The sequence below is a fragment of the Ranitomeya variabilis genome, chromosome 7 (genome assembly GCF_051348905.1).
Source record: "Ranitomeya variabilis isolate aRanVar5 chromosome 7, aRanVar5.hap1, whole genome shotgun sequence".
Lineage (NCBI taxonomy): Eukaryota > Metazoa > Chordata > Amphibia > Anura > Dendrobatidae > Ranitomeya > Ranitomeya variabilis.
The window spans coordinates 61,103,170-61,175,258 of NC_135238.1; the positions used below are offsets into that span (position 1 = coordinate 61,103,170).

General features: G+C 46.9%; 1 protein-coding gene across 3 annotated transcripts; it reads right to left on the bottom strand.

Annotated features, from left to right (window-relative positions):
• Positions 1 to 1,093: 1,093 nt before the first annotated feature.
• SNN (stannin) lies at positions 1,094 to 21,135 on the bottom strand. Of its 3 annotated transcripts, XR_013218202.1 has the most exons (3): positions 18,914 to 21,135; positions 2,791 to 6,181; positions 1,094 to 2,493 (listed from the first exon to the last, which is right to left on the bottom strand). XR_013218202.1 is itself a non-coding variant. In XM_077275183.1 (2 exons), exon 2 carries the CDS (start codon positions 6,119 to 6,121, stop codon positions 5,858 to 5,860), a length of 264 nt encoding a protein of 87 aa, XP_077131298.1. In that variant the 5' UTR covers positions 6,122 to 6,181; positions 18,914 to 21,135; the 3' UTR covers positions 5,147 to 5,857. The 3 variants fall into 3 exon arrangements, 2 of the variants coding, with proteins under 2 accessions (XP_077131298.1, XP_077131299.1); XM_077275183.1 differs by lacking the exon at positions 1,094 to 2,493 and having other exon boundaries at positions 5,147 to 6,181; XM_077275184.1 differs by lacking the exon at positions 1,094 to 2,493 and having other exon boundaries at positions 5,147 to 6,181; positions 18,890 to 21,135.
• Between the last annotated feature and the right edge of the window lie 50,954 nt (positions 21,136 to 72,089).

Consider the following 72,089-nt stretch of genomic DNA (forward strand, 5'->3'; position numbering starts at 1 on the left):
ACACTGTCTGCATTACAGCAGCCTCATTGACTTCTGTGGCAGAGTTTTCTTGGCTTGTTCTATCCCTAGTGATGAGACGACTCCTGAGAAATGATCTGTACAGAACAGGCAGTCGGCGTGTAGGAGTTAATTTATACATCAGGACATTTAAAGGTAATGAATTCTTAAAAGTAAACGGTCAGTAAGATCAAGGCAGATTTTTAAGAATATCTGTATCTTAATTCTCAAAGGGAACCGGTCACCATGAAATTAAGTCCAATCTGCAGGCAGCACGTTGTACAGAAGAGTAGACATATATAGTTTTGTGAGAAGAGTCTGCTCTTTCTCGGATTCTAGTCCAGTCGGAGGTCTTATCAGTGACTGACAGCTTTCTGTGTACAAGTATGAAAGGAGAGATAGCTGTCAGTCACACTGATAGGACCAAACGCCCAGGAGGCACTGAGGATTAAATGAACAAAAAACAGGTTACACGGAATCTTAGTGGTTGGCACTGCAGCGTGGGGTCCTGGGTTTAAATCCTACCAGGGACATTGCAAGGAGTTTGTATGTTCTCCCTGTGTTTGCGAGGGTTTCCTCCGGCTTCCTCTCACACTCCAAACACATAATGATAGGGGTTTTTGATTGTGAGCCCCAATGGGGACAGTGATGATAACGTCTGTAAAGCGCTGTGGCATTAATGGCGCCATGTATGTGAGTAAAGAAAAAAAATCTCATAAAACTATTTATCAAGTTACTTAGCTCCAATATACCCCTATAACCTGCTGTCTGCAGATTGGACTGCAATTCTTGATGCCTGGTTCCCTTTGAGAACTACAGGCAGATAGATATTCTCAAGAATCTGCCTCCAGAGATTATTTTAAATAAAAGGGGGAATTACCAGATTCTCAGGAAGATCTATGTCCAGCCCATAGATCTTAACAGCTCATTTACATTATGAAAAATGTAGATTTCTCTGGAATAAAAGATCAGATCACAGGTATCATTTGATTCCGCTTCCTATGACCTACACGTCCGTATAGACTGCTTAGATGGGTAGATCTTACTGATATATTCCCTTTAAATATTGTAAACCATAACAATTAAACAAATAGGCTTTTTATTTTTTTTAGACATTCTCTTATTGGGACCTGCTAGAAAACTGTACAGAATTGGTACAACTACTCCAGAGGTACCATATGGCGAAACCTTCTCCACATCTAGTTGCATTAGCCTAGACTCAAGCTGCCCAGTTCTACAGTATTTTATATGTAAGCGCCCCGCATGCTGCATGCAGTGTTATAGCGGTACACGCTTATCCTGTGTGACGGTTTCTTCATTTATATTTAATTCTTCCTTATGTGAATATTTTATATGCAGAAGAAGGAGAATAGGGATAAGAGAATGCTTAATGTGAACAACGCACATTTGTGAAGAAATGGTCCAGTCTTGTGTTTCAATGTAAGTTTATTGTTATGGCTTTTTTGCACAATCTTCATATGGCACAATTATAACCAGATCTAAGTACTACTGAGAACTGTAAGATGCGCTCTACACGTCACATCAAACGGAAAGCCTAATTCTACAGGAGGAAGTCGTGATGGTCATACCATCTATTGGCATTAATCTATCAACTGTACTGGACTGTAACTCCTGCAAAAATCTACTTTATTTTACAAGGTATAATAGTGTCATTTAATTCAAGAGATCAATGTAAATAGGAAATACCATTGGAAAATGGATTGGTGAGGAAAAAGGAAAAGCATCTGTCTATAAAGCATTGGTTTACATTTGGGGCATGGGATCTCGATCTTTTGTGGGGGAATTTATTAATACCTGCATTTTATACACCAGTCCTGAACAAGCGTGCTGGAATAGGGTGGGCTACATTTATTAACAGGCCTGGTCATACATTCAGCACATTCTGGGCTGTGCAGGTGCCACAAGCTGAAATTTAGGCAAGTACTGAACTCAAGAGACTGCATTGGCATGTAAGTTTGGGCACCCCTGGTGACAAATACTGTTACTGTGAACAGGTAAGTTGAAGATTAAATTATATCTAAAAAGGCCTAAAGCATTTTACGCAAAAAAAAAAAGTGTCATTTTCATTTTAAAAGTTACAAAATGAACCAATGCAAAAGTTTGGGCACCCTTGGAGATTTGTGTGCTCAGATAACTTTGACCAAGGTTTCAGACCTTAATTAGCCTGTCTGGGTTATGGCTTGTTCACCATCATCGTTAGGAAAGGCCAGGTGATGCAAATTTCCCAATTTTCTAAAAACCCTGCCTTCTCTAACCAGGTGCCAAAAATCAATAAACAAAAAAAAGTTGCACTCTGTAGTGCTAAAGCATGTCAAATGTGAACTATATGATATATGAATAGCAATACGGCTTCTGGATACTAGGAAAAAATGAGACGCTTAGCACATAATTTTGCCAATTCAAGCATGCCCACCAACCAACGACAAGGTGGCCTCAAAACTGATGGGTCCTAATGTGTCTTATGTGAATACCTCTCTAAGTCTACGTTCACATTAGCGTTCGGCGCCGCAGCGTCGCCGCATGCGTCATGCTCCCCTATATTTAACATGGGGGCGCATGGACATGCGTTGTGCTGCGTTTTGCGACGCATGCGTTTTTTTGGCCGCAAGCGTTGGGCGCAGAGAACGCAGCAAGTTGCTTTTTTTGCGTCCAACTTTCGGCGAAAAAGGACGCATGCGTCGCAAAACGCAGCGTTTTAGCGTGCGTTTTGTTGCGTTTTTGTTTGCGTTGCGTCGCCGACGCAGCGGCACACAACGCAAATGTGAACGTAGCCTAAGATTGAAGTCTGAATTCCTGGGTAAATGTGAAAACCTCTTATATGTCTGATTTTATGGGTAGGCAGCACTCTACTGCAATTAAAATCCACCACATGCTGAAGGGCGGCGTGCTCAGTCAGAAAGCTAACATACAATGACAAAAAGACTGACTGGCACTTCCATGCTAATGTGAACAGGTGCCAACTAGGAGTAGCTACCTCCATATACAATTGTATATAGAACTGTATTGTATGTAGAATACATTTAGACTAGATACTTGTGTAAACGTGCACTACATTGTGTTTGGCTTATGTCTGGATCAATCTTTGCTCCAAAATTTAGCTCCAAATTTTTGCCATACGTTGGTGCGTGATAAACCCTCTGCCTTTCTATGCAAGAGTTTCCCCTTGACAATCCCTGTGCAAAAATAAAAAAAATAATATTTAAATGTGGCTCGTGGTATGTACTATTTGCACATTTTGATAAGTGACTGTGCCAGTGTCTATCCCCATGCTGTCTGGTGAGCAGTAGGCACCATGTGCTAGATACTTCGTATGATCGCATGGCATCTCAGCCTTGTGCCAGCACTTAGGCCCCAATGCATAAAAACTAGCGCAAAACACTTAAAGTCACATTTTTGTGAACCTGTAGTTGCGCCAAAATGTAGCAACTTTTGGCATTTTCAGCCAGCTCCACCAAAGTAACGCCCAAGGTCTGGACTGGAATAACCTTTTTCTTCTGGAGATACTCAGTAAGGCACGCACCACTGACAAAATTAATTTGATAATTAATACAGCACATCTTATTCCCGCACGCCCTTCATCAAGACTGGTTTTTGAAACGCCAGACCTTTGCTCCTGGGATGCAGGATCACACAGAATAAGATATTTCACTTTCATTTATGTTTTAAATTTCAATCTAAAGGAAATGCGTACATCAAAATTACAGGTAAAAGAAACCTGATTTAGTAGGGGTGACAGTCTTTAGATAAAAGCTAGTGATGAGTGCATAGGCTCGTTACTCCAGGTTGCTTAGGGTGCTCTGGTATGCACCGAGGTATCACGGGTGCTCGAGTGACTTGTTCCAATCCTTGCAGCTGCATATTTTATAGCCACAAAACGTGGGGATTGCCTGACAAACACGGGCAATCCCAGCATGTTTTGTGGTTGTTTAACAAGCTGCGAAACGTGCAGCCGCGGGGACTCAAACAGGTCACTCAAGCACCCTCGGCAAACTGGAGTGACGAGCACTTGCGCTAATCACTAATAAAAACATACAAACCTGAACTCATACAGTGTCAGCGTATTGCAAAAATGTCTAGTCTGCGTTTTTATCATTGCTTATATTCCAGAGTCCACAATGTAGGGAATACAATGATGACTTTGCCTAGAAGATGGCTGTTGGGGGTGGACAGACACTCAAAAACACAATTTCGATCTATCCACCCTTCAACTACCGAGTTGTCCTGCTAATTACTTCCTAATAGACTGCATGATCCGCATTAAAATGAGTGGAGGGCTGCGGGGCGAGGTGGGGACATCCCCCTGACTATAATGGGTAAGCATACATCCTTGGAACTCTCTTGAATTTATCCTGGGGCTCAATGGGCTTAGAGTTGATCGCTGTATTGTTTAATTTCATGGATTGTTAAAAGCCGGTGTGCCTCTATATAGATTAGATATTGGGTGTGTGTTTCCTTGGGGTGTATTGTTTTGTCCTCTCTGAGCCGCTGTCTACCTCAGATTTCCTCCGTTTTAAGTCTCTTGATGCATTTAGCATGTAGATATATATTTGGAATATTCTTTGTACAATCTTTTCAATAAATGAACTTTTTATACACGATGTTTGGGACATTTGTGCTCTATTTTCTTGTGGTTGTATTAAAATGAGCGGAGCCCATTATGGAAGGGGCTATCTAATAATGTCAACGCCTGCCTAAATTGTCTTACTAGGGTGTATGGACCTCAAAAGAAAACCAGAAGCTTGCATCTTGATTCATGCCAATGCAATAGGTGAGGGACCATGCTAAAATGTATCCATAATTACTCCAAAATTGGAAGGTGGCCATAAAATCCTGTATAGCATAAGCTAACCATACCTGCACCAGCTTCCTTAGAGTATCGGCCATTCATTCCCAGTACAGAAGTCATTGTGACATTGGCCAAGTGACTGAATTTTCTTTAGTGGATGGGTACAGACCCAACTAGCAATATACATAAATGGAGCCTATCAAGAAAGTCATTTGGTACCAAAAGAACCAAATTCACTCCAACTTTAGACTATTAAGGATAATTGCGGTACTGTAAGTGGCATTTGCCAACTCTTACTTTGCACTACATACTAAGAAATGACAGTTCTAGGTAAAAACACTGTACATTATTCATCAGGACAATAATTTATGACAATGAGGACAAACATACAAATGTAGGAATCGTCATGAAAATCTAAAATGCTCATTTCATCATTATACAAAAATAAAATCTCTAAATGCTCTTCTGCCGCATCCTCTCCTGGAGCCTCCTGGCACATGTCTTGTAAGGCATTTTCCCGATCACAGGCTCCATTTGGAGGTCTACCGGAAGTGGCAGGGTCACTGCAGTGATAAAGCTAAATTCAACAAATCCAACACAGCATGGTGTACCCCCTTTTTCCTTCCTAAAGGACAAGAGTTTGTAGTGTGTAGATCCATAAGAAAAGTCCAGGTTCGCCATGTAAGAATTCATCAGTGGGTTAGACATGGTTAATGGAAAAAAATACAACCTTACCCTTTAAATGGGGTCATCTGCAAATTAATACATTAAATCAGCTGGACATTTATAAAACTTTAGGTTATGTACACTGGATGAGGCAGAGGACGTTCACATTCCAGGGGGTGTAGTCTATAAAAGCACGATGAAGCACATTCAAGTAACACAAGGTATGAACATGGAGGATTGTAGGAAAGCACTGCGCGCATGCAGTGTCATCAGCTAGAGACGGGCTGCTCCGGAGGAATCTCGCCATCCGAACAGTACACGGGTCTATTATTTTCACAGTATCAGTTCTGCTTTCTTCACGCATGGTGGCTGGAGGGATATGGAGACCTAGCTATGTGTCTCCGTGCCATTGGGTGTCAGCTTGGCTTTCTTCTCCACCAGAGGGCCTTTAGCAGAATACTGAACCAAGAGAAAAGGCTCTTTGGTCTCCCCTTCTCCAACGATGCTTTCCTCATCCTCGGACTGGCTGAGCTTTTGCAAACGAAGGTAACACCAGCAACCCAGAATTAAGGCACCGAGGGCTGCAATGGCGATGAGAATAACAATGACTGTAACCACGCCGGTGGTGGGATTATGGTCCATGATAGACATGGCTGGGGTTAGGTGGAGAAGTTCAAGTCTTCAGCCTTTAATCCAATGAGATGGGAAACTCTGCAGAGAAAAAAAGAATAAATTACTGATGGTGGAGAGATGGACGTGGTCACAATGAGGGTTTATCATGGATGTCTTGGATATAGCATTTACAGTTATGATGCCAGAGGCTCCAGAACAGATCACAGCCCATCCTGAACATAGCAGCGTCAGACCAGTCCGCCATTCACACTAATAATGCTCATCACGGACTAATGACATCAGAGATCGAGGCACATTAATGGCTGCTCTCTCTAACAACCTTTATTGGAACATTTCAGACACAAATACTCTCCTATAAGTAAATAGGTCTAAAAATTCCATTCATAAAATGCTGCCATCTAATACATGTCCCTGTAAACCTGTAACCATGGCCCACAGCTGCACACATCATACCTTTGAAAAATAGTTTACAAAGGTGCCGTTCTGCATGGAAAAAAGTGTTAAGCAGTCTGATTCGTGTCTCCGGCCCCGCGCTCAGCTCCACTTTTCTGCCTGCAACTCCCTTTCACTGACATCCCCTACATATGGTTTGGGAGGGCTCATCTACATCAAATGCCAACAGATTGTGGGCAGAGCGCCATCTGAAGATATCCAACCACTCGGCACAGAATGTCGTGCAGTGCCGGACCTTTATGAAACCAGTTTTTAAAAAGTCCAGTGCCCAGTTCCTTAGGTTTCCATACTACTTCAGGTACATTGTCCTTTTAAACCAAGACACATCCAGTAAACCTGCTGGTTATCAGACAGTCGCATTCAGTTGACCGCTATTCCTCCTGACCCCAACTTCATAGTAATGCACACTCAATTTGGACAAGCATGCATGTGCTCTCAGTGGCAAGTAGGACACGGCCAAACATCCGACGGCAGCTTATATGCTGTGATAAAGGGTAGAGCAGGGGTCTCAGACACGAGGCCCGTGTGCCGAATGCTGCCCGCAGGTACGTGACCTCCCGCAACGATGTGTCCTGGTCCACGGGGCCACGGCCGCACATTCAATTGAAATGTATGGCGGTGCAGAGAGCTGGTCTCTGCACTACAATACCAATAGTAGCCAGCAGCTAATCAGAGGTAGATGGCATGGTGGGGCGGGCAGCATACGATGTAACTGCCATGCACTGCCCCAGCTGTGGGAGGAGAAGAGGACGCCGTTTGCCAAGGAAGCAGAAGACAGGTGAGAAGGACTTCTTTAAATGTGTATGTGAAGAACAGTACAAAGGGGGCCATCCCTGCAAGATGGGGACCAGGCTGGGGGACCGTCACTGCAAGATAGGGACCGTCACTGCAAGACGGGGACCAGGCTGGGGGACCGTCACTGCAAGACGGGGACCGTCACTGCAAGACGGGGACCGTCACTGCAAGACGGGGACCGTCACTGCAAGACGGGGACCGTCACTGCAAGACGGGGACCGTCACTGCAAGACGGGGACCGTCACTGCAAGACGGGGACCGTCACTGCAAGACGGGAACCAGGCTGGGGGCCCGTTACTGCAAGATGGGGACCAGCCTGGGGGACCGTTACTGCAAGATGGGGACCAGGCTGGGGGACCGTTACTGCAAGATGGGGACCAGGCTGGGGGACCGTTACTGCAAGATGGGGACCAGGCTGGGGGACCATTAAGATGGGGACCAGGCTGGGGGCCATTACTACAAGATGAGGACCAGGCTGGGGGACAGCTACTGCAAGATGGGGACCAGGCTGCGGGACCATTACTTTAAGATGGGGACCAGGCGGCTGGGGGACCATTACTGCAAGTTGTGGACCAAGCTGGGGGGCCACTGCTGCTATATAGGGGTCGGCTGGGGGACATTACTACAAGATGGAGACCAGGATGGGGGACATTGCTGAAAGATGAAGAAAAGGATGGGGCAAATTACTACAGGATGATAACCAGTACTGTATGAGGAAAACTGGTGGACAAAAAAAAAAAGTTTCAAATTAAAGTGTGAAAAAAAAATTGCCACTAAAAATGCTGTTTATGTACAAGCAAAAGTATACAAAAAGTACATGTTTGTTATCGCCACAAGCTATATACCGGTAACTGTACCATAACCCATACAATTAATGCCATTTGAAAAAATTAAACAAGTCAAAAATGTAAAAAAAAAAAAATTAAATAATGATCGGAAGGAGTTTAGAAAAAAATGGTATCACCAAAAATGTACCGGTAATCTCATCCTGCAAGAAATATAGCCCATTAAATTCTAATTTTTTCTATGTGCGACCCACATACCCAGCCGAGATTGAGACCCCTGGGATACAATATGCGGAAATTAAATATTGCCAATCCTTCTTCGAGGGGAGTCACTCAGGACGAATCTATACAAGAGGCCCAACTGGTAAGGCCAACATTTTTAGGTTTTGGCCAACTTAGCTATGTGTATGGGGGCAATTTGAGTCCTAATGAGAAATCGACACAGTGAAACATACCCCAGAGCCACTAATCTGCACAGCAAGGACATCTTCATTAAAAGACCAGCCCTGACCATATGTTCCACCCTGCCCAGATCATCCATTAACCATATATACACACACACACACATCACAAATACTACAAAAAACACCCAACACAACCACACACATCTGCAGCACCTGGGATTTTTAATAATCACTTTGTGCCTTCTGGGCCTTTCAAAAAATGCAATTCATAGTTAGATCAAAAAGACTGAGCAGAAGAGTCAGAGGTCAGAGTATTCACAGGCGTGAAAAAAAAAAAAAGTCGTCAAGACACCGTGTAGGGCTGTATCCGCTCATTGCCATGAAGGGAAAGCTTTCAGTCCTACTCCTTGGCAGACAGATCCAGATTTATAGCCATTGTTTCCTTGCCAAGTGCTGATGTTGTGGCTTAATGAAGACTTTCTTGTCTTTGGAGAACTCATAATAAACCCAATGCTCTTCAGCTGTGGTGACCCCCAACTCAACATGTGGACCCTCCGATATAATAATAAATATGAATGATGGTATGACAAATCTGAACATTAGGATGGACTGGGACCTGTGGGAGACTGGTGTGCTCTTAGAGCGCCATCTGCATGTGATTTTTTATTCCGAGCATTATGACACTGTATTGTGCACTATGTTGGGGTTAGTATAATTCTGTAATTATACAGTGTTTATAGAGAGGTTATGGTAATATATACGGCATCTATTGTTTTATATGAAGTATGATATGGAAGTAAGCATTGTAATTTACTGTTGTCGTACCATTTGCAGGGCTGTGGAGTCGGCAAGCCAAACTTCCGACTCCAGAGCCCTGGCTATTAGTACTCTAACACAGTGGAAAGTCCATTTTCCCTACATCAGACCTTGGGATCACTACAGTAAGTGGTGCAGCACATTTTCTCATTCTCTATGTAGAATTAAGGCATAGCAGAGCTGTGGAGTTGGAGTCTGTTTCCATATTGGTAGAGTCGGAATAAAATGGACCGACTCCAAATCCTTAAATATATACGGTAGCTTATTATTATTAGACATTTTTATAGCACCATTTTTACATGTGCTACTACATTGGGTTCAGTGTAGGATGTGCTGTAAAAGTTTCCATAACAATTTGGGAAAGTTATGAAGTGTCCTATAAATGTCTGTTCTGTTCCTGACCTAAGGATCTCGGCTTTTAGTTGAGATGAATCTGTGCTGCACTTTATGCACATGTTCAGTAGTGACCAGTGCTATTGAGTCGGAGTCATAGAGATGAATCTGTGCCGCACTTTATGCACATGCTCAGTAGTGATCAGTGCTGTGGAGTCGGGGAAAGTGGTGAGTCTGAGGATAGGCTCACTGCCCATAGCCCTATTGCATGGATGTAAAAAGTTGTATGATTTTTTTAATATAGGTGTTACACAAGCCGGCATGGGAAGGCCTGTAGGGTGATGTAGCAAATACCTATAAAAAAAAAAGCTCCATTTCAAAGGTTTATTTCTAACGTGTAATTCTTGGATACAACAGATTATGTCTTGTTTTACTCCATAAATATACACATTCCTGTAAGGATGAGAGTAATACATGCATCAAGATCCTCACTGCATGAATAAAATAACAAAACCTCGCAGCTCCTTAGAATCCTGGCAGTAATTCATTATATACATGGAAACCACAGCTTTAGATTACCCCAGAATCAATATTCTACACCTCTTATTTTTACTCTTAACTGCAGAAAAAAATCAATACATCCAGTAGTGAGCGGTAATTGACCCTAAGCCTTAGAAAGCATGTAGCGAGTACTAGGCTTTTACATACCATACACACAAGTTAGATTCCGTGCCATCTCTAAGGGCTCATTCAGACATCCAATATCTTCAGACATGCTTTTTTCACAGATCGCACTCATACCTGTGATAGTCTATGGGGCCAATTACATGGCCGTGATTTTTTTGTGGACTGAGGGTCAGATCAAAATCAATAACGCAAGTCTAAGGGTCTGGGGGGGGGGGAGCGGGGGTTTATCAGACTGCACTCGGATGACTTCCGAGTGCGGTCCGATTTTCATGGACTGTCAGCAAGGAGAAGGTGAAGCTTTTTTTTCTCCACGTACGAGAAAAACTGACGACACTCAAACCAAAAATTCTGATCAAAGTCCAAGACAATCAGTTTTTCGCAGAGGTCTAGTTGAGCCCTTAGTTCTTTACCTTCAGCCAAATCTGATCCTGGTAGTGCCAACCTTTAAATTGGGCATTATATGTGAAGAACACCACCACATGGGAATCTACTTGTACCAGATCTTTCAGACAATGTGCCATTCCATACTAAAAGGGTTTATGCGGTATCCAATCTGACGTCAGGCATTGAGATGACACTACCGCACACGGGACAGGGCAGCTGCTGAGGAACAGGCAGGTATAACACAAGTGTCCGGTTTTAATAGGATGGTACATGAACACTACACATTTCATTATGGCTGTATCAGCATTGTAACAGTCCCACCTGACATGCAGCAGCTCCGAATCTACACCCATTATAAAGACTGGGAGGAAGAGAGCGCCACTGGTGATTGATAGTGTCTTCCCAACCTGTGACTCTCCAGCTATTACAAAAATTACCACCCATGTACGTTGTCTTTTGGACATGCTTTACCTTAAACAGACCTATAGGAGGTGTATGACATTACATAGAAAGGTTACTTTTTCCCACAGAAGAGACACCATTCAAGTCCATGGACCATGCAACATATTGTAGCTCAGCATCATACAACAAAAACCCAAAAACAAAGAGTAGTGATGTTTCTACAGATGGGAAGGGGGCAACTCCTCTAATATTTGCAGTGTGCCATTTAGAACACTGGTGTCTTCTTATCGCTCAGCTATTAGAACTTGGGTGCACCATGTACTGTTTAGGCTACTTTCACACTAGCGTTGTTTGCTGAACGTCGCAATGCGTCGTTTAGGAGAAAAAACGCATCCTGCAAAGTTGTCTGCAGGATGTGTTTTTTCCCCATAGACTTACATTACCGACTCATTGCAACATATCGCCATGCGACGGTTGCGTCGTGTTTTGGCAGACCGTCGGCACAAAAAAAAGTTACATGTAACTTTTTTTTGTGCGTCGAGTCCGCCATTTTCGACCGCGCATGCGCGGCCGAAACTCCGCCCCCTCCTCCCAGGACCTTACAATGGGGCAGCGGAAGCGTCGTAAGACGACTTCCGCTGCCCACATCGGGCATTTCTTTCACAACGTGCGTCGGTAGACGCATAGCGACGGCCCCATGCCGACGCTAGTGTGAAAGCAGCCTTACACCAGTGTTCCCCAAGAGCCACCAACGGGTCATGTTTTCAGGATTTCCTCAGTATTGCCCAGGTGAGAATTCCATCATCTAGACAGGCAACAATTCCACCTGGGCCATACTAAGGAAATCCTGAAAACACAACCTGGTGGCTCTTGAGGACTGGAGTTGGGGAACACTGGTTAACACCATTAAGTAAGAACAAGTAAACGCAATGTAGATCAAGACTTCCAGTGTTCCTCCCAGCCCTAAAGCTCCGGGGACATCATCACAAACCACCCCACATGGCTTCAGATGAAGGAAGCTATAAAGCCTCTTCCTTCATCTACGCCATATGATGCCATACGGAGCCTGCAGGACATCAAACCATGAGGAACCCATCACTGTCTTGCATAGATCTTGCTTGGTTTGGGGGCCGGAATCCTTTCGGCAGGTTCCTTTCAACAAAATGATGAGCTGAATTTTAGGAAGTTCAAGGAATTACTAACTTAAAAAAGAAATTCCAATGAAAGCGGAGCCACCATGTACGATTTGTCTTGTTCTCAGGAAGTGCAACAGTCTAAATCCTCCTTTATTACTGTAGTTTATTGGATATTTTATCTGTCAGAATACAGCATGTGATCCAGGTTATTACTTCAGTGTAACATACACAGAGGGGGCTGTCTACGCTGCGTGGCTCATGTCCAAAACACCAATGTTTAATCAGTGGAAAATTCCATTGTAAGCTCGATGAGCGGACCCTCGGCTGCTCAGTCACTTCCCTCCGCAGTGACAAACGCATCTGTTTTCTCAGTACTGCAAAACTGAAGCAGTGCTGACAATTACTCAAATCCTGGGAAAGCTAGAAATGTGCTCAGATGGATAAATAAAACATGACTGCCTGCCACATATCGGCTACCAACCTTACTAAGGAAAAGAAAGGAGGAAAACTATAGGTTCAGAGCTTCCCCAGTGCATTGTTTAAATAGGAGCTGCACTTTCATTTTTAGATTTAATTTTTTAATAAATCAATAGAACTAACGGAGAAGAAACTTAGTAATATAATGATTTTAAAAAATACCTCTTATCTGTCACTTCTCTTGTTCAGTCTCAAGCACGCCTCAAACAGGTCTACAAATCTGCTCCTGTGCAGAAGATCCCTGGATGCAGTGCCCATAGAAGGGATGAAAAGGTACAGATTGTGGAGGGAGTGCAGGGCGCAGGCGCGGGATTCTGGGGCCGTAACTGACGTGCACGGGAGGGAAGTAGTATTATAGTGCAGAGGTGGCAGGGATTTTGTCCAAGCACCTCATGCCCCAGAGCCTGAAAGAAATCATTAACATAAGGAAAGAATATAATATTTTTCTCCAACAAGACCATTAATATGAGGCATACAGGTAGGACTAATTTAACATCTCTATTACCTGTATGCCCATATCAATAGGTCATAGGGGGTGACAGATTACGGTAACTTTAAGCAAGTTGAAGGTAAAAGGCCCAAAGTTAAAGATGACGTTTCTTTTTGTATTTTAGGATATATATGTTATATATTCACCTTTGACATTTTAAACATTACAAAAAAGAAAAATGGGCTGATGCAAAAGTTTGGGCACCCTGCACCTCCTTTAACAAGTATCTTAACTTGTAAATGCTTTTCGTAGCCAGAGAAGATTCTTTCTTTTCTTGTTTGGGAGATTTTCATCCATTCTTCCTTGGAAAATTCTTCCACTTCTGTGAAATTCCTGGGTTATCTTGCATGCTCTGCTATTTTGAGGTCTAGCCAGATTTTCAATAATGTTTAGATCAGGGGACTGTGAGGGCCATTGAATAGCCTTCAGCTTGCACCTTTTGAAGTGGCTTATTGTGTATTTTGATGTGTGTTTAGGATCATTATCCATTTGTAGGAGCCATCCTCTTTTCAACTTCAGCTTTTAACAGATGGTGTTAGGTTTGCATCAAGAATTTGTTGATATGTCATTGAATCCATTCTTCCCTCTACTCATGAAATGTTCCTAGTGCCATTGGCTGCAACACAACCCCAAAAGTATGATTGATCCACCCCCATGCTTAATGGTCGGCGAGATATTCTTTTTCTGAAATTCTGTGTCCTTTTTCCTCCACATATCTTTGATCATTGTGGCCAAAGAGTTCTATTTTAACCCCATGGGTCCACAGGACTTGTTTCAAATATGCATCAGGCTTGTTTGGATGTTCTTTTGCATACATCTAATGCTGAATTTTATGGTGAGGACGCAGGAGATGTTTTCTTATGATGACTATTCTGTGAAGGTCATATTTGTGCAGGTGTCTCTGGACACTAGAACAATGTACCACAAATCCAGAGTCTGCTAAATCTTTCTGAAGGTCTTTTGCAGTCAAGCGGGGGTTCTGGTTTGCCTTTTCAAGCAATCCTATGAGCAGCTCACTGAAATTTTGCTTGGTCTTCCAGACCTTATTTTGGTCTTCAAAGTTTCTGTTATCTGCCATTTCTTAATTATGTTTTGAACTAAGGAAAGGGCAACTTGAAAATCCTTAGCCTTCTTAAAACCTTCTCCTGCTTTGTGGGCCTCCACCATTTTCAGAGTGCATTTTTTTGGTGCAAGCTTAGAGGAGGCCGAGTTTTTATAAAGCTGGGAAATTTGCATCATCTGAACTTTCCTAACTATAATAGTGAACAAGCCATAATCCTAACAAGCTAATTAAGGTCTGGAAACTTGGTCAAAGTTATTTGAGCACACAAATCTCGAAAGGTGCACAGTCTTTTGCATCAATCCATTTTTTTTGTCATTTTGAAAAAGATGAATATATAGGCCCCTATTTACCAGTGTACTTTAGGCCTCTATTTATTGTCTGCACACCATTCATTTAAAGGGATTGTTGACCTATACTTAGGATAGTTCATTAACATTAGATCAGTGGGGATCCTACATCCATAATGTACCTGAGTGATAGAGCCTCCGCTATCACTCAGGTACATGATGACACTACAGCTCAGTGCATACATATCTTTACTTATTACATGACTACCTGAGTCCCCACTATTTTTTCTACTTTGATCCTTGGTTCATTATACACCATCATTTGCATCACAGGCTTCTTTTCCCTCACTGTGTGGCAGTTTCTCCTTGTTTTTACCACTGTTTTACATAGTAATTATACATTACCTTTCTATTGGGTGTTTTATCTATGTACACCCTCTCTTGTTGTTTGCCCACCTCACCACAGTCATTCTTGATTAATAAAGGTTACTATTTTAATACTAATTATCCATGTCTTAACTCTTCTCTGTTTTCTCTGTTGGTTCTCTGGTTATTTTCTGATAGCGAGTTTGCATGCATTTACCGGACTGATGCAAAAAGACCTATTTACCTACTCATATACTATATTTTTATTTCATTTACTCGTACATCTTATGTAAGTGTATGCACAGTTCATATTATCTTATGCTTTGATCCTTCTCATTTAATTACCAGCAGACTGTCCTAGAAAGCCAAATCTACCAAACAAATCTAAAGCTGCTATGGACGACTCCAAGCGCAGAATCAGGCCACTCATACTCCCATATTACAGTCAGCATTTTGCACCAGTATTCGCAAGCTAATGCCAGGAAAATACAGAAGAGGAGAAAATCTCTCCATTTGTGTCTTCTCGTTTATGTTTCACTCTAAGTACTGATGAACAATACTGATCTATGTATACAAGTGTGAAGGGGGTCCAAGGCTAGGAACGACATACTTCTACCAATTAATCTATCAGATCCTGATAGATCAGGAAAGCCTTTTCCATAGCTTGGGTTATATGCTGCAACAAATGACCCAGGGGATTTCAGGCATTGTTAAAGAAAACCTTACACTATTACTAACATATGGCTGCTTTAGTAAACACTTGTTTTCCATTGAAATAATTCAGATGCATATTTTCATGCAACTCTGTTGAGATGTTCCTCAGTTATTCCTCCTGGATATTTATGAATTAACTAAGTGTTACATTTCCTTGTATCAAAGTACAGTAGCCATATAAATTAGACACAAGTTTCCCGTCCATCTATCTCCTCAACTGATCACATCCTGTTGTCAATATTTTCATAAACTGGTAGGAGGAAAAAAACATTTGTAAACATGCTTCATAATTGTTATAACACAGGGAAAAGAAGTATTTATTCCAACAGATATGTCAGGAGACCAGGCAGATCCCTTTTAGCCCCTATATAAAGATTACAAGTCTTATTAATCCAGTTTGAGAAGAGATATTGTCTCACCAGGGATTATCACCTATAAGAACTCGAGCATTAGGAACTTCAGGTGATACAAGTTGTTTTCTTCTTCATCACAAGTCTCTGCTTGTTGTTTGTCATGTGCTGACTCTTATGTGTCACCCCCTGGGACCATCACCTGCCACATGCACACCGTAAACAAGACTTCATAATGCTTCTTAACCTTGTAGTGCATGCTTACAAGGAACAGAAACATCTAACGAGGTTCCAAAATCAGGCGCACCATTCACTGAGCAAGCAGTTTCTTGTAAAGCTGCATTTACTATGAGGACCCCCAGAACAGGGTCTTGGAACTCAAATCCAGAACCTGTGGACATGCAGTGGATCTCTCTCGAGATTTCACAATACAAACTTTATATTTTCATAAAGTCGGATTTCAGGTCAAGTGATCGAGGAGGACAGGAATGGCGCTGGAAAGCAACGCAACACACTTACACTACACATTACATACATATATAAGGAGTTTGCTCTAGTAATCTGTTTACATTGGGTGCCGTACAGTGATCGCGGAGGAAAAGCGGAGTCTTCTTGCACCTTATTATAGAAGCTCCACTCAGCACTTCCAATGTGTGACAACATATGCTCTGCGCAGAGATTAACTCCGTGTCACCCAGTGCAATGCAACTCCCACAATTTTACTGAACTTGTTATGCAGATGTAAAGACGACCTATTACCACATTTGCTTGTTGAAACATTGAACGGGACACAATGTAATAGTTGTTGGAATAAAACTTTGTTATTTAATTTCCCTTTGTTATGGAGATATTAGGAATTAAAGTATTTGGCACCTAATGAAAGTGCAAGTGAGTGTTATCAGTTACTATTTACGGGGGGGCGTGTACTTCCCCCTGTATGATCCTGGCCAATCATAACCTGGAAGCAAGATTCAAAGGAAAGAAGAATATGCCCCGGCCATTTCAGACAAGCAAGTCATTAGAGGGCAATGTAATGCATGCTTGGAAGAAAAGGGAGGTTCCAGCAGGTATAGTGCTGGCAGAATGAGGATGAGGAACCTGATCCAAAAGAGTGGTCTGCAAAATAGAGGATTGACATCTGCCGGTCCTATGAAATATTTTGTGGGGGAAGAGGACAGTTACTGAATGATAACTATACACTGATCCGCCCTGATTCAATATTACAGATTTCTTTAGTGATCGCGTATTTCTGTTATTTCTTGTCTCTTTATAATAGTAAATACATTTGTTTCATTAAAACCTAAGTGACAACAGATTTGATTTCTATTCCGCTTCCACATATATTATGTTACTGACCCTTCTGTAATAAACGATCAGTGTGGTTGCTAGGAAACAAATTTTGCCTTTTCATACTATGACGACAGTTTTAAGTAAAATGGCAGATCTAGACCAAAATCCCGTAGAAGCAGATGGAGGCCAGCAGCAGAGCTCAGCACTATACATCCTCAGCTCACAGCGCAGATTGTAACTGGATCCCAAGGAAATCCCGCATCGCACATTCCTGCTATCGCCCCCTGAAGAAATAGGAACAATCTGGAAGCCTGAAATCCCACAGACAAGGAATCTACAAGGACCTGAAAGGCATTATACGTCCCTGCACCAGATCACACATCCCGCTGACAGCTGCAGCCGCCTCAGAGCCCATGTGCCTGCATGTAACGGGATTAGACGTGCCCTGAAACGCTGCACGACACAAAGGGAAGGAGTGATGGGGCGCAGTCCACAGCAACCGTCAGCCCAGAGCAGCCGCGCCTGGGAAAGACCCAGAGACACGCCAGAGGAGAGAAATACGCGCAACCCGTCCGCAAGGTGCTGAAATATTCCAAATCAGATCATTCAGACCCCGGAGACAAGGAGATGTGACGTCCTCACGCACCCCCCCCCCGCCACAGTCACGCACCCCCCCCCCCCCGCCAGTCACGCACCCCCCCCCCGCCACAGTCACGCACCCCCCCGCCACAGTCACGCACCCCCCCCGCCACAGTCACGCACCCCCCCCGCCACAGTCACGCACCCCCCCCGCCACAGTCACGCACCCCCCCCCCGCCAGTCACGCACCCCCCCGCCACAGTCACGCACCCCCCCCGCCACAGTCACGCACCCCCCCCGCCACAGTCACGCACCCCCCCCCCGCCACAGTCACGCACCCCCCCCGCCACAGTCACGCACCCCCCCGCCACAGTCACGCACCCCCCCCGCCACAGTCACGCACCCCCCCCGCCACAGTCACGCACCCCCCCGCCACAGTCACGCACCCCCCCTGCCACAGTCACGCACCCCCCCTGCCACAGTCACGCACCCCCCCTGCCACAGTCACGCACCCCCCCTGCCACAGTCACGCACCCCCCCTGCCACAGTCACGCACCCCCCCGCCAGTCACGCACCCCCCCGCCACAGTCACGCACCCCCCCGCCACAGTCACGCACCCCCCTGCCAGTCACGCATCCTTCTCCGCCAGTCGCGCACCCCTCGTCAGTCATGCACACCTCACCACCAGTCACCTCCTGCCAGTCACGCACCCCTCGCCACAATCGCGCATCCCGTCGCGCACCCCCTCCACCACAGTCCCGCACCCCAGAACAGAGGGCTCAGTGCTCCCTATTGATGCCCTCACACTGCACACACCTTCCATCTACCACCATGGCACTGCATGCTGCCAGGGACCCCAAGACCGAGCACCATTGCCTCCCTCACTGTTGCCCTCCTGTGGGGCAGGCTGCTCTGTATAGTGCCAGCCTATGTATGGCTACCACAGAGATAGCGCTCAGGCCGGTATATACACACACAGTATATGCAGCGGGCGCTCACCGTCTTCCGGGCTGCAGCGGAACTTGCACGGCCGTCCTTCAGCTCTCCCGGCGGGCTCAGACTGGTCTGCAGCGCCGCATCCTCCGAGCTCTCACCACAGCCCTGCTCCGCGCTGGTCTAATTAGAATAACGATACCCCCCTACTTATAAACTACGCTTACGTCAGACGAAACAATCGACCAATCACAGACTTCAAGCACAGCGACAGCTGCAGGGAGGGGGGCAACGTAGCAACTGGGAGCCAGCTGAGATCACGTGACGCGGAGAGCACGTGACCTACCGTGCCGTGCAGCCTGAGAAACGAATTCAATTTAAATTGCGATATACAGAAAGATAAACGGCTGAATGTCTGCGACACATAGGGTGCGACATATAGGGTCAGTACGACACATAGGGTGCGACATATAGGGTCAGTACGACATAGGATCACTGCGACATAGGGTCAGTGCAACAGATAATATCCCAGTGAAACTTTCTATAGCCTATACATAATGAGGGGCACCCACTGGAGGCTGTGGCCACAATTGTGCTGGCTTTATTCCTGCTTTATTCCTGCTTTATTCCTGCTTTATTCCTGCTTTATTCCTGCTGCCATATATTTATAGTGGTTGTTTTGCAATAAAAAAAAGTGTTTTTGACAACAAATACCTATGACTGCTATTGTAACGTCGGGGGACACCCTGGCCGAGTGTTGTTTCCACACTATAGAGAAATGGGGGTCTGTTACCTTAGTGATAGGCCACTGCAGACCGCATGCTGTCGCTTGGCAGAGCCGGTCAGGGACCGATGAAACGTATATACAGGGGGGCCATTTATACCGGATACACCAAAATAAAATGGGAATGGTTGGTGATATCAACTTCCTGTTTGTGGCACATTAGTATATGGGAGGGGGAAAGTTTTCAAGATGGGTGGTGACCATGGTGGAAATTTTGAAGTCGGCCATTTTGGATCCAACTTTATTTTTTTCAATGGGAGGAGGGTCATGTGACCAATCAAACTTATGGAGAATTTCACGAGAAAAACAATAGTGTGCTCTGTTTTAACATAACTTTATTCTTTCATGAGTTATTTACAAGTTTATGACCACTTATAAAATGTGTTCAAAGTGCTGCCCATTGTGTTGGATTGTCAATTCAACCCTCTTCTCCCACTCTTGACACACTGGTAGCAACACCGCAGAAGAAATGCTAGCACAGGCTTCCAGTATCCATTGTTTCAGATGCTGCACATCGCGTATCTTCGCAGCATAGACAATTGCCTTATGATACGAGATGTGTAGCATAGATGAGGTCTGCTGTAGTCCCCACTTCCTGATATGAAGGATCCTTCTGCCACTTGATACTTGCTCACTCTAGAACGTGCTATCCGAGTATGGTCTCCCTTCTTCACACACAACACCCATAAACAATTAGTATAAACAAAAATGTATCCATCTACTGTCCCTCCAAAAAAATTCTATAGTAAAGCCGTCTATTTTTATATGCTCTAAAAATTGTAAAATTCCATGAAAATAGAAGCACTTGGCCGACGCGTTTCAAGCGTTTAAAGCTCTTAACGTTAAAACCTATGATTAAGGGAGCTCAAAACGCATAGGAAAAGTGTTTCTATTTTTATGTAAGTCTACAATTTTTAGAGCATATCAATAAAAGATGGCTTTAATATAGAGTTTTTTGGGGGGACAGTAGATGGATACCTTTTCATTTATACTAATTGCTTCACCTGGTAATTGGCCCCAGGATTTTTTCGAACACTGCACCGTCTGAGGTCTATTCAGTTGGAGAGCTGGCGTGTTCTCCCTTTTCCTGTTCATACCCATAAACAATTATTATCTGCGAAATATTGGACCATAGGTCTTCCATTTTCTTTGCTTTCTATCTGCCTAAGAAACAGGAACTGAGTTCCTTTTGCCCATTTAACACCTCACTTCATGGGCTGGCCCCAATAGTTACCTTATCCACTGGTTAGCTAAGTGAAGCAGGCCACAAAATAGATAAAGTCTTCAGGAGGGGTGTCCACAGACCACAGCTTCTTCACTTCTTTACACTATCATTGTCACGGGGTCCTTCTCCGGTATCACGCAATCAACAGAGCTAGAGTATAGTAAATAATTCCAAGACCTTTATTTAGGCAAAAATACGAAATGTCCATATAAGATCCACAACACAAAGGATAAAATAGTCGAGAACACAAATGCAGTTCAGTAACAGGATAAAAGTCCAACAATCCAGCAGACAGAGGATAGCATAGTCCATATACTCTTCTTTCTCTCTGAGATGCTGTGAACACATCATCATTCCACACAGGACTGATCCATGTTTCACCTCCCTGATCTTTTAAAAGTCTCCCTCCTCATTCACAGGTCAGGAGGGGGAAGGTCTCAGGGGCTCATTGTTTCAACAAGCTAGGTCGACGTGTCATTAGCATATTAGCAAACAATACAGTGTTGTGTGGGCTGATAGATGGCAGCAACAGCCATTCATCAATTAGCAAATAACTCATCCAACAAGAGAACACCATGAAAATAAGTAAAATAGAAATATACACAAAAATGATACCCACATAGCATATCACACCATCACGCCCTCTCCCCCCTCATAATAAGTGAGCACACTATGAGGTTTATACAGACCTCTGGCCTGCTCACTTTAGTCCACATTGCTCAGTAGTTTATAGTTTCTTGTACAGTGGCAGGGGTTGCAATAATCATAAGCACATGTCCATAAATTCCCGGGTCCTAGCTTTATGGTCATACCAGGCTTTTTGACTGGACTGGGCCGTTCGCTGATGTTCATTAGCTAAGGTAGCTAGCTGGGCGAGACAGTCTCTGAACTCTAGAACGTAGGGAATGATGGGCGTTCCGGTATCTGCGATATCCCCCTCCAATTGTTCTTTCAGAAGAGTGAGTGGCCCACGGACCTTCTGCTCCTACAAAATGACTTTGTATCTCCCCAATATCATTTGCAAGGAGGATATCTGCAGGAAGTCCTCCCATATCTCCAATCCAGCACAGTTTTTCTCCAAAACCAAAGCTCGCTGTATATATTTGCAGACACCCCCCGCCAGGACAATGGGAATTCCCGGGCCCTGGTGAATTGCCTCGGGTCAAACCACACGGGGGTCAGCGATAGTCAAGAATGCCCCCGTGTCTCTAAATCCTGACACTTTGTATCCATCAATTAAGACATCCTGCAGGTGGCCATGTCGTTCCTCTGTATTTCTGATGGACAAAGGCCGGAGTCCGTACACTCCAGGAGGGGTATATATGGTGCCGTGGTCGGTGGTCCACTCTGGTGGGGGTGGTGGTAGCTCTTCCTCAGGCGGGATGGAGTGCACAAGATGAACTGGACAAGGTGGGGCTGCGTGGGGCTCCCTCCGAATCCTTGAGGGACAGCCAGACTGCAAATGTCCAGGTTGCCCACACCCATAACATCTCCTCTCTGTGATACCCCCAGGTCGTGGTCAGAACTGTTGGGGCCCAGGATTGTGAGGCGTGATTGTCATCGGCTTGCGACTAGGTGGAAGGGCAAATATAATCGGAGGAGGACTGGGTGCGGGAGAAGGCCGTGGTTCATTGTCCAGAAGCCTCCTCCATTGCGGTCGGATAGTAAGGGCTTCATCGGCCAGGGCTGCAGCCCTATCCACGGTGCATGGCGTACGCTCCCGGACCCATTCCCGTACCTCTGCGGGGCACATGGCAAGAAATTGTTCTATAAGGAACGCCTGTATAACATCTTCCACGGTAAATGCGTTTTCTGCTTCCAGACATCTCCGACATGCCTGGGACATCTTATGTGCATACATCCTAAATGATCCCCCTGTAGTGCATGGGAGGTCTCGGAACTTGGCCCTGTATGAGTCTGGGGTGATAGCATGGTAATCCAGGATAGTCTGCTTTACAATGTTATAATCCCGATTCCGCTGTGAGTCAATGGTCCGGTAAGCCTCCGCCAGGCTACCGTTCAGGAGTCCCACTAAGAAACGCATCCAGCCAGAGTGGGGCACCTCCATCACAGCACACTGCTGCTCAAAGTCCTTGAAGAACCCCTCCACATCTCCGGAAGCCTCATGAAATGGCATAAACTCTGTCTGGGTGATCCGTACAGGCTCCCGGATTGTTGGGTTTACATTCCACATTGCGTTACTCCCTCTTTTAAGCTCCATTGCTTCTTGTCTCCGCTGTGCCCGGCGGGCAGCCTCCTCCTTGTACTCCTGAGAGACGCCTGGGCCCAGAACCGCCATCTCTTCTTCGTACCACACCACCCACTGGCTTTTTGGGGTGGGATTCCTCATCTCCAGTGCTCGTCCTTCAGACAAATGGGAGTAGGTGGTCTGGCTAACACCCACCAGTAGGTCAATTAAGGCCTCTTTAGTCAGTCCCTGGTAGTTCAGGCCCAGGTCTCTGACTCTCTCCTGTAAACTGGATACAGTCCAATTTCTGTACTCACTCTGCGGGTGGTTCTCCATTAGGTTATGCTCTGTTGATCCCACCGCTTGCCACCAGTTGTCATGGGGTCCTTCTCCAGTATCACACAATCAACAGAGCTAGAGTATAGTAAACAATTCCAAGACCTTTACTTAGTCAAAAATGCGAAAGGATAAAATAATCCAAAATAATCCAGAACACGAATGCAGTTCAGTAACAGGATAAAAGTACAACAAACCAACAGACAGAGGATAGCATAGTCCATATACTCTTCTTTCTCTCTGAGATGCTGTGAACACAACATTAGTCCACACAGGACTGATCCGTGTCTCACCTCCCTGATCTTTTAAAAGTCTCCCTCCTCATTCACAGGTCAGGAGGGGGAAGGTCTCAGGGGCTCATTGTTTCAATAAGCTAGGTCAACGTGTCATTAGCACATTAGCAAACAATACAGTGCTGTGGTGGCTGATACCAGATGGCAGCAACAGCCATTCATCAATTAGCAAATAACTCATTCTACAAGTAAACACCATGAAAATAAGTAAAATAGAAATATACACAAAAATGATACCCATATAGCATATCACACCATCACAATTATGTTTCAGTAATAAAAAAAAGAAGCCACCCTCTTCTGTTCCTTAGCGCCTCCTCCCCGCCGCCGCTCTCTCTGCCGGCGTCACCCTCCCAACCAATACCCTATCTCTGCCACGGCCGTTCCCTTCCCCGTCACTGTAGGGATATGGGGGCTTTTCATGGAAGGGCTCACTCACAATTTTACCTAAGAACTCTGTCATGAATAAAGAATGGGATCTAACATCCTCCAGGAGCAACGTTTCACAACAATCTGGGAGCAATTTGCTGACAGCCAGATGCCAGGTAAAACTGCCAAAGTCTTGAAAAATAAGGGTCAACATCAACACTATAACTATTCAATTGTTACATAAACTTGATGTATATCTCAATATACAGTACAGTGGGGAAAAAGTATTTAGTCAGCCACCAATTGTGCAAGTTCTCCCACTTAAAAGATGAGAGAGGCCTGTAATTGACATCATGGGTAGACCACAACTATGAGAGTCAAAATGAGAAAACAAATCACCTTGTCTGATCTGGCAAGATTTAGTTTGCATATTATGGTGGATAATAAGTATTTGGTCACCTAAAAACATGCAAGATTTCTGGCTCTCACAGACCTGTAACTTCTTCTTTAAGAGGCTCCTCTGTCCTCCACTCATTGCCTGTAGTGATGGCACCTGTTTGAACTTGTTATCTAGTCTGGTTAGGGCAGGCATTAGGGCAAGCAGACCAGGCAACCTCCTAGGGCCCCCCCACTCCCCCGCTATGGGGCCCCTGAGTAAGAAAGGCCTGGGGCTGCCCCCTCCCTGCATTGCACATTGAACTTATTGGCATCATAGATGCTGATACAGTTGAAACCAGTGATGGAGGAGAGAGCATCATGTGGCACTCCCTCTCCCATCACTCCACCTCTGCCTGTGACTCAGTGTGTGCGAGCAGTGGAGCTGATCAGATGCTGAGACGCTCTGCAGAAGCAAGAGCAACAGGGGAATGAGGAGGAGAGGTAAGTATTGTGTGTGTGTCTGCTGATCGATACTGTGTGTGGGGGACTGCACTATACTGTGTTGTGTGTGTGTCTGCTGCACTATACTGTGTGTCAGGGGACTGCTCAATACTGTGTGTGTGGGGGCTGAATTATACTGTGTGGGGAGCTACTGTGTGTGTGTGTGTGGGGCTGCACTATACTGTGTATATGGGGGGCTGCATTGTAAAGTGTGTGGGGGCTGTACTGTGTGTGGAGGCTTCACTATACTGTGTGGGGGGACTGCACTATACTGTGTGTGGAGGGCTGCATTATACTGTGTGTGGGGGGCTACATTATACTGTGGGTGGGGGGCTGCATTATACTGTGTGTGGAGGCTGCACTATACTGTTTGTGTGTTTGTGGGGAGGCTGCATTATACTGTGTGTAGGGCTGCATTATACTCTGGGGGGCTGCAGTATACTGTGTGTATGGGGGCTGCATTATACTCTTAGGGGTTGCATTATACTCTGAGGGTGCTGTATGATACTCTGAGGGATCTGCATTATACTCTTATGGGCTGCATTATACTGTGTGTATGTGGGGGACTGCATTGTACTGTGTGTGGGGGTTGCACTATACTATGTGGGGACTGCATTATACTCTGAGGGAGCTTCTTTATACTCTGGGGCTGCATTATACTCTGAGTGGGCTGCTTTATACTCTAGTGGGCTGCATTATACTGTGTGTGGGGCTGCATTATACTCTGAAGGGGCTGCATTATACTCTGAAGGGGCTGCATTATACTGTGCATGGGGGGCTGCATTATACTGTGTGTGGGGGGCTGTATTGTACTGTGTGGGGGCTGCACTGTGTGGGGGGCTGCATTATACTGTGTGTGGGGGGCTGCATTATACTGTATGTGGTGGGCTGCATTATACTCTTAGGGGGCTGCATTATACTGTGTGTGTGGGGGCTGCATTATACTGTGTGTGTGGGGGGCTGCATTATACTGTGTGTGGGGGACTGCATTATACTGTGTGGTGGCTTCACTGTGTATGGGGGGCTGCACTATACTGTGTGTTTGTGGGGGGGCTGCATTATTCTGTGTGCAGTGATGCATTATACTCTGAGGTGGCTGCTTTATATTCTGGGGGGCTGCATTATACTGTGTGTGTGGCGGGTTGCATTATACTCTTAGGGGGCTGAATTATACTCTGAGGGCGCTACATTATATTCTGAGTGCACTGCATTATATTCTAATGAATGAGATAGTGCCCGATAACGAAATAGATGTGAATATAGGTATGGAAATATAATGAAACCCCTAGTCTTAAAGGCTAAATGCCAAGACAGTTCATAGAGGACTTAACAATACCCATGAGGGTAGGTCATACTTACATCAAATGATGTGTGTCATGGCATCTGCATGTATTTCACCCACAGCATCATCATATGTCTCCTGATGAAGCTGTGGGTGAAACGCATGTAGGGGCCATTAATTTGTTTCCATTCCTGCTTGCTTTTTCCACAGATTCCATTGTCCGTCGGTATGTCTTCACATATGGTGCATAGAGAATGTCTTTATAATTTGATCTTGTTGATTGATCAGCATTTACTATATATATTTGTCTATTTGCTTTCCTTGATATGCCTATGACAAACGGCACAGTATCATGCCAGAAACACGTAAGGTTTTTTAATTCACTCCCCTGTTTTTAGCTGCACTTTATGTCTGAATAAGAGAACAATCATTTTCACCAACCTCGTTGGAGTGCCTTTCCTTTTCTAACTGTTCATCAGTAGAAAACCTCTCCTGCGTCCTCATCATAAAATTCAGCATCAGAAGTATGTAAAAGAACATCTAAACAAGCCTGACAAATTTTTGAAACAAGTTCTGCTGACTGATGAAGTTAATATAGAACTTGGCTCCAATGATCAAAGGCATGTGTGGAGAAAAAAGGGCACAGAGTTTCAGGAAAAAAAAACATCTCGACAACCATTGCGTCATGATGGCCACATAGAATGATGTGCCCCCGTGCTACTGTCAGAGATTGATAGCTGCATATAACAGATTAACAGTCACGGGCTGTGCTCTGCTTCAATGTTGGCTGTTAGAGGCAGGTCCACTCCTCACTTTGTGTTTCACAGCAATGATCTGCCAGGTATTGGGCCGGGTTTACTTCTCCATACACCCACTATCGACTTGCACCATACATGTATAGTGGATGTCAGTATGGGGTTAATGAGATGATCTGAGCTTAAGCAGGTTTACTTTTTAACCCCTTAATGACCGCCGATATGCCTTTTAATGGCAGCAGTTAAGGGTACTTATTACTCAGCACCGCTTTTTAACGGTGCTGAGAAATACATTTTTAGTGCCCCCAACGTTGGAAAATCTCTGGGGTCTCAGCTAGACCCAGTAGAACATGATTCGGGTCGGTTTTTACCGACCCCAGTGTTGCCAGTGTTGCGGCGACTGCAAAAAAAAAAAAAAGCCTGATTTTCTATTTAGCTCTCTTTCCTCTGATATGATATAGCACATCAGAGGAGAGAGAAATGGGGTCCGCCAAGCCCCCGGTACCTCCGATGTACGCCGGTCCCGCCGTCTGTGTCCCCCGGCCCTTGGCATCTTCTTCCGGGAAGAAAATGGTGGACGCTTGCGCAGTGTGCCCACGAAGATCTGACGGACGGCACCTGGCAACAATAAATAGAAACACGGAAATTGTGATATACTCAAAAGGACTTATTTGGCAAGAATAGGTTGTCATTCTGTGACACTAGTCACTACTCACGGGCAATCTGTGAGGCTGGGGAGTCAAGAGGTTTGGGGTCAGATACCAAGAGAACTCATAAATAAAGGAGTAAGACAAAAGCGTGGTCAGTTCAAGGTCCGTGGTCAGGATTCCAGGAAGGTAACGGATCAAGACAGAGCGGCTTAGCAAACAGTTTGTAAGAAACAAGGTCAAAGGTTCGGTAACAACAGATCTGAGACTAAGCACATGAACATAAGGCACGGAGAAACCACTGAGAATAAGCTACAACTGGTAGTAATTGTAGGCAGAGAGTGAGCTAAAAAAACAGTAATCACTGCAAACAGGAGACACATGGCGGTAACGCCACGCGCCCTGGCCTTGATTGGGAGGCTGGAATGTCACTCATCACACTGCCAGCTCAGCATGCCCCAGCCTCCAATTGGACGGCTGCACTGTCCATCACCACACTAACAGCGTAGCACGCCACTGCCTTAGAACATTTTTGCAGGAATTTTTTTTTTTTAATTTTCACAACTTAGCATTATAACATTCTATGAAGAACCTGGGGTTCAAGGTGCTCACCACACATCTAGATACATTCCTTGAGGGGTCTAGTAACTAAAATAGGTTCACTTGTTGGAGATTTCCACTGTTTAGGCACATCATGGGCTCTCCAAACACAACATGGCATCTGTTAATGTTTCCAGCCAATTTTGCATTCAAAAAGTCAAATGCTGCTCCTTCCCTTCCGTGCCCTGCCATGCACCATGCAGTAGTTTCCCCCCCCCCCCCACATATGGGGTATCTGCATACTTAGGAGAAGTTGCACAACAATTTGTGTGGCACAATATTTCTTGTTACCATTGTTAATAAAATGGGGCTTAAATAACATTTTTGTGATAAAAATGTTATTTTTTTATTTTTACAGCTTAACATTATAAACTTCTGTGAAGCACCTGGGGGTTCAAAGTGCTCATCATACATCTAGATACATTTCTTAAGGGGTCTAAGATGGGGTGACTTGTGGGAGGTTTCCACTGTTTAGGCACATCATGGGACCTCCAAATGTGACATGGCGTCCGATAATGTTTCTAGCCACCTTTGCATTCAAAAAGTCAAATGGTGAAACTTCCCTTCCTAACCCTGCCATGCGCCAACACAGTAGTTTGCCCCCACATATGGGGTATCAGCGTACTCAGGAAAAATTGTCCAACAAATGATAGGGTACAATTTCTCCTGTTACCCTTGTGAAAATAAAAAAAAATTGGCCCTAAAATATTATTTTTGTGGGAAAAATGTGATTTTTATATTTTCACAGCTTATGTTATGAACTTCTATGAAGCATCTACATGCTCAAGGTGCTCACCACACATCTACATACATTCCTTAAGAGGTCTAGTTTCTAAAATGGCACCATTTATGGTTTTTTCCACTGTTTCGGTACATCAAGGGCTCTCCAAGCGCGACATAGCGTCTGCTAATGATGCTAGTCAATTTGGGGTTTAAAAAGTCACATGCTGCTCCTTCCCATATGAGCCCTGCCATGCACCCAAACAGTACTTTTCCCTCACATATTGGGTACTCGGGGAAAAATTGCACTATCATTTTTAGGGTCCATTTTTTTCCGTTACAATTGTGCAAATTATAAAAATTGGGAATAAAATAAAATTTTGGAGGAAAAATGTTCTTTTTTTTGTTTTCACGGCTCAAAGTTATAAATTTCTGCCAAATTCTTTAGTCATAGTTTTGTAACTTTTTCCAGCCTGGTGAGCATCAACATCTCTTCTTCTGAGGTATTCAGGAATCTCCTGTGTTCATGTCCTGATACACTTCCACAAATGTCTTGTGAAGATCATATTTGTATAGATCCCTGTTCTTTACATAAAACAGGTCACCCACTCACATATGATTGTCATCGTATTGATTGAAAACACCAAACTTTACTGTCGCCTTCAAATTACTTGGTGATCGTAAAGGTTCACATACTTTTGCCACACAGAGACTTGTGATATTGAATCAGCTTCCTCATTTTAAAAATAACTAACGTACAGTCTGATATTTTTGACACATTTGTTTTATTTAGTTCTCTTTTTCTGCTTGTAGAACTTGTGTGATAATGGAATGTATTTTAAGGTCAAATTTATGCAAAAATATGAAATACTATATTCTGAAGATTTCATAGTAACACAGTAACTTAGTTATTAAGGTTGAAGGAACATACGGCAATCAGACTAGTTCCCTGGATCAACGCCCTATCAAGGAATCTAGTATATATAACCTGTAACATTATACTTTTCAAGAAAGGCATCTGAGTCGCCTGCCAGGGCCGTGGGATACCCGGCTCCGGGTCCGGTGTTCACAAGGGGATGTCACGGTGATGACCCGGTCCTTGGCCATGGGCGTCCATGTAAAAGGGGAAGGTCTTTAAAGGGAATAAAGTTTATGTTCGTGACGCCACCTGTTGTATTCGGTCAGTGGGGACCGACGCTGCTTTAAGGGGTCCTCTGGGGTAATGTTATGGCAGCTAGATGGTATATCTTCCCACAGGTGAAGTATGTCCCCAGGGCTCCCGATGTGAAGATGGAAGATGGTGGAAGGTGCAGTAAAGAACAGGTTTGCAGTCTCTTAACCTTTACTCAAGACTTCAGACAGCCACAGTCCATGGCACCAAATCACAGGGTAGGCAGGGTCGGCTTGGAGGCAAGTTAAGAGTCCCCTTATTCAAGTGGAGATCAAAGCCTTCCTCTAGCGCGGTGGTATTGTAGTCCCTTACTGCCTATGGCTTCAGATAAGGTCCTCACAGTTCGTCTCTGTCCCCCATATAGGATAAGACAATACCTGCATGACAGGTAACTTGAGCCTGTTTATAGGGACTCTAGCACGCCCCGGGCTCTATGTGTTACTGTTTCTCAGGTGAGTGGTGGACAGGTAACTTGCAGTTCAGCTGTCCTGCCGGTCTCTGATGTAAGTCATGGAGTCCCCTACAGTCCTCGGTGTTCCGGTGTCTGTGCCTCAGAAGGAGGCAGCCTGCTCGTGGCTGGCCTCCCACTGGTCTTCTCACCTGTTCTCCTCTCTCTTACACGCTCACTGCAATGTATTCGGCTTTCGTATAATCTCTTCCCAGGAGCTGCAGCACTGCGGCTACACAGTTCCGTACTCCTTCTTCTGCCTATGACTGCTCCAGTCTGCTTCCTGGCACGATCTGACTGACTTTCCCTACAAACTACCATATATATGGGGAGTCACCTAGTAAATAGGATCAAAAGCTCCCCCTGGTGGCCTGGAGTGTGAACATGTTGCATACTTGTGTTTACCTGGTGACAGATATCCCTTCTTGCCTCCAAACGTAATATCACCTCCCCCGTGAGGGAAGCAATGCTACTGTGACGACCAGGACCCTGGGGCCCCACACATCCAGTCCCCTCTTAAAATTTTGTAGGGGATCACTCACTACCACATCATATGGCAGAAAGTTCCATAGTTTCGCTGCTCTTACACTAAAGAATCCGCGTCTGTTATTATGCTTAAACCTTCTTTCCTCCAGACGTAGAGGATGCCCCCTTGTCCCTGCCTCAGGTCTATGAGTAAAAATATCATTAGAAAGGTCTTTGCACTGTCCCCTCATATATTTATACATTAAAATAAGATCACCCCTTAGCCTTCGTTTTTCCAAACTAAATAGCCCCAAGTGTAATAACCTATCTTGGTATTGCAGACCCCTCAGTCCTCTAATAACCTTGGTCGCTCTTCTCTGCACCCGCTATGTCTTTCTTATACACCGGAGACCAGAACTGTGCACAGTATTCTAAGTGGGGTTGAACTAGTGACTTGTATTGAGATAAAATTATGTTCTCCTCATGAGCATCTACGCCTCTTTTAATGCATCCCATTATTTTATTTGCCTTTGTAGCAGCTGCCTGACACTGGCCACTAAATGTGAGTTTGTCGTCCACCCATACACCCAGGTCTTTTTCATTGACAGTTTTGCCCAGTGTTTTACAATTAAGCAGATAATTATGCAGCTTATTTGCTCTACCCAAGTGCATGACCTTACATTTACCCCCATTAAAACTCACTTGACATTTATCAGCCCAAGCTTCTAGTTTACATAAACACTCCTGTAATATAAAATTGTCCTCCTCTATATTGATTACCCTGCAAAGTTTAGTGTCATCTGCAAATATTGAAATTCTGCTCTGTATGCCCCCTACAAGGTCATTAATAAATATGTTAAAAAGAAGAGGGTCAAATACTGACCCCTGTGGTACCCCACTGCTAACCGCGACCCAGTCCGAGTGTGCTCCATTAATAACCACCCTTTGTTTCCTATCCCTGAGCCAGCTCTCAACCCACTTACACATATTTTCCCCTATCCCCATTATTCTCATTTTATGTATCAACCTTTTGTGTGGCACCGTATCAAAAGCTTTTGAAAAGTCCATATACACTACATCTACTGGGTTCCCTTGGTCCAGTCTGGAACTTACCTCTTCATAGAAGCTGATCAAATTAGTCTGACATGATCGGTCCCTAGTAAACCCGTGCTGATACTGGGTCATGAGGTTATTCCTCTTCAGATACTCCAGCATAGCAGCTCTTAGAAAACCCTCCAGGATTTTACCCACAGTAGAGGTTAAGCTTACCGGCCTATAATTACCGAGTTCAGTTTTTGTCCCCTTTTTGAATATTGGCTATAAGCCAGTCCTGTGGTACAGACCCTGTTATTATGGACTCTTTAAAGATTAAAAATAATGGTCTATCAATGACTGTACTTAATTCCTGCAGTACTCAGAGTCAGGGGTGTATCCCATCCGGGCCCGGAGATTTGTCAATTTTAGTGATTTTTAGATTCCGCTGTACTTCCTGCTGGGTTAAGCAGGTAACATTTAATTGGGAATTTTTGCTATCACTGATCATATTGTCTGCCATGGGATTTTCTTGTGAAAATACTGATGAAAAAAAGTCATTTAGCAGAATGGCTTTTTCCTCATCCTCATCCACCATTTCACCCAGACTATTTTTAACAGGGCCAACACTTTCATTTTTTAGTTACTTACTATTTATGCAGTTAAAGAATATTTTGGGATTATTTTTACTCTCTCTGGCAATGAGTCTCTCTGTCTCAATTTTTGCTGCCTTGATTTGCTTTTTACAGAATTTATTTAAATTTCTGTATTTATTTAATGCCTCATCACTACCTACTTCCTTTAATTCTCTAAATGCTTTCTTTTTCTGCCATCCCGCTCAGGTCACCCCCACTTTCCACACTTATAGAAACATACAGGCCATTAACACCCAGAAACTTATGAAGAACTTGCAGTCCTCATTGGCTGCTATCTCCGCCATCTCATGTCCTGATTCTGCTCTGAAGCATTACAATGAAACCCTGCAAAGTGCTCTGGATGAAGCTGCTCCTCCTATACATAAAACAACTCAGCACAAACAGCGACAACCGTGGCACACGCAGCAAACACGTTTCCTGCAGCGGTGCTCCAGGTGCGCCGAACGTCTGTGGAGAAAATCTAATCTACCCGAAGATTTCATCCATTATAAGTTCATGCTAAAAACATACAACTCTGCCCTTCACCTCTCCAAACAAACCTATTTCAACACCCTCATCAACTCACTGTCCAATAACCCTAAACGTCTCTTTGACACTTTCCAGTCCCTACTCAACCCAAGAGAGCAGGCCCCAACCACAGATCTCCCCGCTGGCGATCTGGCCAATTACTTCAAAGAAAAAATTGACCACATTCGACAGGAAATCATCTCCCAATCTCTTCATACCATGCACTGTCCTCCCTCCTCCACTGCATCTAGTTCACTCTCTGACTTTGAACCAGTTACAGAAGAAGAAGTAAGCAGGCTCCTTGCATCTTCTCGCCCGACCACTTGCACCAGTGACCCCATTCCGTCACATCTCCTCCAGTCCCTTTCCCCGGCTGTCACCTCTCACCTAACAAAAATATTCAACCTTTCCCTCACTTCTGGTATTTTTCCCTCCTCATTCAAGCATGCCATCATACATCCATTACTTAAAAAACCCTCCCTCGACCAAAATTGTGCCGCTAATTATAGACCTGTCTCTAATCTTCCCTTCATCTCTAAACTCCTGGAACGCCTGGTCCACTCCCATCTTACCCGCTATCTCTCAGATAACTCTCTTCTCGACCCTCTTCAATCTGGTTTTCGCTCTTTACACTCTACTGAAACTGCCCTCACTAAAGTCTCTAATGACCTACTAACAGCTAAATCTAATGGTCACTAGTACTCCATGCTAATTCTCTTGGATCTTTCCGCAGCATTCGACACTGTGGATCATCAGCTCCTCCTCACTATGCTCCGCTCCATCAGCCTCAAGGACACTGTTCTCTCTTGGTTCTCCTCCTATCTCTCTGACCGATCCTTCACTGTATGTTTTGCTGGTTCCTCCTCCTCTCACCTTCCCCTTACTGTTGGGGTTCCTCAAGGATTAGTCCTAGGCCCCCTCCTCTTCTCTTTGTATACTGCCCCTATTGGACAAACAATCAGTAGATTTGGTTTCCAGTACCATCTCTATGCTGACGACACCCAATTATACACCTCTTCTCCTGTTATCACGCTGACCTTTTTAGAAAACACCAGTGATTGTCTTACCGCTGTCTCTAACATCATGTCCTCCCTCTATCTGAAACTGAGCCTGTCAAAAACTGAACTCCTCGTGTTCTCTCCCTCTACTAACCTACCTTTGCCTGACATTGCCATCTCCGTGTGCGGTTCCACCATTACTCCAAAGCAACATGCCCTCTGCCTTGGGGTCATCCTTGATTCCGAGCTTTCATTCAACCCCCACATCCGATCACTGGCTCGCTCTTCTTATCTGCATCTCAAAAAAAAAATTTCTAGAATTCGCCCCTTTCTTACTTTCGAATCTGCAAAAACTCTTACTGTTTCACTTATTCATTCTTGTCTGGACTATTGTAACTCTCTACTAATCGGCCTCCCTCTTACCAAACTCTCCCCACTCCAATCTGTCCTGAATGCTGCTGCCAGGATCCTATTCCTCACCAACCGTTACACCGATGCCTCTACCTTGTGCCAGTCATTACACTGGCTACCCATCCACTCCTGAATCCAGTACAAAACTACTACCCTCATCCACAAAGCACTCCATGGCTCAGCACCACCCTACATCTCCTCTCTGGTCTCAGTCTACCACCCTACCCGTGCCCTCCGCTCCGCTAATGACCTCAGGTTAGCATCCTCAATAATCAGAACCTCCCACTCCCGTCTCCAAGACTTTACACGTGCTGCGCCGATTCTTTGGAATGCACTACCCAGGTTAATACGATTAATCCCCACAGTTTTAAGCGTGCCCTAAAAACTCATTTGTTCAGACTGGCTGTCACGCTCACGCCCTGACTGGTGGGCGTGAGCTCGGGGGGTTTGTGGCCCCACTGTGCCACAAACCAGACTACCCTGGAAGGGGCATGACTGTGACAGCTGCCTGGGTTTTCACTGGAGCCCCTGATGGTGAGGTCAGGCTTGTGCAGCAGGCAGCTGCCAGGTGCTACTCCAGGGCGGTGTCTGGCCGTGGCTGCTGATCCCACTTGGGAGACAGGAATACCAGGATTGGTGCAGGCATCAGGCAGGACTGGTGCAGCGCCCCAGAGTCCTGGTCGTTGCAGTACTGTGGCTCTGCCACTAAGGGAGGCTATGGTACGTCTGATGGCACTGAAGGAGTTCATCTGACCAGGTATCACAGACACCAATACATTTCACAGTCGGGCCTCCAGGGGGAGCTAAGGGTACTATTCATTAGGCCACTCCTCACATACTGGTAAAACTGGGGGTCAAGCAGGAAGTTAGGGAGAAAGCTGACTGGGTTGGAACCAGGCAACACCTTGTGGCAGAGGGTGTTGTGGGGGAAGATTCGGTAGGGTCCCTGTCAGGTTTGGGACCCTGACAGAGGCCTGGCAACAGAAGGAACGTCACGGGACCGTGCCTGCTCAGCATAGCGGCAGTGCCCTAAGAAAGGATCAGAAGCGAGATATATTGTGCTGAGTGAGAAACGAGATCGAAGCAAGAAGGAGAATACCAGTAGGAGTCGTGCTGTAAGACCGAGGCAACATCCTACTGAGGCGCACAGCCGGCGGCCGGAACGCCGAGGAAGTATCTCTATATCTAGCTCCAAGCAATACTTCAAACCAACGGCAGGACAGTCAGTCATAGGCGGGCTGTCTCACATATATCACCTATGAAGACATGGGGGGCACACTAGGAGAGGGGCGACTCTAGAGTCCCGGAAGAGCTCCGAGCCTACTCGTCATACGGGTGCCGTCCCAACCATAACACCGGGAGGGACGGAGGAGAAGAACACCATCCGAACGAGTTGTGAGGGAACACGAGAAACAGACACAACAGTTGTGGGGACAATCCCGTAAGCACAGCAGGGGAGGACCACAACACATAGCGCTAGCAGGAAGGCACAGATTTCCACCTGCAAAGAGAACTCTGGAGGTGCCATTGGACCGGCCGGACTTGCGCAGCCTGGTAAACCGTAGTCCGGACTGAGGACCCAGAGACCTTCAGTAAAGAGGTAAAGAGACTGCAACCTGGTGTCCTCGTTATTTACTGCGACCGGCACTACACCGCACCACTACCACCATCTACATCTTTCACTGTACGCCCCTCAGCAGGGTCATGGACCGGGCCTAGCCACCGTGACAACCCCAGAGCAGAGACTCAGAGGCCCGGTACCGGGTACCCCTCGGCCCTGCGGCAGTGGGGGCGCTACAACTTGGCGTCACAAACAGGATCAACTTAAGCCTGAAGAATCAGGTCATGTGTGCCTTGGAATTGTGATTTATTTTGCTTGAACTGTGACTTATTGCAAAGACTGTGGATTGCCACTTGCCGCCAAAAGTTCCCGCCAAAACCGCCGCCATTACAGCGCTAAGGAGAGCGCAGGAGAAGACGAAGGGCGTGGAAGTGGGCGTGAACAAGCTGGAGAGCGCGAAAGACAATGGCCGCCCAGTCTAAATATTTCTGCCCCTTGAGGACGTGTCCGTCAGCAGCTGAGATCCGCCTACTGATCCTCAATGGGGGGCGGAGACAACGAAAGCGAAACCGCCCACGAAGGAGAGAGCGGGAAAAGGACCAGGAAGAAGAATTCAGCGACATGGAGGACGCCATGGCCAGCCGCCCGGAGCCGGAGCGTGGGGTCGGAGCCGAGGACTGCCCCAGCTACCCGGAGAGGCACCGCAGCCAGACCTCCATAGTTGACGCTGACCTCCTGCAGACCGGAGCGGACGAGCTGATCCACCAACTCCCGCAGACGCAGCTGAGCACTGAGGCCGGGTGGAAGAAGACCGTCATCGGGAACCTCATCAGGCGCCTGTAGGCAGCCTCGTCTGGTCCGGAGCAAGAAAGAAGTTTCAGCGCTCCGAAGCCAGAAAGCAAGGCCCTGCCGGAAAGCGAGAAGCTGCCAGCAGAGATGACAACGTCGCAGCACAAGGCCCCGCAGCCAGCGTTCCAGACCCCAGCGGAGGAAGAGCAGACCGACACTGGAGGGACCGCATCTGAAGCAGGTATGAAGAACGACCCTGCCCCGCCAGCAGAGGCCCTGCTGATAGGCCCCGTTGAGGCACCCCCTCTCCCTGGGACCTATAAACTCCAGCACCTTACACCCTGGGATCAGGCCCCGGGTACGGAGCACTTCTTGAAGGCCCCGAGCTCGCCGATCACCTTGCCGAGCGAGGTCTATGCGGAGCTACGGCCGCCAGAGCGAGAGTAAACCTCGATGCCATGGATATGTAAATAGTTAACTGCTTGTTTCCCTGCTTTTTGCTGCTAAAACCCGTCTAGGGTTAACTCTTAAAGGGATCCCTTTTTTGACCCGGGATCCCTATTCCTTTTTGTTTGTTTTCTACTTTTGTCAAGTTATCAAAGAACTGCCGAATCATGAACAATGCATGATACAAACTCCTTGTATATAGTTTGCACCTTCTTAAAGGTGCTCCCTACTGGTTTTACATAAAAGATGGACTCTTTGCGAAGAAACTGTTCCTGGAAACAGCACCGGAGTCCTTGCTGCATACGGATTTGCAGCTTGAGAAGTTGCCCTATCCCATAGAGACTTGGTCCCCTCTTAAAGGGGATGTTCATTGATAGCACTTAAGGAATGATGATGCTCTAAAAGAAGAAGTAATGATGTTGATATGTAAAAGTTAAATGTAACCAATTAGTTGATTGTAAGAAATGTTCAATAATGTTAATAGAAGAATGAGGACAGGAAGTGAACCCGTAGGGGTTAGTGGTGAGTCCTCTTAGGAGCCATATAGAGATGGCTCAGTGATCTCAAACTGAAAGAAAAATATGTTCTATACTGTGTATAGTAGTGGAAGGACAGTAGGCCCGGGCAGAATGGGGCGGTCCTGTAACAGAAAGGAGAGGCAGTAGGTCTGGAGCAGTTAGGACAGGCGGTCCTGCAGACGTAAAGTAGGAGAATGTAGCACAGTTGCTTAAGCCTTATAATGTGTTATAAGAAGGTCTTTAGTGGATTCAGAGTGTACATCCTTAACCCCTTCCCGACATTTGACGTACTATCCCGTCGAGGTGGGGTGGGCCCGTATGACCGCCGACGGGATAGTACGTCATCACCGATCAGCGGCGCTCACGGGGGGAGCGCGGCCGATCGCGGCCGGGTGTCAGCTGCATATCGCAGCTGACATCCGGCACTATGTGCCAGGAGCGGTCACGGACCGCCCCCGGCACATTAACCCCCGGCACACCGCGATCAAACATGATCGCAGTGTACCGGCGGTATAGGGAAGCATCGCGCAGGGAGGGGGCTCCCTGCGGGCTTCCCTGAGACCCCCGGAGCAACGCGATGTGATCGCGTTGCTGCGAGGGTCTCCTACCTCCTTCCTGGCTGCAGGTCCCGGATCCAAGATGGCCGCGGCATCCGGGTCCTGCAGGGAAGGAGGTGGCTTACCGAGTGTCTGCTCAGAGCAGACACTTGGTAAGCCTGCAGCCCTGCACAGCAGATCGTCGATCTGGCAGAGTGCTGTGCACACTGCCAGATCAATGATCTGTGATGTCCCCCCCTGGGACAAAGTAAAAAAGTAAAAAAAAATTTTTTCCACATGTGTAAAAAAAAAAAAAAAAAAAATCCTAAATAAATAATAATAAAAAAATATATATTATTCCCATAAATACATTTCTTTATCTAAATAAAAAAAACAAAACAATAAAAGTACACATATTTAGTATCGCCGCGTCCGTAACGACCCAACCTATAAAACTGCCCCACTAGTTAACCCCTTCAGTAAACACCGTAAGAAAAAAAAAAAAAAAACGAGGCAAAAAACAACGCTTTATTACCATACCGCCGAACAAAAAGTGGAATAACACGCGATCAAAAAGACTGATATAAATATCCATGGTACCGCTGAAAACGTCATCTTGTCCCGCAAAAAACAAGCCGCCATACAACATTATCAGCAAAAAAATAAAAAAGTTATAGTCCTGAGAATAAAGCGATACGAAAATAATTATTTTTTCTATATTTTAGTTTTTATCGTATAAAAGCGCCAAAACATAAAAAAATGATATAAATGAGGTATCGCTGTAATCGTACTGACCCGAAGAATAAAACTGCTTTATCAATTTTACCAAACGCGGAACGGTATAAACGCCTCCCCCAAAAGAAATTCATGAATAGCTGGTTTTTGGTCATTCTGCCTCACAAAAATCGGAATAAAAAGCGATCAAAAACGGTCACGTGTCCGAAAATGTTACCAATAAAAACGTCAACTCGTCCCGCAAAAAACAAGACCTCACATGACTCTGTGGAGCAAAATGTGGAAAAATTATAGGTCTCAAAATGTGGAGACGCAAAAACTTTTTTGCTATAAAAAGCGTCGCTGGTTTCACACTTGCGTTTTTGTCTGCAGCGTTTTTTGCACAAAAAACGCATGCATTTTTTCCCTATATTTAACATTGAAAACGCATGCGGTTTTTTTGTACGCGTTTGGTCGCGTTTTCAAACGCATGCGTTTTTTTTCTGCATGCGTTCATTTTCAGAAATACAACCTGCAGTATTTTCTTGCGTTTTTAAGCACATGCGTTTGTTTGCGTTAAAAACGCATGCATTTAAACACACTGAAAAGCCACCCACCACCATCAAGGTGATAAAGGGATCCAAACCCTAACCCTAACTCTACCCCTAACCTCACCCCTAACCGTTTAATGAACATTTTCTGACAGTCATAGTGCCACGTATTTCAGTGCCACGTATTTCAGTGCCACGTATTTCAGTGCCACGTGTTTCAGTGCCACGTATTTCAGTGCCACGTATCACATATTTCAGTGCCACGTATCACGTATTTCAGTGCCACGTATCACGTATTTCAGTGCCACATATTTTAGTACCACGTATTTCAGTGCCACGTATTTCAGTGCCACGTATTTCAGTGCCACGTATTTCAGTGCCACGTATTTCAGTGCCACGTATTTCAGTGCCACGTATTTCAGTGCCACGTATTTCAGTGCCACGTATCACGTATTTCAGTGCCACGTGTTTCAGTGCCACGTATTTAAGTGCCACGTATCACGTATTTCAGTGCCACGTATTTCAGTGCCACGTATTTCAGTGCCACGTGCCACGTATTTCAGTGCCACGTATTTCAGTGCCACGTATTTCAGTGCCACGTATTTCAGTGCCACGTATTTCAGTGCCACGTATCAGTGCCACGTATCAGTGCCACGTATCACATATTTCAGTGCCACGTATTTCAGTGCCACGTATTTCAGTGCCACGTATTTCAGTGCCACGTATTTCAGTGCCACGTATTTCAGTGCCACGTATTTCAGTGCCACGTATTTCAGTGCCACGTATTTCAGTGCCACGTATCACGTATTTCAGTGCCACGTGTTTCAGTGCCACGTATTTAAGTGCCACGTATCACGTATTTCAGTGCCACGTATTTCAGTGCCACGTATTTCAGTGCCACGTATTTCAGTGCCACGTATTTCAGTGCCACGTATTTCAGTCACGTTTAGGGTTAGGGTTAGGGGTAGGGTTAGGGTTAGGGTTAGGGCTAGGGTTGGAGGTAAAGTTAGGGTTGGGGCTAAAGTTAGGGTTGGGGCTAAAGTTAGGGTTAGGGTTTGGATTACATTTACGTTTGGATTAGGGTTGGGATTAGAATTATGGGTGTGTCAGGGCTAGGGGTGTGGTTAGGGTTACCGTTGGGATTAGGGTTAGGGGTGTGTTTGGGTTAGGGTTTCAGGTAGAATTGGGGAGTTTCCACTGTCCAGGCACATCAGGGGCTCTACAAGCGCGACATGGCGTCCAATCTCAATTCCAGCCAATTCTGTGTTGAAAAAGTAAAACAGTGCTCCTTCCCTTCCGAGCTCTCCCGTGCGCCCAAAAAGGGGTTTACCCCAACATATGTGTTATCAGCGTACTCGGGACAAATTGAACAACAACTTCTGGGGTCCAAGTTCTCTTGTTATCCTTAGGAAAATAAAAATTTGGGGGGCTAAAAATCATTTTTGTGGGAAAAAAAAGATGTTTTATTTTCACGGCTCTGCGTTATAAACTGTAGTGAAACACTTGGGGGTTCAAAGTTCTCACAACACATCTAGATAAGTTCCTTGGGAGGTCTAGTTTCCAATATGGGGTCACTTGTGGGGGGTTTGTACTGTTTGGGTACATCAGGGGCTCTGCAAATGCAACGTGACGCCTGCAGACCAATCCATTTAAGGCTGCATTCCAAATGGCGCTCCTTCCCTTCCGAGCTCTGTCATGCACCCAAACAGTGGTTCCCCCCCACATATGGGGTATCAGCGTACTCAGGACAAATTGGACAACAACTTTTGGGGTCTAATTTATCCTGTTACCCTTGTGAAAATACAAAACTGGGGGCTAAAAAATCATTTTTGTGAAAAAAAAAAAAGAATTTTTATTTTCACGGCTTTGCGCTATAAACTTTAGTGAAACACTTGGGGGTTCAAAGTTCTCAAAACACATCTAGATAAGTTCTTTGGGAGGTCTAGTTTCCAATATGGGGTCACTTGTGGGGGGTTTGTACTGTTTGGGTACATCAGGGGCTCTGCAAATGCAACGTGACGGCTGCTGACCAATCCATTTAAGTCTGCATTCCAAATGGCGCTCCTTCCCTTCCGAGCTCTGTCATGCGCCCAAACAGTGGTTCCCCCCCACATATGGGGTATCAGCGTACTCAGGACAAATTGGAAAACAAATTTTGGGGTCCAATTTATTCTGTTACCCTTGTAAAAATACAAAGCTGGGTGCTAAAAAATCATTTTTGAGAAAAAAAATAAAAATTATTTTCACGGCTCTGCGTTATAATCTGTAGTGAAACACTTGGGGGTTCAAAGCTCTCAAAACACATCTAGATAAGTTCCTTAGGGGGTCTACTTTCCAAAATGGTGTCACTTGTAGGGAGTTTCAATGTTTAGGCACATCAGGGGCTCTCCAAACGCAACATGGCGTCCCATCTCAATTCCAGTCAATTTTGCATTGAAAAGTCAAATGGCGCTCCTTCCCTTCCAAGCTCTGCCATGCGCCCAAACAATGGTTTACACCCACATATGGGGTATCAGCGTACTCAGGACAAATTGGAAAACAAATTTTGGGGTCCAATTTATTCTGTTACCCTTGTAAAAATACAAAGCTGGGTGCTAAAAAATCATTTTTGAGAAAAAAAATAAAAATTATTTTCACGGCTCTGCGTTATAATCTGTAGTGAAACACTTGGGGGTTCAAAGCTCTCAAAACACATCTAGATAAGTTCCTTAGGGGGTCTACTTTCCAAAATGGTGTCACTTGTAGGGGGTTTCAGTGTTTAGGCACATCAGGGGCTCTCCAAACGCAACATGGCGTCCCATCTCAATTCCAGTCAATTTTGCATTGAAAAGTCAAATGGCGCTCCTTCCCTTCCAAGCTCTGCCATGCGCCCAAACAATGGTTTACACCCACATATGGGGTATCAGCGTACTCAGGACAAATTGCACAACATTTTTTGGGGTCCAATTTCTTCTCTTACCCTTGGGAAAATAAAAAATTGGGGGCAAAAAGATCATTTTTGTGAAAAAATATGATTTTTTATTTTTACGGCTCTGCATTATAAACTTCTGTGAAGCACTTGGTGGGTCAAAGTGCTCACCACACATCTAGATAAGTTCCTTAGGGGGTCTACTTTCCAAAATGGTGTCACTTGTAGGGAGTTTCAATGTTTAGGCACATCAGGGGCTCTCCAAACGCAACATGGCGTTCCATCTCAATTCCAGTCAATTTTGCATTGAAAAGTCAAATGGCGCTCCTTCCCTTCCAAGCTCTGCCATGCGCCCAAACAATGGTTTACACCCACATATGGGGTATCAGCGTACTCAGGACAAATTGCACAACATTTTTTGGGGTCCAATTTCTTCTCTTACCCTTGGGAAAATAAAAAATTGGGGGCGAAAAGATCATTTTTGTGAAAAAATATGATTTTTTATTTTTACGGCTCTGCATTATAAACTTCTGTGAAGCACTTGGTGGGTCAAAGTGCTCACCACACATCTAGATAAGTTCCTTAGGGGGTCTACTTTCCAAAATGGTGTCACTTGTAGGGAGTTTCAATGTTTAGGCACATCAGGGGCTCTCCAAACGCAACATGGCGTCCCATCTCAATTCCAGTCAATTTTGCATTGAAAAGTCAAATGGCGCTCCTTCCCTTCCAAGCTCTGCCATGCGCCCAAACAATGGTTTACACCCACATATGGGGTATCATCGTACTCAGGACAAATTGCACAACATTTTTTGGGGTCCAATTTCTTCTCTTACCCTTGGGAAAATAAAAAATTGGGGGCAAAAAGATCATTTTTGTGAAAAAATATGATTTTTTATTTTTACGGCTCTGCATTATAAACTTCTGTGAAGCACTTGGTGGGTCAAAGTGCTCACCACACATCAAGATAAGTTCCTTAGGGGGTCTACTTTCCAAAATGGTGTCACTTGTAGGGGGTTTCAGTGTTTAGGCACATCAGGGGCTCTCCAAACGCAACATGGCGTCCCATCTCAATTCCAGTCAATTTTGCATTGAAAAGTCAAATGGCGCTCCTTTCCTTCCGAGCTCTGCCATACGCCCAAACAGTGGTTTACCCTCACATATGGGGTATCAGCGTACTCAGGACAAATTGTACAACAACTTTGGGGGTCCATTTTCTCCTGTTACCCTTGGTAAAATAAAACAAATTGGAGCTGAAATAAATTGTGTGTGAAAAAAAGTTAAATGCTCATTTTTATTTAAACATTCAAAAAATTCCTGTGAAACACCTGAAGGGTTAATAAACTTCTTGAATGTGGTTTTGAGCACCTTGAGGGGTGCAGTTTTTAGAATGGTGTCACACTTGAGTATTTTCTATCATATAGACCCCTCAAAATGACTTCAAATGAGATGTGGTCCCTAAAAAAAAATGGTGTTGTAAAAATGAGAAATTGCTGGTCAACTTTTAACCCTTATAACTCCGTCACAAAAAAAAATTTTGGTTCCAAAATTGTACTGATGTAAAGTAGACATGTGGGAAATGTTACTTATTAAGTATTTTGCGTGACATATGTCTGTGATTTAAGGGCATAAAAATTCAAAGTTGGAAAATTGCGAAATTTTCAAAATTTTCGCCAAATATTCGTTTTTTTCACAAATAAATGCAAGTTATATCGAATAAATTTTACCACTAACATGAAGTACAATATGTCACGAGAAAACAATGTCAGAATCGCCAAGATCCGTCAAAGCGTTCCAGAGTTATAGCCTCATAAAGGGACAGTGGTCAGAATTGTAAAAATTGGCCCGGTCATTAACGTGCAAACCACCCTTGGGGGTGAAGGGGTTAAAGGCAATGTAAAATTATTGTTCAAGAATTTTGCACTTAGTAGAATACCCGGTTGGGTAAGAAAAGTTATTTATAGTAAAGTTATTTAAAAGTATTTAACCATGTTTGTAACGTTCAAGTGTCCTCACCTCCCATAAAGGGAAGCTCTGTTCAAATATGCTTATTGTTATTGCACTCACAAAAATTGTATGTCTTTTTGCTGACATGTATTGTTGTTTTCTTCCCAGTCCCGGAGTACTGGATTTAACCGGGGGGGGGGGGGGAGTGCAGCGCCCCAGAGTCCTGGTCGTTGCAGTACTGTGGCTCTGCCACTAAGGGGGGCTATGGTACGTCTGATGGCACTGAAGGAGTTCATCTGACCAGGTATCACAGACACCAATACATTTCACAGTCGGGCCTCCAGGGGGAGCTAAGGGTACTATTCATTAGGCCACTCCTCACATACTGGTAAAACTGGGGGTCAGGCAGGAAGTTAGGGAGAAAGCTGACTGGGTTGGAACCAGGCAACACCTTGTGGCAGAGAGTGTTGTGGGGGAAGATTCGGTAGGGTCCCTGTCAGGTTTGGGACCCTGACAGAGGCCTGGCAACAGAAGGAACGTCACGGGACCGTGCCTGCTCAGCATAGCGGCGGTGCCCTAAAAAAGGATCAGAAGCGAGATATATTGTGCTGAGTGAGAAACGAGATCGAAGCAAGAAGGAGAATACCAGTAGGAGTTGTGCTGTAAGACCGAGGCAACATCCTACTGAGGCGCACAGCCGGCGTCCGGAACGCCGAGGAAGTATCTCTATATCTAGCTCCAAGCAATACTTCAAACCAACGGCAGGACAGTCAGTCATAGGCGGGCTGTCTCACATATATCACCTATGAAGACATGGGGGGCACACTAGGAGAGGGGCGACTCTAGAGTCCCGGAAGAGCTCCGAGCCTACTCGTCATACGGGTGCCGTCCCAACCATAACACCGGGAGGGACGGAGGAGAAGAACATCATCCGAACGAGTTGTGAGGGAACACGAGAAACAGACACAACAGTTGTGGGGACTATCCCGTAAGCACAGCAGGGGAGGACCACAACACATAGCGCTAGCAGGAAGGCACAGATTTCCACCTGCAAAGAGAACTCTGGAGGTGCCATTGGACCGGCCGGACTTGCGCAACCTGGTGTCCTCGTTATTTACTGCGACCGGCACTACACCGCACCACTACCACCATCTACATCTTTCACTGTATGCCCCTCAGCAGGGTCACGGACCGGGCCTAGCCACCGTGACAACCCCAGAGCAGAGACTCAGAGGCCCAGTACCGGGTACCCCTCGGCCCTGTGGCAGTGGGGGCGCTAAACTGGCAGAAGAGCATGGCTGAAACTCAGATGAGTAGGCTGGCACGGCTGAGACAGGGCTGGCAGAGACACGGCAGAGATCACAGGGCTGGCAGAGACACGGCAGAGAACACAGGGCTGGCAGGAACACAGGACTGGCAGGGACGGCAGGAAACAGGACTGGAAGGCACGGCAGGACTGGCAGGAACACGGGATTGGCAGGAACACTGGATTGGCAGGCACGGCAGAGAACACAGGACTGGTTGATGTGGTGTAAGAAGGAACAGGTAGGGACCTGTTCACACTAGAGGTGCAGGTATGGATATGTAGTTAGGAGGAACAGGTAGGGACCTGTTCACACAGGTGGTGCGGGAACGGATATGAAATATGAAGGAACAGGTAGGACCTGTTTACACAGGAGATGTAGGTATGGAAATAAACCAGAAGGAAGGGAGAATGAAGGAACAGGTTGAGACCTGTTCACACAGGAAGAGAACCGCAAGGCTGCGGATAGGAAAGGTAGAGCAGCAAGAGATAGCGCAGCAATAAAAGCAAAGCAGAGCAGAACCACAAGGAATGTGGAGAAGAGCTGCAGCAAGAGATTCTTACAGCAACGGGAGCGGAGCAGAGATGAACGGAGCAGAACCGCAAGGAATGCGGAGAGGAGCTGCAGAAAGAGATTCTTACAGCAATGGGAGCGGAGCAGAGATGAACGGAGCAGAACCGCAAGGAATGCGGAGGGGAGCTGCAGAAAGAGATTCTTACAGCAACGGGAGCGGAGCAGAGATGAACGGAGCAGAACCGCAAGGAATGCGGAGGGGAGCTGCAGAAAGATTCTTAGAGCAACGGGAGCGGAGCATAGATGAACGGAGCAGAACCACAGGAGTGCGGATCAGAGGTAAAAGCCACAAAGGTACAGAGCAGGCAGAGCTGCAAGAGTGCAGAGTGTAAGCAGACTGAGAACACAAGGAAAGACACAGCAGGGAAGGAAGCCACAGACAAGGAGACAGAGATAAGACTAAGTACAGACAAGGCAATGGAACAAGACACAAGGACAAAGACACAGAGACCAGGATATTCCGCCTCCTGGAGGGCGGACAACAAGACCAAGGAAAAAATACAGAGTAGAGCCTCCAGCGAGGGAGTAACATAGAGCAAGGCCTGGCAAACTCAGCAGCTAGACACTAACTGAGCAAACACATTGCACAGGCCCAGAACACTGGGTGGAGATGCACTATATACTGGAGGCCTCTTGGTAATTGGTCAGGAACAGATTAGACAGATGCTCCTGATTGCTATAAGAACCAGAGAGTTCAGGCGCCGCCCCTCTATACACAAAGCCATGAAGTATGCAGAGAGCAGAGACACAGAACATGGAGCTGGCATAAAACAGAAACCACATCATGGCCTGGAGCAGTGGGTAAGATAGTGTGAGAGATGTGAGGCCATGCCGTGATGCCAGCAGAGTTGTTACACTGGCCTACCGCCTCAATGCATTAACCTAACCATCCCTGTGTGGCCTATTAAAAAAAAAAAAAAAAAAAAAACATATTCAGGTTCCTCGCATCATGTTCTCATACACTTTATGCAGTTAATAGCATACCTCCCAACTTTTGAAGATGGGAAAGAGGGACAAAGTTTGCGGCGCGCCAAGCGCGCCGCGGCAAATATTGGGCCACGCCTCTGACCACACCCATTCATAATTAGTCACACCCATATCCACGTCCCAAGCACACCCATTTAGCACTGCTGATCACACTGTTTCATATACAATAGTTATAAACAAAAAAATATGGCCACACAGTGCTCCATACTGTATAATGGCCACACATGACGCTCCATACTGTATAATGAACACACGACGCTCCATACTGTATAATGACCGCATGCATACTGTATAATGGCCGCACATGATGCTCCATACTGTATAATGACCGCACATGATGCTCCATACTGTATAATGACCGCACATGATGCTCCATACTGTATAATGGCCGCACATGATGCTCCATACTGTATAATGACCGCACATGATGCTCCATACTGTATAATGACCGCATGCATACTGTATAATGGCCGCACATGATGCTCCATACTGTATAATGAACGCACATGATGCTCCATATTGTATAATGACCGCACATGATGCTCCATACTGTATAATGACTGCACATGATGCTCCATACTGTATAATGACCCCACATGATGCTCCATACTGTATTATGGCCACAGTTCTCCATACTGTATAATGACATACAGGCACGCAGCTCACACACATGCAGCATCACACACACAGTATCACACATACACACGCAGCATCACAAACGCAGCTCACAAACACATGCAGCTTTGACACAAATGCATCACACATGCAGCCTTGACACAAATGCATCACACATGCAGCCATCACACACCCACACAGCCATCACACACACACGCAGTCATCACACACACACACGCAGCCATCACACACACACAGCCATCACACACACACACACACAGCCATCACACACACACGCAGTCATCACACACACACGCAGTCATCACACACACGCAGCCATCACACACACACACGCAGCCATCACACACACGCAGCTATCACACACACACACGCAGCCATCACACACACACACGCAGCCATCACACACACACATGCAGCCATCACACACACACACGCAGCCATCACACACACACACGCAGCCATCACACACACACACACACGCAGCCATCACACACACACACACACGCAGCCATCACACACATGCAGCCATCACACACACACACACGCAGCCATCACACACACCCAGCCATCACACACACACACCCAGCCATCACACACACACACCCAGCCATCACACACACACACCCAGCCATCACACACACACACCCAGCCATCACACACACACACCCAGCCATCACACACACCCAGCCATCACACACACACACACACACCCAGCCATCACACACACACACACTCACCCAGCCATCACACACACACACTCAGCCATCACACACACACCCAGCCATCACACACACACACTCAGCCATCACACACACACACCCAGCCATCACACACACACACCCAGCCATCACACACACACACCCAGCCATCACACACACCCAGCCATCACACACACACACCCAGCCATCACACACACCCAGCCATCACACACACCCAGCCATCACACACACACACCCAGCCATCACACACACACACCCAGCCATCACACACACACACCCAGCCATCACACACACCCAGCCATCACACACACACACCCAGCCATCACACACACACACGCAGCCATCACACACACACACGCAGCCATCACACACACACACCCAGCCATCACACACACCCAGCCATCACACACACCCAGCCATCACACACACACACCCAGCCATCACACACACCAGATACCTCATACACACATGACACACACACAAATGCAGCATCACACATCTCACACACACACACACACACACACACAATCTCCTCTGTGGTGCAGGGGCGGCTGATCTGTCCATGTGCACTGCAGCTCTTCAGTTTCTCCGGCTGCTCACAGCTCTGCACTGTCCCGGCACCTCCCCAGTCTCTCCTTCTCTGCCGGGATAGCAGCTAAGAGCAGGAGACGCCGGAGCTCCGTGCACACACAGGAGGAAGTGAGTCGCTGACCTCTCATCTTGATCGCTGCTGGCTCTCTGCCTCAGCGTGGCAGCGCCGCACACACAGGGGGCGGGGGCGGGGGGGGGGGTGGGGGTGGGGGTGGGATCGGTCGGGAGGAGACCCAGTATGTATAAGAAAAAAAAACCAGCCACGAACCTAAGCTACTCAGGTGCCACCCCCTGCATTGTCCCTGCCCTAGGCACGGGACATTAGTGTCCCGCCCGGGATCCCGGGGCTGGCTGTCAAAATCAGGACAGTCCCGCGGGATCCGGGACGGTTGGGAGGTATGTAATAGCACTCTGTGTCTGTACTGCTACATACTTAGGCAGTTAACTGGTTCATGCAGCTTTAAATGAACACCCGAGCCTTACACTATGGCTGGTCCAAATAACTAAAGCAATTGTTACCATCCACCTCTCGTGTCTCCCCTCTTCCTCATAGTTTGTAAGCTTGCGAGCAGGGCCCTCATTCCTCCTGGTATCTGTTTTGAACTGTGATTTTTGTTATGCTGTAATGTCTATTGTCTGTACAAGTCCCCTCTATAAGTTGTAAAGCGCTGCGGAATATGTTGGCGCTATATAAATAAAAAAATTATTATTTTTGTCACTTATTGCGCCCCTGACAGCTCTATTTAGCCTTATTGGTTTCCTCCTATTTCTAGTATGTTTATTCCCATACGGTATATCCTGTGCACAGGTCCCATCCAGGATGCTAATAAACGTCTCCCATTTTCTTTGTGTATTTTTATGTCTCAGGATATCGTCACAGTTAATTGCACCAAGATCATCTCTCATCCTCATCCATTTTTTTAAGCACCACTGTGTCACATCTGTGTCTGTACATACCTGATTTGATAACTAGGCACCCCAGCACTAACACCACAGATTGCTGAGTCTAGTTGTCCCTTTCCTTTCCTGTCCAGCTGTGTTTTGCTGCAATGAGCTGGTATGTAATTATTATCTGTTTGCTGGGAGCCATGGGAAAGGGCTCCCTTCTATATAAGCCCCAGCAGACAGTCTTTAGCTGCCAGTTAGTTAATTCAGCTAGCCCTGGTCTCTCTGATACTTTGCTCCTGTGTGCTATTTTGTTTCTCCTGTTGTCTGTCCTCATCCTGTATTTTGACTACCCGCTTGCCTCATGATTTTATCCATGCTATAACTTCTCAGTATTCACCCCATGTGACAACCCCTCTTGCCTCCGGTTCGCTCCTCTGGCCAGCAGTTCTGTAGAAACAATCCAGTGGACCCAGTTGTAAGACCAGATGCCCGTACAGGTGTTTAAAGGGTGAAGGCCAGGGTTCCTCTGAAATCTGCCAGATGGGATGGTGGCTTGTGCCAAGTCTGTCCGAGGTAGTCCTTTAAGCCTGTGGCCTCTGACAGATGTAATGCACTGTAAATGGGCTTTTAGTTTACCTTCTTTGTTTGTGAGGGTCAGGGGGGTGCATTTATCTGCCTAGGCACCAAAACACCTTGTCCCGTTTCTGCTCTAACTCCAATAACCAGGCTCTATTCAAGGTTGTGTACCCATCCAAAGCCAATGGATAGTCTCTTACTCTGCCAAACATATTTCCTGGTTGTCTGAAAAGTCACTTTAGTGCTGAGAATTAGAACGTAGCAAAACATTTTCTGTAGACTGCAAACTAAAAAATATGTGAAGATACCAAAAAAGAAAAGCTTGGAGAGGTTTTATATGGATGCGCTCTATGATGTATACCTAACAAAGGTTTTCCACCTGTGGTTTTCCAGCTGTGATAAAACTGCAACCTCACCTCCCAACTTTGAAAGACAGGAAATAAGGACACATACTGTGGCGTAGACGGTGTGCCACAGAAATTTCAATTATACACTAAGCCACTTCCTTAACTTCAACCAGTACTTTATATGTGCCCACAGAGATATATTGATCCTGGTGAAGCCATTAGCGTTCCCACGCAGAATGGTACCACTTTCATGGCCCCACACAAACATTATGAAACTTCCTGGCAGTATATTCCTCTACACACAGTATTATGTCCTGGCAGCCCTCAAATAATGATGCCCCCTCACACTCTACGTCTCCCCCAGATATAGTATGACTAGCTATTGAACCCGTTCTACGCCCGGGTGGCGAGCATTTATATTGGTATATGGTCTCTATCCTGGTATGTGCTGCTTCCATCTTTCTCTCCCATCCTGTCATGTGCTGCTCCATCCTGCGCCCCCATCCTGTCATGTGCTGCTCCACCGTGTCATGTGCTGCTCCATCCTGCATCCCCATCCTATCATGTGCTGCTCCATCCTGTGCCCCCATCCTGTCATGTGCTGCTCCACCCTGTCATGTGCTGCTCCATCCTGCATCCCCATCCTATCATGTGCTGCTCCATCCTGCGCCCCCATCAGTGCGGGCGGCTGTGCTGAGTGCGGGCGGCTGTGCTGAGTGCGGGCGGCTGTATGTGGCTGTGCTGTGTGTGGGCGGCTGCGCGTGGCTGTGGGCGGCTGCGCGTGGCTGTGCTGGGTTTGGGCGGCTGGGCGTGGCTGTGCTGGGTTCGGGCGGCTGTGCTGGGTGCGGGTGGCTGCGTGGCTGTGCTAGGTGCGGGCAGCTGTGCGTGGCGGTACTGAGTGCAGGCGGCTGTGCGTGGCTGTGGGCGGCTGTGCGTGGCTGTGCTGGGTGCGGCGGCTCTGCGTGGCTGTGCTAGGTGCGTGGCTGTGCTGGGTGCGGCGGCTGTGCGTGGCTGTGCTGGGTGCGGTGGCTGTGCTGGGTGCGGTGGCTGTGCTGCTCCATCCTGCGCCCCCATCCTGTCATGTGCTGCTCCACCCTATCATGTGCTGCTCCATCCTGCGCCCCCATCAGTGCGGGTGGCTGTGCTAAGTGCGGGCGGCTGTGCTGAGTGCGGGCGGATGTATGTGGCTGTGCTGTGCGTGGGCAGCTGTGCGTGGCGGTGCTGAGTGTGGGCAGCTGTGCGTGGCGGTGCTGAGTGCAGGCGGCTGTGCGTGGCTGTGGGCGGCTGTGCTGGGTGTGGGCGGCTGTGCTGAGTGCAGGCGGCTGTGCTGGGTGCGGGCGGCTGTGCGTGGCTGTGCTGAGTGCGGGCGGCTGTGCATGGCGGTGCTGAGTGCAGGCGACTGTGCGTGGCTGTGCTGGGTGCGGCGGCTGTGCTGGCTGCGGTGGCTCAGGCTGTGCTGGGTGCGGTGGCTCAGGCTGTCCTGGCTGCGGTGGCTCAGGCTGTGCTGGCTGCGGTGGCTCAGGCTGTGCTGGGTGCGGTGGCTCAGGCTGTGCTGGGTGCGGTGGCTCAGGCTGTCCTGGCTGCGGTGGCTCAGGCTGTGCTGGCTGCGGTGGCTCAGGCTGTGCTGGCTGCGGTGGCTCAGGCTGTGCTGGGTGCGGTGGCTGTGCGCGGCGGTGCTGGGGGCCTGAGCAGGCGGGGACACCGGTGCGCTGTGGGGGTCAGGTGCCGGAGTCGCCGCTAGCTCAGGCCCCCGGCACTTGCTATAGTTACCTGGGCCTGATCCAGCGCTCCGCGCCGGTCTGTCTTCCGGGTCCTCTGGCTGTGACTGTTCAGTCAGAGGGCGGCGCGCATTAAGCGCGTCATCGCGCCCTCTGAACTGTGAACGTCACAGGCAGAGGATGTGAACCGGAGGACGGAGGAGCAGCGTGCAACGGAGGAACGGGACAGGTAAATATATCATACTTACCCTCCTGGCGGTCCCTGCTTCTCCGTTGGAGATCGCGGTGTGCGTTCAGTGTTTACGCATACCGCGATCTCCTGGGAGCGTCGCTCTGTGGGGTCTAGACTGCGCCGGCGCGTGCGCTTGCGCAGTCTATAGAGGCTTCGGACAGAGTGACGCTCCCAGCGTTATATTATAGATGCCCCCCCCATTTTACATCTCCCCCAGATATAGTATGATGCCCCCCACACTCTACATCTCCCCCAGATATAGTATGATGCCCCCCACACTCTACATCTCCCCTAGATATAGTATGATGTCCCCCACACTCTATATCTCCCCCAGATATAGTACGATGCCCCTACACTCTACATTTCCCCAGATATAGTATGAAGCCCCCACACTATACATCTCCCCCAGATATAGTATGATGCCCCTGTAGCGCCCCCACTGCCGCAGGGCCGAGGGGCACCCGGTACCGGGCCTCTGAGTCTCTGCTCTGGGGTTGTCACGGTGGCTAGACCCGGTCCGTGACCCTGCTGAGGGGCGCACAATGAAAGGTGGTGGTATGATGGTGCTGATGTTATGGTGCGGTGTAGTGCCGGTCGTGGTCAATAACGAGGACACCAAGTTGCAGTCTCTTTACCTCTTTACTGAAGGCTTCTGAGTCCTCAATCCGGAATATGGTTAACAGGGCTGCGCAAGTCCGGCCGGTCCGATGGCACCTCCAGAGTTCCCTTTGCAGGTGGAAATCTGTGCCTACCTTCCTGCGCTTGTGTGTTGTGGTCCTCCCCTGCTGTGCTTACGGGATAGTACCCACAACTGTTGTGTCTGTTTCTTGTGTTCCCTCACAACTCGATTCTGATGTTCTCCCTCTACGTCCCCCTGATCTTACGATTAGGACGCACCCGTATGACGGGGAGGCTCGGAGCTTTTCCGGGACTCCAGCGTCGCCCCACTCCTGTTGTTACCCCCCTGTGTCTTCCTGGGTCTGGGTGAGACAGCCCGCCTGTAACTGACTGTCCTGCCGTAGGTTTGAAGTTTGGCTTGGAGGTCTATACTTCCTCGGCGTTCCGGCCACCGGTTATGCGCCTCAATAGGATGTTGCCTCGTCTTACAGCACGACTCCTACTGGTATTCTCCTTGTTGCGTTGATCTCGTTTCTTACTCAGCACAATAAACCTCGCTTCTTGTCCTTTCTTAGGGTACCGCCGCTATATCGTGCAGGCGTGGTCCCGAAACGTTCTCTCTGGTTGCTAGGCCTCTGTCAGGATCCCACCCCTGACAGGGACCCCTCTGAATCTTCCCCTACAACACCCTCTGCCACAAGGTGTTGCCTGGTTCCAACCCAGTCAGCTTTCTGTCTAACTTCCTATCTAACCCCCAGTTTTACCAGACTGTGAGGAGTGGCCTAATGAATAGTACCCTTAGCTCCCCCTGGAGGCCAGACTGTGAAATGTATTGGTGTCTGTGATACCTGGTCAGATGAACTCCTTCAGTGCCATCAGACGTACCATAGCCCCCCTTAGTGGCGGAGCCACAGTACTGCAACGACCAGGACTCTGGGGCGCTGCACTCCCCCCCCGGTTAAATCCAGTACTCCTGGACTGGGAAGAAAACAACAATACATGTCAGCAAAAAGACATACAATTTTTAAAATGCAAGTACAAGTAAACTTTTTAACAGAGCTTCCCGTTTATGGGAGGTGAGGACACTTGAACGTTACAAACATAGTTAAATACTTTAACTAACTTACTATGAATAACTTTCCTTACCCAACCGGGTATTCTACTAAGTGCAAAATCTTTGAACAATAATTTAACATTGCCTTTAAGGACGTACTTGCTAAATCCACTAAAGACCTTCTTATATCACATATAAGGCTAATTAACTTTTATGCATTCTCCTTTTTTAAATCTGCAGGACCGCCTGTCCTAACTGCTCCAGACCTACTGCCTCTCCTGTTGTGAATTTGGATTCTGGGCTCCCCCGGTGGCCGCTTGTGGAATTGGACTTGTCATCCTCTTTCCTGTTTCACCTGATTCCATCAGTAGTGGGTGTCGCTATTTAAGCTCATTTCTCTGGTGGTTTCTTGCCGGTCAACAATGTTATCTGATTCCTCTCAGTGCTTGTTCCTGCTTCTGACAACTACTAGATAAGTTGGACTTTTGTCCATGTTTGGTTTTGCCTATTTGTTCCAGTTCACAGCTGAAGTTTTGTTACTGTGTCTGGAAAGCTCTCGTGGATCAGGGATTGCTACTCTGGCGTTATGAGTTAATGCCAGAGTTTAAGGTAATCTCTGGATGGTGTTTTGTTAGTGTTTTTCTGCTGACCATGAAAGTATACTATCTGTCTTCTGCTATCTAGTAAGCGGACCTCAAATTTGCTAAGACTATTTTCCTGCTGCGTTTGTTGTTTCATCTGAACTCACCGTCATTATATGTGGGGGGCTACTGTCTTCTTGGGAATATTTCTCTAGAGGTGAGCCAGGTCTTATATTTCCCTCTGCTAGCTATTTTGGTCTTAGGCCAGAGCTGGGCATCTAGCGATAAATAGGAAATGCTACCTGGCTATTTCTAGTTGCGCGGCAGGCTTAGTTCATGGTCAGTATAGTTCCATCTTCCGAGAGCTTGTCCCTCTATAGGCTTGCTATGATCTCTGCCTGCAGAGATCATGACAGTTTGACCGGCCAATAAAGTGTTAAAGACCCAGGTTGAGAAAGGAGAGTGATAAGAAGTCTGCTGGAATTTTTTTTTTTTTTTTTTTTTCCTCCAGTCTGCCTTGCTGCAGTCTTTTTTCTCTCCCTCCTCCTAATCTCTGTATGCTCTGTGTGCACCTGACAATAATGGATCTCCAGAGTGTAACTGCGGGTTTGAATAATCTCATCACGAAAGTACAAAATTTACAAGATTTTGTGGTACATGCTCCGGTATCTGAGCCGAGAATTCCTTTGCCGGAGTTCTTCACAGGGAATAGAGCTAGCTTCCAGAATTTCCGAAATAATTGTAAGCTTTATTTGTCCCTGAAGTCTCGTTTAGCTGGAGACCCTGCTCAGCAGGTTAGGATTGTGATTTCCTTGCTCAGGGGTGACCCTCAAGATTGGGCCTTCTCATTGCCAGCAGGGGATCCTGCGTTACGCGATGTGGATGCGTTTTTTCTGGCCTTGGGCTTGCTTTATGAGGAACCTCATTTGGAACTTCAGGCAGAAAAAACTTTGATGGCACTATCTCAGGGGCAAGACGAAGCTGAAGTTTTCTGCCAAAAATTCCGTAAATGGTCTGTGCTTACTCAGTGGAATGAGTGCGCCTTGGCGGCAACTTTCAGAGAAGGTCTCTCTGATGCCGTTAAGGATGTTATGGTGGGGTTCCCTTTGCCTGCAGGTCTGAATGAGTCCATGACAATGGCTATTCAGATTGATAGGCGTCTGCGGGAGCGCAAACCGGTGCACCATCTGGCGGTGTCTATGGAAAAGACGCCAGAAAGTATGCAGTGTGATAGAATTCTGTCCAGGAGCGAGCGACAGAATTTTAGACGGAAGAATGGATTGTGTTTCTATTGTGGGGATTCTACTCATGTTATATCGGCATGCTCTAGGCGTACAAAGAAGCTTGATAAGTCTGTTTCCATTGGCACCATTCAGTCTAAGTTTATTTTGTCTGTAACCCTGATTTGCTCTTTGTCATCCATTGCCACGGACGCCTATGTTGACTCTGGCGCCGCTCTGAGTCTTATGGATTGGTCCTTTGCCAATCGTTGTGGTTTTGATTTAGAGCCTTTGGAGACTCTTATTCCTCTGAAGGGGATTGACTCCACCCCATTGGCTAATAATAAACCACAATACTGGACACAAGTAACCATGCGTATCAATCCGGATCACCAGGAGATTATTCGTTTCCTGGTACTGTATAATTTACATGACGATGTGGTACTGGGATTGCCATGGTTGCAGTCTCACAACCCAGTCTTGGACTGGAGAGCAATGTCTGTGTTGAGCTGGGGATGTAAGGGTATTCATGGGGACGTACCTTTGGTTTCTATTTCGTCGTCCATTCCCTCTGAAGTCCCTGAGTTCCTTTCTGATTATCAAGACGTCTTTGACGAACCCAAGCTTGGGTCGTTACCTCCGCACCGTGAGTGCGATTGTGCCATAGATTTGATACCGGGTTGTAAATATCCAAAGGGTCGTTTGTTTAATTTGTCTGTGCCGGAACATGCTGCTATGCGGGAATATATAAAGGAGTCTTTGGAAAAGGGACATATTCGTCCATCTTCTTCTCCCTTGGGAGCTGGGTTTTTCTTTGTCTCAAAAAAAGACGGCTCTTTGAGACCATGTATTGATTATCGGCTTCTGAATAAGATCACTGTTAAGTATCAATACCCATTGCCATTGCTTACTGATTTGTTTGCTCGTATAGAGGGTGCTAAGTGGTTCTCTAAAATTGATCTTCGTGGGGCGTATAATTTGGTGCGGATCAGGCAGGGGGATGAGTGGAAGACCGCATTTAATACGCCCGAGGGCCACTTTGAGTATTTGGTCATGCCTTTTGGTCTTTCTAATGCCCCTTCAGTTTTCCAGTCTTTTATGCATGATATTTTCCGCGATTTTCTGGATAAATTTATGATAATATATCTGGATGATATTCTGATTTTTTCTGATGACTGGGACTCTCATGTCCAGCAGGTCAGGAGAGTTTTTCAGGTTCTGCGGTCTAATTCTTTATGTGTGAAGGGGTCTAAGTGCGTTTTTGGAGTCCAGAAAATTTCCTTTTTGGGGTATATTTTTTCTCCCTCTTCCATTGAGATGGATCCCGTCAAGGTGCAAGCTATTTGTGACTGGACTCAGCCCTCCTCTCTTAAGGGTCTTCAGAGATTTTTGGGCTTTGCCAACTTTTACCGCCGATTTATTGCTGGTTTTTCGGATGTCGTTAAACCACTGACTGATTTGACCAGACAAGGCGCTGATGTTGCTAATTGGTCCCCTCATGCTGTAGAGGCCTTTCAGGAGCTTAAGCGCCGTTTTGCCTCTGCCCCTGTGTTGCGTCAGCCTGATGTGAATCTGCCTTTTCAGGTTGAGGTTGACGCTTCGGAGATCGGAGCTGGGGCAGTGTTGTCGCAGAAAGGTTCCGACTGCTCCGTCATTAGGCCTTGTGCTTTCTTTTCTCGCAAATTTTCGCCCGCAGAGCGGAATTATGATGTTGGGAATCGGGAGCTTTTGGCCATGAAGTGGGCGTTTGAGGAGTGGCGCCATTGGCTCGAGGGGGCTAGGCATCAGGTGGTGGTATTGACTGACCACAAAAATTTGATTTATCTTGAGACTGCCAGACGCCTGAATCCTAGACAGGCGCGCTGGTCTTTATTTTTTTCTCGCTTTAATTTTGTGGTGTCATACCTACCGGGTTCTAAGAATGTTAAGGCAGATGCCCTTTCTAGGAGTTTTGACCCGGACTCTCCTGGTAATTCTGAACCCACAGGTATCCTTAGGGAGGGAGTAATTTTGTCGGCCGTTTCTCCTGATCTGCGGCGGTCCTTGCAAGAGTTTCAGGCGGATAGACCGGATCGTTGTCCGCCTGATAGACTGTTTGTTCCGGATGATTGGACCAGCAGAGTCATCTCTGAGGTACATTCTTCTGCATTGGCAGGTCATCCCGGAATTTTTGGTACCAGGGATTTGGTGGCAAGATCCTTCTGGTGGCCTTCTCTGTCACGAGATGTGCGAGTCTTTGTGCAGTCATGTGACGTTTGTGCTCGGGCCAAGTCTTGTAGTTCTCGGGCTAGCGGACTGCTGTTGCCCTTGCCTATTCCTAAGAGGCCTTGGACACACATCTCGATGGATTTTATTTCAGATCTGCCTGTTTCCCAGAAGATGTCTGTCATCTGGGTGGTCTGTGACCGTTTCTCTAAAATGGTCCATTTGGTTCCTCTGCCCAAGTTGCCTTCTTCTTCTGAGTTGGTTCCTCTGTTTTTTCAGAATGTTGTCCGATTGCACGGTATTCCTGAGAATATTGTTTCTGACAGAGGTACCCAATTTGTGTCTAGATTTTGGCGGGCATTCTGTGCTAGGATGGGCATAGATTTGTCTTTTTCATCTGCTTTTCACCCTCAGACTAATGGCCAGACCGAGCGGACTAATCAGACCCTTGAGACATATCTGAGGTGTTTTGTCTCTGCTGACCAGGATGATTGGGTTGCTTTTTTGCCATTGGCAGAGTTCGCCCTCAATAATCGGGCCAGTTCTTCCACCTTGGTGTCCCCGTTTTTCTGTAATTCGGGGTTTCATCCTCGATTTTCCTCCGGTCAGGTGGAATCCTCGGATTGTCCTGGAGTGGATGCGGTGGTGGAGAGATTGCATCACATCTGGGGGCAGGTTATGGACAATTTGAAGTTGTCCCAGGAGAAGACTCAGCGTTTTGCCAACCGTCATCGTCGTGTTGGTTCTCGGCTTTGTGTTGGAGATTTAGTGTGGTTGTCTTCTCGTTTTGTCCCTATGAGGGTCTCTTCTCCTAAGTTTAAACCTCGGTTCATCGGCCCTTATAGAATATTGGAGATTCTTAATCCTGTTTCTTTCCGTTTGGACCTCCCTGCGTCCTTTTCCATTCATAACGTTTTTCATCGGTCGTTATTGCGCAGGTATGAGGTACCTGTTGTACCTTCAGTTGAGCCTCCTGCTCCGGTGTTGGTTGAGGGTGAGTTGGAGTACGTTGTGGAGAAAATTTTGGACTCTCGTGTTTCCAGACGGAAACTCCAGTATCTGGTCAACTGGAAGGGTTACGGCCAGGAGGATAATTCTTGGGTCAATGCATCTGATGTTCATGCTTCTGATCTTGTTCGTGCCTTCCATAGGGCTCATCCTGGTCGCCCTGGTGGATCTGGTGAGGGTTCGGTGCCCCCTCCTTGAGGGGGGGGTACTGTTGTGAATTTGGATTCTGGGCTCCCCCGGTGGCCGCTTGTGGAATTGGACTTGTCATCCTCTTTCCTGTTTCACCTGATTCCATCAGTAGTGGGTGTCGCTATTTAAGCTCATTTCTCTGGTGGTTTCTTGCCGGTCAACAATGTTATCTGATTCCTCTCAGTGCTTGTTCCTGCTTCTGACAACTACTAGATAAGTTGGACTTTTGTCCATGTTTGGTTTTGCCTATTTGTTCCAGTTCACAGCTGAAGTTTTGTTACTGTGTCTGGAAAGCTCTCGTGGATCAGGGATTGCTACTCTGGCGTTATGAGTTAATGCCAGAGTTTAAGGTAATCTCTGGATGGTGTTTTGTTAGTGTTTTTCTGCTGACCATGAAAGTATACTATCTGTCTTCTGCTATCTAGTAAGCGGACCTCAAATTTGCTAAGACTATTTTCCTGCTGCGTTTGTTGTTTCATCTGAACTCACCGTCATTATATGTGGGGGGCTACTGTCTTCTTGGGAATATTTCTCTAGAGGTGAGCCAGGTCTTATATTTCCCTCTGCTAGCTATTTTGGTCTTAGGCCAGAGCTGGGCATCTAGCGATAAATAGGAAATGCTACCTGGCTATTTCTAGTTGCGCGGCAGGCTTAGTTCATGGTCAGTATAGTTCCATCTTCCGAGAGCTTGTCCCTCTATAGGCTTGCTATGATCTCTGCCTGCAGAGATCATGACACTCTCCTTTCTGTACAGGACCGCCCCTTTCTGCCCGGGCCTACTGTCCTTCCACTACTATACACAGTATAGAACATATCATTTTTCTTTCAGTTCAAGATCACTGAGCCATCTCTGTATGGCTCCTAGGAGGACTCACTAACTAACCCCATACGGGTTCACTTCCTGTCCTCGTTCTTCTATCAACATCATTAAACATTTCTTACAATCAACTAGTTAGTTACATTTAACTTTCACAGATCAGCATCATTACTTTTCCTTTTAGAGCATCATCATTCTCTAAGTACTATCAATGAACATCCCCTTTAAGAGGGGACCAAGTCTCTATGAGGTAGTGCAACTTCTCAAGCTGCAAGTCCGTATGCAGCAAGGACTCCGGTACTGCTTCCAGGAACAGTTTCTTCGCAAAGAGTCCTTTCTTTCAATAAACCAGTAGAGAGCACCTTTAAGAAGGTGCAAACTATGTACAAAAAGTTTGTAATCATGCATTGTTCATGATTCAGCAGTTCTTTCAATGATGAATAAACAGGAAACAAAAACAAAAAAGCAAAAGAAGGGATCCCGGGTAAACAAAGGGATCCCTTTAAGAATAACCCTAGTCGGGTTTAAAGCAGCAAAAAGCAGGGAAACAAGCAGTTAACTATTTACATATCCATGGCATCGAGGTTTACTCTCGCTCTGGTGGCCGTAGCTCCGCATAGACCTCGCTCCGCAAGGTGATCGGCGAGCTCGAGGCCTTTAAGAAGTGCTCCATACCCGGCGCCTGATCCCAGGGTGTAAGGCGCTGGAGTTTACAGGTCCCAGGGAGAGGGGGTGCCGCGACGGGGCCTACCAGCAAGTCCTCTGCCGGTGAGGCAGGGTCGTTCTTCATACCTGCTTCAGATGCGGTCCCTCCGGTGCCGATCTGCTCCGTCTCCGCTGGGGTCTGGAACGCTAGTTGCAGGGTCTCGCGCTGCGGCGTTGTCATCCCCGTTTGCAGCACCTCGCTTTCCGGCAGGGCCTTGCTTTCTGGCTTCGAAGCGCTGAAACTTCTTTCTTGCTCCGGACCAGACGAGGCTGCCAACAGATGTCTGATGAGGCTCCCGATGAAGGTCTTCTTCCACCCGGCCTCAGAGCTCAGCTGCGTCTGCCGGAGTTGGTCGCCGAGCTCATCCACTCCGGCCTGCAGGAAGTCAACATCTGCGGTGGAGGCCTGGTTGCGGTGCCCCTCCGGGTAGCTGGGGGAGTCCTCTGCTCCTACCCCACGCTCCGGCTCTGGGTGGCTCGCCATGGCGTCCTCCATGTCGCTGACTTCTTCTTCCTGGTCCTTTTCCCGCTCTCTCCTTCGTGGGCAGTTTCGTTTCCTCTGCCTCCGCCCACCATTGAGGATCAGGAGGCGGATTTCGGCTGCTGAAGGACACGTCCTCAAGGGGCAGAAATACTTAGACTGGGCGGCCATTGTCTTTCGCGCTCTTCAGCTTGTTTACGCCCACTTCCACGCCCCTCTTCTTCTCCTGCGCTCTCCTTAGCACTGTAATGGCGGTGGTTTTGGCGGGAACTTCTGGCGGCAAGTGGCAATACACAGTCTTTGCAATAAATCACAGTCCAAGCACAATAAATCACAGTTCCAAGGCACACATGACCCGATTCTTCAGGCTTAAGTAGATCCTGTTCATGACGCCAAGTTGTAGCGCCCCCACTGCCGCAGGGCCGAGGGGCACCCGGTACCGGGCCTCTGAGTCTCTGCTCTGGGGTTGTCACGGTGGCTAGACCCGGTCCGTGACCCTGCTGAGGGGCGCACAATGAAAGGTGGTGGTATGATGGTGCTGATGTTATGGTGCGGTGTAGTGCCGGTCGCGGTCAATAACGAGGACACCAAGTTGCAGTCTCTTTACCTCTTTACTGAAGGCTTCTGAGTCCTCAATCCGGATTACGGTTAACAGGGCTGCGCAAGTCCGGCCGGTCCGATGGCACCTCCAGAGTTCCCTTTGCAGTTGGAAATCTGTGCCTACCTTCCTGCGCTTGTGTGTTGTGGTCCTCCCCTGCTGTGCTTACGGGATAGTACCCACAACTGTTGTGTCTGTTTCTCGTGTTCCCTCACAACTCGATTCTGATGTTCTCCCTCTACGTCCCCCTGATCTTACGGTTAGGACGCACCCGTATGACGGGGAGGCTCGGAGCTTTTCCGGGACTCCAGCGTCGCCCCACTCCTGTTGTTACCCCCCTGTGTCTTCCTGGGTCTGGGTGAGACAGCCCGCCTGTAACTGACTGTCCTGCCGTAGGTTTGAAGTTTGGCTTGGAGCTCTATACTTCCTCGGCGTTCCGGCCACCGGTTATGCGCCTCAATAGGATGTTGCCTCGTCTTACAGCACGACTCCTACTGGTATTCTCCTTGTTGCGTTGATCTCGTTTCTCACTCAGCACAATAAACCTCACTTCTTGTCCTTTCTTAGGGTACCGCCGCTATATCGTGCAGGCGCGGTCCCGAAACGTTCTCTCTGGTTGCTAGGCCTCTGTCAGGATCCCACCCCTGACAGGGACCCCTCTGAATCTTCCCCTACAACACCCTCTGCCACAAGGTGTTGCCTGGTTCCAACCCAGTCAGCTTTCTGTCTACTTCTACTAACTTCCTATCTAACCCCCAGTTTTACCAGACTGTGAGGAGTGGCCTAATGAATAGTACCCTTAGCTCCCCCTGGAGGCCAGACTGTGAAATGTATTGGTGTCTGTGATACCTGGTCAGATGAACTCCTTCAGTGCCATCAGACGTACCATAGCCCCCTTAGCGGCGGAGCCACAGTACTGCAACGACCAGGACTCTGGGGTGCTGCACCCCCCCTACACGCTACATCTCCCCCAGATAGAGTATGATGCCCCCCAGACTATACATCTTCCCCAGATATAGTATGATGCCCCCCACACTCTATATCTCCCCAGATATAGTATGATGCCCCCCACACTCTACATCTCCCCCAGATATAGTATGATGCCCCCCACACTCTATATCTCCCCCAGATATAGTATGATGCCCCCCACACTCTGCATCTCCCCCAGATATAGTATTATGCCCACCATGTAGTACATTCCTCCATTCACAGTATGATGCCAACCACATATGCCAACAGTGACGGTCCTTCATGTGGTACCTCGGGAACATTAATTACCCACCCCTGTCTTAGAATACAAAATTACGGTATTTGATTTTAACAGTTCACAGTCACTAAGGTCGGATCCAGGTGAACATATGGAGGATTACTTGATTTTCGTCCATTAAAAAACAAATTTCGTCTGTATTTCATCCATATTCCATCCATGTGTCTTTTTTTACATCCGTATTGAATCCACTTTTATACATCAACAGTTTAAAATATACATTATGAAATACAGTTTCCTATGTTAATATTGGCAATGTATCTGCAATATTGGATGCTATATGGTTGATCTGTACGGCATCTGACTTTTTTTGGCACACCCATAGAATTGAATGGGAGCGTCTCATCCAAAATATGAAGAGAATAGCGCATGCTGTGATTTTTTTTTCATGCGGACACTTGGTCTGTGTGAAAAAACTGTAATTTGAACACACCTATTGAATTACATTGGCCAGTGCGCTGTCAGACTAATGCACTAATCCGAACTAGCCCTAAAGCACATGGAGCCAGGAGTTATGTCCTATGGAAACCTTTTCTCATCATCACATAGAAACCTTTCTTTTTTTCTCTTTCTTATATGTTTGCCCTAATTGCTGATTTTTTTCTGTACTATATTATAATTTGAGTTCTCTGCTCTGTATGCATCAGCAGAAGACTATTTTCAGCAGCATTTGACCTACATAGTACACTGGCCTTTGTATGGCAGGAGAACTCGCAATCTAGAATCACAAACTGAATGGCACACACTTGTAGCGTCTACCAGCGCCTCTGCATGGTTACCCTCTTTCCACCATGTGGAAGCTATCTTCTCCTCTGTGTGCACCGCACTGTGGTCCAGCAGCGCGTGCGCTCTCCTTCTTTTAAAGGGACAGCTCGAGCACATAGTAAAATGTCCCCAATTGTCTGCTGGGAGGCATTTAGTTAATGTGAACACCTGCAAGATGTCTCCTAGCCAGTAGCTGTAAGGCATATTGGATAAAAGACACCCTCCCCAATAGGGAGGTGTCTGAGCAACTCCTATAGTTCTGGTTAGGTGGTTTGGTGTGGGCAACGGTATGTCGCCAGGTCCCCTGTCCCTGACAAATATTCCCATATCCTGTTTTCCGTTAGTCCAGTATAGGTTATCCTTGTTTCTTGTGACAGCTTCGGTGGTGTCTATTTCCTGAAACAGAGTCCGCAGTATCTGTACCCTATGGCCCCACCGGTGGTACCTGAACTGTAACCTGAGACCTGTGTGTCTGAACCTGTCCCAGGTGGCCACCCTGTCTGCACAGTCTGAACCTGTCCCAAGTGGCTGTCCTGTCTGCACAGTCTGAAATCGTCCCAAGTGGCCGTACTGTCTGCACAGTCTGAACCTGTCCCAAGTGGCCATCCTGTCTGCACAGTCTGAACATGTCCCAAGTGGCCGTCCTGTCTGCACAGTCTGAACTTGTCCCAAGTGGCCATCCTGTCTGCACAGTCTGAACCTGTCCCAAGTGGCCGTCCTGTCTGCACAGTCTGAACCTGTCCCAAGTGGCCGTACTGTCTGCACAGTCTGAACCTGTTCCAAGTGGCCATCCTGACTGCACAGTCTGAACCTGTCCCAAGTGGCCGAACTGTCTGCACAGTCTGAACCTGTCCCAAGTGGCCATACTGTCTGCACAGTCTGAAATTGTCCCAAGTGGCTGTACTGTCTGCACAGTCTGAACCTGTCCCAAGTGGCCGTACTGTCTGCACAGTCTGAACCTGTCCCAAGTGGCCATCCTGTCTGCACAGTCTGAACCTGTCTCAAGTGGCCGAACTGTCTGCACAACCTGAACCTGTCCCAAGTGGCCATACTTGTTATGATCTGGTAACCTTGGAGCCGCATGAAAGACTTTCTCAGGAGTAGGTGGTACCTGTACTGACCGCAAACCCTAAACTAACACCGCAACTAGAAGTAGCCATGGGATGTACCTAGCACGTCCTAGACACCTCGACACAGCCGGAGAACTAAATACCCCTATAGATAGAAATGGGAATTCTATCTTGCCTCAGAGCAGAACCCCAAAGGATAGGCAGCCCCCCACAAATATTGACTGTGAGTATAAGAGGAAAGACACACGCAGGCAGAAAAACAAGATTTAGCAAAAGAGGCACTTCTAGCTAAATAGAAAAGGATAGGACAGAATTCTAAGCGGTCAGTATTAAAATCCTAAAAATATCCACAGCAGATAATACAAATATTCCACATCTAACTAAAGACATAGAAAGTATATCTGCATCTCCTGAGAATCCAGCATGACTGAAAAATCCAAACAAAGTCTAAGCTGGACAAAAACACAATAAATTGCACTGAATTGCCAAGCACACTGCATGTGTGCACAGAGACAAAAAACAGACACTTATCTTATATGAATTGGCAGCATGGCATGAGGAGCCAGAGAGAGATGCAATCCCTCCAAGTACAATGGACAACTGGCACTGATTCATGGAGCCTGCACACCTAAATACCTAATAGAGCTGCAATCAGCAGAAACACCTGTCCGGATTACAACCCCAAGACAACTGCACTAGCACCAACAACCACCGGAGGGAGCCCAAGAGCAGAATTCACAACAGTACCCCCCCTTGAAGAGGGGTCACCGAACCCTCACCAGAGGCCCCAGGCCGATCAGGACGAGCCAGATGAAAGGCACGGACCAAATCAGCAGCATGGACATCAGAGGCAAAAACCCAAGAATTATCCTCCTGGCCATAACCCTTCCATTTGACAAGGTACTGAAGCCTCTGCCTCGAAAAACGAGAATCCCAAATCTTCTCAACCACATACTCCAACTCCCCATCAACCAACACAGGAGCAGGAGGATCAACAGAGGGAACAACGGGCACCACATATTTCCGCAGTAAAGATCTATGGAAAACATTATGGATGGCAAAAGAGGCCGGAAGGGCCAAACGAAAAGACACCGGATTGATAATCTCAGAAATCCTATAAGGACCAATAAACCGAGGCTTAAACTTAGGGGAAGAAACCTTCATAGGAACATGACGGGAAGACAACCAGACCAAATCCCCAACCCGAAGCCGGGAACCAACACACAGACGACGGTTAGCAAAACGCTGAACCTCCTCCTGAGACAACACCAAATTGTCCACCACATGAGCCCAAATCTGCTGCAACCTGTCAACCACAGAATCCACACCAGGACAATCAGAAGGTTCAACTTGCCCCGAAGAAAAACGAGGATGAAAACCAAAATTACAAAAGAAGGGCGAAACCAAGGTAGCCGAACTAGCCGGATTATTAAGGGCAAACTCGGCCAATGGCAAGAAAGCCACCAAATCATCCTGATCTGCAGACACAAAGCATCTCAAATAAGTTTCCAGAGTCTGATTAGTTCGCTCGGTCTGGCCATTTGTCTGAGGATGAAATGCGGAAGAAAAAGACAAATCAATGCCCAGCCTAGCACAAAAGGCCCGCCAAAACCCAGAAACAAACTGGGAACCTCTGTCAGACACAATATTCTCCGGAATACCATGCAAACGAACCACATGCTGAAAAAACAACGGAACCAAATCAGAAGAGGAAGGCAATTTAGGCAAAGTGTTATGACCCCAGTGGACAGGGTCTCAGAGGAACGTGTAAGTCTGCAAGATACAAAAATCCAGCTCATAGGGCTGTGGCAACTGGGTTGACCAAATAGCTACTCCTAACGCCAACACTAGAAGTAGCCGGGGATCATGCCTACGGTGATCGCTAGATGACTCGCGCCAGCCGGAGAATCTAACTACCCCTAGGAGAAGAAACCAAAGACCTCTCTTGCCTCCAGAGAAAGGGACCCCAAAGCAAGATACAAGCCCCCCACAAATAATAACGGTGAGGTAAGAGGAAATGACAAACACAGAAATGAACCAGGTTCAGCAAAGAGAGGCCAGCTTACTAATAGCAGAATATAGCAAGATAACTTATCTGGTCAACAAAAACCCTATAAAAATCCACGCTGGAGATTCAAGAACCCCCGAACCGTCTAACGGTCCGGGGGGAGAACACCAGCCCCCTAGAGCTTCCAGCAAAGGTCAGGATACAGATAGGAACAAGCTGGACAAAAATACCAAACAAAACAAAAGCAAAAAGCAAAGAAGCAGACTTAGCTTGAAAAACAGGAACCAGGATCAGAGGACAAGAGCACAACAGATTAGCTCTGATTTCAACGATGCCAGGCATTGAACTGAAGGTCCAGGGAGCTTATATAGCAACGCCCCTGAACTAACGGCCCAGGTGAGGATATAGAAAAAGACAGACGCTCCAGAGTCAAATCACTAATGACCACTAGAGGGAGCAAAAAGCAAAATCACAACAGTACCCCCCCCTTAGTGAGGGGTCACCGAACCCTCACCACGACCACCAGGGCGATCAGGATGAGCGGCGTGAAAGGCATGAACTAAATCGGCCGCATGAACATCAGAGGCGACCACCCAGGAATTATCTTCCTGACCATAGCCCTTCCACTTGACCAGGTACTGAAGCCTCCGCCTGGAGAGACGAGAATCCAAGATCTTCTCCACCACGTACTCCAACTCGCCCTCAACCAACACCGGAGCAGGAGGCTCAGCAGAAGGAACCACAGGCACAACGTACCGCCGCAACAAGGACCTATGAAACACGTTGTGGATAGCAAACGACACAGGAAGATCCAGGCGAAAGGATACAGGATTAAGAATTTCCAATATCTTGTAAGGACCAATAAAACGAGGTTTAAATTTGGGAGAGGAAACCTTCATAGGAACAAAGCGGGAAGAAAGCCACACCAAATCCCCAACACGTAGTCGGGGACCCACACCGCGGCGGCGGTTGGCAAAGCACTGAGCCCTCTCCTGTGACAACTTCAAGTTGTCCACCACAAGATTCCAGATCCGCTGCAACCTATCCACCACAGAATCCACCCCAGGGCAGTCAGAAGGTTCCACATGACCCGAAGAAAAACGAGGGTGGAAACCAGAGTTGCAGAAAAACGGCGAAACCAAGGTGGCGGAACTAGCCCGATTATTAAGGGCAAACTCAGCTAACGGCAAGAAGGTCACCCAATCGTCCTGATCAGCAGAGACAAAACACCTCAAATAAGCCTCCAAAGTCTGATTAGTTCGCTCCGTCTGTCCATTAGTCTGAGGATGGAAAGCAGACGAAAACGACAAGTCAATGCCCATCCTACTACAAAAGGATCGCCAGAATCTGGAAACGAACTGGGATCCTCTGTCTGACACAATATTCTCAGGGATGCCGTGCAAACGAACCACGTTCTGGAAAAACACAGGAACCAGATCGGAAGAGGAAGGCAGCTTAGGCAAAGGAACCAAATGGACCATCTTGGAGAAGCGATCACATATCACCCAGATAACAGACATGCCCTGAGACACCGGAAGATCAGAAATGAAATCCATGGAGATATGTGTCCAAGGTCTCTTAGGGACAGGCAAGGGCAAGAGCAACCCGCTGGCACGAGAACAGCAAGGCTTAGCTCGAGCACAAGTCCCACAGGACTGTACAAATGACCGCACATCCCTAGACAAGGAAGGCCACCAAAAGGATCTGGCCACCAGATCTCTGGTGCCAAAAATTCCTGGGTGACCTGCCAACACCGAGGAATGAACCTCGGAAATGACTCTGCTGGTCCACTTATCAGGCACAAACAGTCTGTCAGGTGGACAAGAATCAGGCCTATCAGCCTGAAATCTCTGCAACACACGTCGCAGATCTGGAGAAATAGCTGACAAGATAATACCATCCTTAAGAATACCAACAGGTTCAGCAACTCCAGGAGCATCAGGCACAAAGCTCCTGGAAAGAGCATCGGCCTTCACATTCTTTGAACCTGGTAAATACGAGACAACAAAGTCAAAACGGGAGAAAAACAATGACCAGCGGGCCTGTCTAGGATTCAGGCGTTTAGCAGACTCGAGATACATCAGATTTTTGTGATCAGTCAAGACCACCACACGATGCTTAGCACCCTCGAGCCAATGACGCCACTCCTCAAATGCCCATTTCATGGCCAACAACTCCCGATTGCCCACATCATAATTTCGCTCCGCAGGCGAAAACTTCCTAGAGAAAAAGGCGCAAGGTCTCATAACAGAGCAACCAGGGCCTCTCTGCGACAAAACGGCCCCTGCTCCAATCTCTGAAGCATCCACCTCAACTTGAAAGGGAAGCGAGACATCAGGCTGGCACAAAACAGGCGCCGAAGTAAACCGACGTTTCAACTCCTGGAAAGCCTCCACGGCAGCAGGAGCCCAATTAACCACATCGGAGCCCTTCTTGGTCATATCCGTCAAAGGTTTCACAATGCTAGAAAAGTTAGCGATAAAACGACGGTAGAAGTTAGCGAAACCCAAGAACTTCTGAAGACTCTTAACTGACGAGGGCTGAGTCCAATCAAGAATAGCTCGGACCTTGACTGGGTCCATCTCCACAGCAGAAGGGGAAAAAATGAACCCCAAAAAGGGAACCTTCTGTACATCAAAAAGACACTTTGAGCCCTTGACAAACAAAGAATTTTCACGCAAAATTTTAAAGACCATCCTGACCTGCTCCACATGCGAGTCCCAATTATCAGAAAAAACCAGAATATCATCCAGATAAACGATCAGAAATTTATCCAGATAGTTCCGGAAAATGTCATGCATAAAGGACTGAAAAACTGAAGGGGCATTAGAGAGCCCAAAAGGCATCACCAAGTACTCAAAATGACCTTCGGGCGTATTGAATGCGGTTTTCCATTCATCCCCTTGCTTAATGCGCACAAGGTTGTACGCACCTTTAATCCGGGCAAACAAGTCAGACAACAGCGGCAAAGGATACTGAAATTTGACAGTGATCTTATTTAAAAGCCGATAGTCAATACAAGGCCTCAAAGATCCGTCCTTTTTAGCCACAAAAAAGAATCCCGCACCAAGAGGGGAAGAAGACGGACGGATGTGTCCTTTCTCCAGAGACTCCTTGATATATGAACGCATAGCGGTATGTTCAGGTATCGACAGATTAAACAGTCTTCCCTTAGGAAATTTACTGCCTGGAATCAAATCTATTGCACAGTCACATTCCCTATGAGGAGGCAATGCACTGGACCTGGACTCGCTAAAGACATCCTGATAATCAGACAAGTACTCCGGAACTTCCGAAGGCGTAGAAGAAGCAATAGACACAGGCAGGGAATCCTCATGAATACCACGACAGCCCCAACTAGACACTGACATAGCCTTCCAGTCAAGGACTGGATTATAGGTCTGTAACCATGGCAGCCCCAAAACAACCAAATCATGCATTTTATGTAGAACGAGAAAACGTATCACCTCGCGGTGTTCAGGAGTCATGCACATGGTAACCTGTGTCCAATACTGCGGTTTATTTTCTGCTAATGGCGTAGCATCAATACCCCTAAGAGGGATAGGATTTTCTAATGGTTCAAGAATAAAACCACAGCGCTTAGCAAATGAGAGATCCATAAGACTCAGGGCAGCACCTGAATCTACAAACGCCATGACAGGATAAGATGACAGTGAGCAAATCAAAGTTACAGACAGAATAAACTTAGGATGCAAATTACCAACGGTGACAGGACTAACAACCTTAGATATACGTTTAGAGCATGCTGAGATAACATGTGTAGAATCACCACAGTAGTAGCACAAGCCATTCCGGCGTCTATGAATTTTCCTCTCATTTCTAGTCAGGATTCTATCACATTGCATCAAATCAGGTGTCCGTTCAGACAACACCATGAGGGAATTTGCGGTTTTTCTATCACATTGCATCACATCAGGTGTCTGTTCAGACAACAACATGAGGGAATTTGCGGTTTTGCGCTCCCGCAACCGCCGGTCAATTTGAATAGCCAGGGACATGGTATCATTCAGACCTGTGGGAATGGGAAAACCCACCATAACATTCTTAATGGCCTCAGAAAGGCCATTTCTAAAATTAGCGGCCAGTGCACACTCGTTCCAATGTGTCAGCACGGACCATTTCCGAAATTTTTGGCAATACACCTCAGCCTCGTCCTGGCCCTGAGACATAGCCAGCAAGGCTTTCTCTGCCTGAATCTCAAGATTGGGTTCCTCATAAAGTAAACCGAGCGCCAGAAAAAACGCATCAATATCAGCCAATGCCGGATCTCCTGGCGCCAACGAAAAAGCCCAATCCTGAGGGTCACCCCGTAAGAATGAAATAACAATTT

Coding starts and splice junctions, on each gene's coding strand:
- SNN (XM_077275183.1), bottom strand. CDS start 6,121: ATGTCTATCATGGACCATAATCCCACCACCGGCGTGGTTACAGTCATT.